Source organism: Enoplosus armatus, chromosome 2 (assembly GCF_043641665.1).
Source record: "Enoplosus armatus isolate fEnoArm2 chromosome 2, fEnoArm2.hap1, whole genome shotgun sequence".
Lineage (NCBI taxonomy): Eukaryota > Metazoa > Chordata > Actinopteri > Centrarchiformes > Enoplosidae > Enoplosus > Enoplosus armatus.
This window is the reverse complement of record NC_092181.1, coordinates 22,017,065-22,080,363: the sequence shown is the minus strand read 5'-3', so window position 1 is coordinate 22,080,363 and position 63,299 is coordinate 22,017,065. Positions and strand designations below refer to the sequence as shown.

General features: G+C 41.1%; 3 protein-coding genes across 7 annotated transcripts; 1 reads left to right on the top strand and 2 right to left on the bottom strand.

The window, feature by feature from the left end:
* Positions 1–580: 580 nt before the first annotated feature.
* Positions 581–14,046, bottom strand: fhdc1 (FH2 domain containing 1). The gene is made up of 11 exons (XM_070924196.1): positions 13,549–14,046; positions 11,428–11,489; positions 8,551–8,653; positions 8,324–8,409; positions 7,511–7,611; positions 6,192–6,262; positions 5,442–5,549; positions 4,758–4,828; positions 3,772–3,889; positions 3,454–3,618; positions 581–2,782 (listed from the first exon to the last, which is right to left on the bottom strand). Exons 1-11 carry the CDS (start codon positions 14,044–14,046, stop codon positions 581–583), a joined length of 3,585 nt encoding a protein of 1,194 aa, XP_070780297.1.
* Positions 14,047–29,291: 15,245 nt separating this feature from the next.
* On the bottom strand, positions 29,292–41,806 carry arfip1 (ADP-ribosylation factor interacting protein 1 (arfaptin 1)). Of its 5 annotated transcripts, XM_070914406.1 has the most exons (11): positions 41,616–41,806; positions 39,961–40,334; positions 35,970–36,071; positions 35,707–35,709; positions 35,323–35,431; positions 34,630–34,731; positions 33,112–33,224; positions 32,559–32,780; positions 31,949–32,106; positions 31,600–31,774; positions 29,292–31,502 (listed from the first exon to the last, which is right to left on the bottom strand). In XM_070914406.1, exons 2-11 carry the CDS (start codon positions 40,330–40,332, stop codon positions 31,347–31,349), a joined length of 1,512 nt encoding a protein of 503 aa, XP_070770507.1. In that variant the 5' UTR covers positions 40,333–40,334; positions 41,616–41,806; the 3' UTR covers positions 29,292–31,346. The 5 variants fall into 5 exon arrangements, with proteins under 5 accessions (XP_070770507.1, XP_070770492.1, XP_070770500.1 ...); XM_070914391.1 differs by lacking the exon at positions 35,707–35,709; XM_070914399.1 differs by lacking the exon at positions 35,707–35,709 and having other exon boundaries at positions 31,949–32,103.
* Positions 41,807–42,303: 497 nt separating this feature from the next.
* On the top strand, positions 42,304–59,026 carry fam193a (family with sequence similarity 193 member A). The gene is made up of 24 exons (XM_070915840.1): positions 42,304–42,600; positions 44,204–44,278; positions 46,073–46,315; positions 48,306–48,481; positions 48,590–48,757; positions 49,139–49,385; positions 49,518–49,642; positions 49,880–50,027; positions 50,153–50,227; positions 50,348–50,422; positions 50,518–50,630; positions 51,160–51,402; positions 51,848–51,998; positions 52,185–52,331; positions 52,673–52,951; positions 53,332–53,554; positions 53,658–53,721; positions 53,818–53,972; positions 54,591–54,873; positions 55,000–55,186; positions 55,446–55,685; positions 55,874–56,771; positions 57,414–57,495; positions 57,999–59,026. The coding sequence occupies exons 1-24, from the start codon at positions 42,379–42,381 to the stop codon at positions 58,090–58,092; spliced, it is 4,713 nt and encodes a 1,570-aa protein (XP_070771941.1). The 5' UTR covers positions 42,304–42,378; the 3' UTR covers positions 58,093–59,026.
* The last annotated feature ends 4,273 nt before the right edge of the window (positions 59,027–63,299 follow it).

Here is a 63,299-nt window from a genome sequence, read left to right as displayed (position 1 = left end):
TGAGGTATCAAGCAAAGGAACCAAAAAGCAAACAGAGCGATACTCTACGGGAGGATGCAACAAAACGAAAAAGACACCATAACAGCAGCAAGTTAAGGTACAACAAATCTTGTAACCCTGAATGAAACAGACACTGAAACTCAGTCTCAAATTGTCGGAGCTAATTAGCAGCATCATATAGTCAGTAGTGTTCAACATCATCACAGACACTAGCATGTACAGTACATAGACAGCTAAGCAGGCAAAGAGGCTCCTGTGTAAAAACGCCAATCTGCCATTTGTCAGTTTAGTTAATACCCCCCTCAGAAAAAAAGGAAGTTGTGAAAACAATAGCTTTTTTGTACAAACAAAAACAGGAACATGTGGAGCAGTTCATTGCATCTTGCTCTTTGCAATTCATTAACCTGATACAGAGTCAGCTACTAGAGGAACCTTACGAGGTGAGAAAGCTTAGTTGTTGTTTTTTTTTCAGATTCCAGTCTTTTGCATGATATGAGAGGATAACTCTGCACTGTAGACAGGGAAGAAGAGCGAATATCAATTTACATCAAACTCAGGGAGAAAGTCTTCCTACATTATTTTATTTCCAGGTTGGTTTAGCGCTTCTGCTCGGCGTCACCGAATCTCTAGTCTGGACGGACTTTTCAGAAAAGCTACTAGTCTTACGAATATCTTCACGCTTTGGAGGTGGTGGGGGAGTCTCGCTGCGGTAGGCACTGCGACTGGCCGCTTTCACACTTTGCACCCGTCGCAGGTTTGTCCCTTGTGGCCGCTCCTCGCTGGTAACTGTGGGGGACAACCTGCTCTGCTTCACCGAGGTTTGTCGGCCCACAAGCGAGGGGCTGCGAGACGGAGTGGAGGGGACGGACGGGGGCGTCAGCTCCTTCTTTGTCCTGGAACACGAAGCCACGGTGTTGCGGGCAAAGTTGGGGACATCAGAGGTGTTTTTTGCACTGAGTGTGTGAGAGCTGCTGTTCTCAGAGGAAGCTCCGGCCTGAGCCTGAGCCTGAGCCTGAGCCTGAGCCTGAGCTTGGGCCTGTGCCAGGGCCCTCATGGTGGAGCGGCACATCTTCTCCTCGGGCGCAGGCTTGGGGATGTTCCTCAGGGGTTTGGCGCTCGGCTTGTGGATGGAGGCCTTTCTCGGGGTTGAATCACGTGCCCATCTCGAAATGCCGCCTGTGAGGCCACTTCCCCTCGGAGCTTTTGACTCATCAGGAGGCACGCTGGAGTGTCGAAGAGGTCTTGCGGTCTTCTCGCTCCTTCCTCTTGCCGGGGTGCTCTGGTCACGGAGAGGCCGGCGTGACTCTCCACTGTCATGCACCAAAGGTCTCTCTCCTCTCTTGCTGCTACCTGTCCTTGTAAGCTTGCTAATGGGCACGACTTTCCGCATGCCCTGGCTCTCGGTGCTGGTCAGCGATCGCATACTGCGACTTCCGCTGCTCTTGGTCGCTTTGTTAGCTTTGCTCTTTGCATGAGCTGGTTTTTTGCTGCTTCTCTCTGCGTCTTTCTCCGCACCTTGTTTGCCCTCAGCGGTGTCACAGCTCTCCGTGTCCCACTCTTCTGTGGTGGCAGACGGAGTCATGGGTGGTGCGTCCACAGATTTTGGCGCTGAAAGCTCATTGGTTGAAACAGACTGGTCGTTGGGAGACATGGACTCTAAATTAGAGGACAGAGAGCCTTGATCTTGCTGGCTCTCCTGATCTTTGCTGCAGTCAGGCGTTCTGAAATGAAGTCCTTCTTTTGTTAGAGACGAGCTTTCAACCTCTGAGTAATCCAAGGTGACAGAGCAGTCTGTTTCTGTGCAATCTAGTATATAAAACACTGGTTTCTTATTGGATATAGAGGTATCTAGTGGGAGGGGTGTATCACAGGTTGTTGATGACACTGTACTGTTGTCCTCCTCTTCTTTCTCTCTCTCAGGAGAGACCCCAGCCTGCGTGGGAGGACCTATTTTCGCTTCCCAGGCTGCCTTGGGATCTGCTCCTCTTTCAAAAACGTTATCATGTGTGAGTATGTCCAGAGTTATGGGAGGTGGCCGTCTCTCCTTTTTCAAGTCAGTCACCACAACATCCCCCTGGTTGACAAAGTGCATATGATTACTGTTATTGTTTGGACTAGGTAGGTCAAAAGCTTGAGGACCTCGAACTAAAGTGTGCTTCTCCACACTAACACTCATGTGGCCGCTAACTGTTGCGTTGGGAAGATGGACGGGCTTCTGAAAGACACACAAGGACCGAGGCAGACCGCTGCCCTCTGACACAGATGAGTAGTTATTGTTGTTGTACGGGTCATTATCATTTAGCCCAGAGGAGGAAAACCTGGCCAGTGGGCTGATCGGCTCAGTTTCTGCACGTGGAGACGTCACCTGTCTGTCGCAGCCCAGCTCGCGGTTGTCGTCCTGGGCTAAGATCCAGGGGGTCGTCCTGCGCTGCACGGCGCGGCCCGACCGAGGTAGGCTGTTAAACTTGGAATAGTCAGTGGGATCCCCAGTGCCTCCAAATAGCTCCAGGTATCCTTGGAGTTCTCTGTCTGCTATGGAGGTCATGGTGTGGCGGTGGCGGCGGGCGCTGGCAGAGCGTCCCAGCGGGCTGTGCGGACTCTGAGCCCTCTGCTGGAAGAAGTCCAGCAGGCCTTCCTTGGTGAGCATCTCCACGTCGTTCTCGCTGCTGCTCCGACCAAATCCACCGCTCTGATCTGAGCCCGACCAAGCAAAGCGCTTCTCCTCCAACTCCCTCAGACGACGCTGTCGGGCTGCTTCCTTCAACTCACGGTCCATGTTGTCCTGAGAGAAAGAGGAAGGTGGAGAAATGTTTAGAGGCAGGCAGCAAAATAGGGATACAAATAAAAGATGGTACGAAATGAACATTTCAAGCATCTTTTTACCTCTAAATTCAATCATCTTGATTAATATTTCCCAGTTATTTCAAAACGGATCTTACTTCCGTAGTTTTGGCTATGATTTCATTATCATTGTATTCAGTAACGGAAGACGCACAACTTGCTCTCCTCTTTTGCGGACCGCTTTTGTTGATGTAATCACCGCTCAGCAGAGTGCTTTGCTTGACAGAATGCAATAGAACAGTTATCATGACAGTTATCAAATGTGAAGGTTGGTTTGTGTAGCTGGATTCTCATAATTAGTGAAATGGCAAATATTATATATTTATGGGATCATGAGTAAGGAAAGAAAATGCTATCATATTCATCATGAACATCGGAATTACAACTTTTCACTGTGTGAAAGCCTTCCTGTCGTCTACTCCTTACTTCCAGTTGTAGTGGAACAGTGTGTAGTTTCTAAATGAAGTTGGCTGAGGTAGCAGATTTCTTTAAAACCTGTGTAATTGCCTCCTTGTGTTTCCTGCCTTCTTTTCAGGGATGTTCATATGTTCCCAGATCTCAGCAATTAACAAAGTTATAATAAACCAAAATTATCCTTCCACTAAAACTGACCTTGACAGCTTTCTTGAACTTGATGCAGAAGTCTTGAAAGATGCGGAAGCACTCGTCCAGTTTAAAGGTGTCCTTGTCTTCACAAAAGAAATCGATGAGAGCGTTCCCCTCTTTACGCAGATCCAGCCTGCGTCTCTTCAGGTCCTGAAGCGTCTGTGCTGAACTCTGAGACACACATTTTTTATTTATAAAACATTATACACTTTAATGGATGTCAGCTGAGTCAGCAGTGCCAGAAATGTACAGTGGCCTGGATCCATCTTTCAGTATGTGTGTCTGTGTATATAATGTATTGCATAACCACTGCTGCTGCTTCACCTGCAGAAAGGGCTCCAGCTGCTGCAGGAGCTCCTGGTCTCCTTGAACTTTCTCCTCCAGGGATTTAATTCGAACATATAAGGAGGAAAACTCCAACTCGATGTTTTCCACTGAGATTCTGCAAGAAAACATTACAGCAGAAAGATTCAGATCAGGAAAATGTGCTTAAACAACCATTGTGGTGATTACATACGTAATAATTACATCACTGACAAATGCAAATTGTCCTCATAACACTACTTAGCATGTCACTGTTTGACAGCATTTAGCTGAATGACTGTCATCCATTAAAGGTGAAGATGGGACCGCTGAGAGAAATGTGTTCACATATCCAGAGGGAGGGAGGGGGGAGTCATTTTGGCTCTCTGGTGCAGGAGCTGTACTGACTCCACACAGAGATGACCTTGTGACGCTGACAGAGCCCGACAGCCACCAGCATCACACTGCGTTCTCAAAAGGACTCTCAAAGTACAGCACTTAAATTAGATGTCGGCTTATGCAATGAGGCTAGATGTGGCTGTCAATTCAGCAATAAATAAAAATGTTAAATCACTCAGTTTTGATCAAATGGTTTTTGACACTTTCGGTCATTTACAGAACACAGAAATTAAACAGAAAAGAAAGAACTACATACTAAAAATGTATTTATGACTAGTTCGTCAGAGGCCACTGTGCACAAAAACATTAAAGAGACTACGGAAAACAAAATTCATCTAAACTTGCAGTGAATTTTGGACTTACTGGTGTTATTATAGTGTTGCACTTTGAATGCTACAAACCACCTGTTTTCAGTGGAAAAGCTCTGGGGTACCAAATAAAGTTTGGTGAAAAAAGGTCTCCAATTTTCTTCATAGACACACAATAAGATCCCTTTCAGCCGCTTGATATCATCGTTCTCACAGTCAAGATACAAGTGCAATGACAAATTACGCCATGTGATGTTACATCATTTACAACTTTGTCTAAAAATGTGAGGAAAAGTTCACCTGGCTGCACTCTGGACATCGTGAAGTCTCTCTGGAAACTTGAGCAGCTTCTCGTCTTTTTTCTTTGCCTCCTGTGCGGAGAGACACATCGCACAATTCACATCCAAATGTTTGTTACTGTACCTGATAACGAGGCATCACCGCAGTGTGAAGGGCTACTCTCTGTTTGGTTATGTAAGTGCTTGGCCAGCCTCTCTTGGCTCTTTTCTGTTTCCTGTCACCATCTGCTGTCCACCTGCCCTCCTGTAGTCTCAGTATTTGGACGCTGTTTACTGAAGCACCACTGCTGTTCAAGATTTACATAAAACTAACTTTCTGTGGCTGACAAATGGCTGTCTCTTATTGCATGTTGGACTGAAATATGGCTCCCACTTTATTGATATTTCTCACATTTGAGGTTTTGTGTGATTTGACTGTAGTGATCAGGGAAAATGAAATATTAAGAAATCTGTGTCTAGTTATCCAAAACATAGAGCAATGTCTCCAAAAGAGTTTCCATAGTACAGTAAATTACTTCATTTAATAAATATAGTACACATTCAGTACATTTACTTCTTCACATGTCAGCTTAACTCCACGTTAACTTGAAGCACCACTTTGCTGTGCTGTATTGGATTACATAAGACAGTACAGGTCTGAATGGTATTATGTGCATCATATTGTATAACTGAAGCCTTCACTAACCATGGCAACAAAGTGCAGCAGGTTCATCCCGGGCTTGTTGGCCTTGGTATCAGCCAATGAGAGGAGGGACGACAGCTTGAACCCCACAGCATTGCCTGCGTAGCCGCCCTGAGAACCACAGAGGGACAAATGAAAGGTTTCACGGACACAAATATAGCCAGGATAAGAAGATTGATACCACTCTTTTGTTTGCACACTAAATATAAAGCCAGAGCAAGCGGCCAATTAGCTTAGTTCAGCATGAAGACTGGAGGCAGCGGGAAACAGCTGGCCAGAGGTTCAACAACCTCAACAAAATAACCAAACTAGGTACAATATGCTAATTAGTGACCTTTAGAGGTGCTGCAAGGCTGATTAACTTTGGACAGAGCCAGACTAGCTGTTTCACCCTGTTTCTGGTCTCTATGCTAAGCTAAGCTAAACATATCTACTAAATGCACTGTTTATTTTGGTTTGAGAAACAATTCCTCAAAAACTACAGCGCCCAGCTGATTAAGGAAATGACTTAGCCTTTAAAAAGAATTAAACAATATATTTGTAATGTGTTTTTGAAGATTTATGTCCTCAGTAGGAATGAATGGACAGACAGAGTAGAGGAGTCAGAAAGTATCCAGAGACGAACTATCATTGTTACTTTTTGTCTTTTCATGGGAACATATATAAACTAAAGCGAGCCTAATGCTTTAAATCAGACAGATGGGAGAATGGTGTTAATGCATTAAGTGAACGTACAGGAACTGCTGGACTTACAGCGTTCATGATGTTTCCGGCCTGCAGCACCAGATGCAGAATGGCATGAAGCTCCTCGCAGCTCATCAGCTCTATAGGATGAGATCAATATAAACTCCATTAGAGAAACAAGAGCAGATCCCAGCAGCACATTACGTACTAGTTCACTTTCGTTTACCACCACCACCACACAGGGAAACTATCAGCAGTAACAAAGACAGCAACTCCAAATTCATTGGAAGTTAACTGCAACGTATTTTTGCATTTTAACCATCTGCCCCTTTAGTACCAGCAGTCAGAGTGAATGTTAAATACTGAAAGTTTTCATTAAATGGTGTCATTAGAAGTTCTGCTTAATTTGTGCCCTGCAGTGTTTAAATGATACCTCTGCAATGCAGTGAAAAGGTCATGGTACTGTAGACGAGGGTTTAAGAAAAATCCAATAAGGCACAGAGAGACAAGACAGTGTGACTCAGCTAAAATGACACGGGCTCAAGTGACGGTTGCAAAAAAAAACACTGTTTAATATTTTTATCTCAGGGCACTTTTCATATAGAACAAGTCTTGACCGTCTTCTTTGTATATATATATAAATAGATATTTATTTAGCTATGGATACAGGTGTATGTGCTCTGAGTCTGAGCACACAAGTTCAAGCAGCACATTTTTAGCCATGTTAGCAGCGGAGCTCAAGAGATGCCAATGTTGGTCAGTTGGACTGAAATACAACTATCAGATGGATTGCCATTAAATCAAATAAATGAAGATGAACCCCTAACTTTTCATCTAGCACTACCATCAAGTCAATAGGTCCAATACTGGTTTGCCAAATACCTGCCAATTACCATCAGCCTTAGCTGTACTTAGTGTTTATTGCTAATTATAAGAACATGCTAACATGCTAAACTAAAATGGTGAACATAGTAAACATTATATCTGCATTAACATCTGCATCTGCAGACTCAAAGCAGTACTGTTCCTAAGTACAGCCTCACAGAGCCGCTAGCATGGACTAGCTGTAGACTCTTTGTCTTGTTAGGTTATGTTTATTAGTTTATAAGTTATGTTTATTAGTTTATAAGTTTCATAGGATATCATAAAAAATGCAAAACTTTCTGTTGTTGTTATTCTGCGCCAGCTCAACTTTTGAAGTATCATAAAAAAACTTAAAACAGCACAAAGATGACTTGTCTTTCCATTCTGTCCCCACGTCACTCTATCTCAGGTGACACATTCCTACTTTTTGTTCAACACCGCTGACAGCTCAAATATCTGGGTCACCTGTTTGAGCGTGTGTGTGTGTGTGTGTGTGAAGTTCAGCAGAGCCCGCGTGTTATTACCTTTAGTGGCGACGCGGACGACATCGATCTCGTGGCTCATTACAGCACAGGAAGGGAAGAACTCTTCGCGGAGGACCATGGCCTCGATCCGAACCTCGAACCTGCCGGAGATGAAACAGAGAGCAGTCAAATCTGTAATGTGAGGTGAATCTCTTTCTGTAGGTTGTGATGGGATGAAAAAAGGAGTTGACGAACTTCTTTTAAAGGACTGGTCAGGGTTCTGCAGAGAGGCCTAAAGAATATTTTCACTGTTAAATGTTCAGGACGATGGACGGGGAAACAGGAGGGAGAGTTACTGGAACATAACTTGTGTTTATCTTGGGCTGAGTGGCAGTGGGAGCTGATGGATGCACCTTCACATACTCATGACTCATTTAAAAAGTAATATTACTTAATTTAATACTCTCTGAGAGCAGTATTTTTTATACCAATCATTGTATTACTTCTCCGTCATACCCCAGGTAGTGATTGCATCATCTCAATTACACGAACACTACTTGAATATGTTATCACCCAGGAAAAAAGACCAGAGCAAAATGTGGAAACAGACGTTATCACGTGTAAATCCTGTGTGAGACTTTGCAGGTCGGTTCATTTGGACATTTTTGAGACTGCAGATGTTACATTTTAAATAGACAATTAATGTGCACTGTCCCAGAAAAGTAAATGCACTTTCATATGAACACGTTCACATGTGAGGAGAGCAGTGCAAGTTCATTGGGAACTTTCTTCTTTCATTGACTGTCAAACAAGTGACTTCACATTTCCCTTTGACTTGAATTCACTATGTACACACTATTGAAAGCTACTTACCAAGGCACCTGGATCAGCAGGTACATAAAGGAATCGACCAGTGTCAGCTTGTCTGGGTCTCCTTTAAACGCCCGAAGTTTCTTAACCTGAAAACAGAGAAAGAGGAAGCTCAGCAGGCTCTATTGTTTTCTGTCTACAATCAGTTTCTTTTATCACCAGATTTGGTCTTTAATTCAAAAACTATTCATGATTTGCTAAAAGCCACACAGACATTCATAAACACAGACCTCCTCTGCGTCAGGCAAGAGCTTCAGCAGGTCTTTGAGCAGCTCTGCTCCATAAATCTTTCCTTCTCCTTGGCGTATGTCTTCAACAATGGAGCGGTTGGACCTGGAAGACAAAAGGTTTGTTTCAGTTAGGTTTGATGATAAATAGTACAGGTGCTCTCTTTTAATCCTTCCTCCGCTGTGTTTACAAAAGTCCAGCTGTTACTCACAGAGTCAGACATCCGTGTCTGGCTTCATTAACTGGCAAAACAAGCCAGAAATACTGACAATGACAATATAAGAAAAATGAAAACGGTCTCCAGTTTATACCATGTGCAAACTGCCAGGAAATAGTCAACTGCTCAACTGTGTAAGCCTCTGCTGTGAAATGAGAGCACTTCATTGCTCTGTACCACACGTGACACTCTCATTTATGTGTCATTACTTGTGACGTTCATCATGACATACAAGAGGTCTGTAGTGCTGCAACACAATTCCCGATTACATCACTGATATGAAAGGAGACTATCAGAAAACCGTCATGGACACAGTACAGTAGCCCTGTAATAAAAGTCACCTTCATGAGGCTTATAATACTCACTGCCTGTATCAGATACATGTTTATTCCACTCTTGAAGCCGTAGTTTGATTGTTGTATTGGTTCAAATTATATTGTACGGTATTCTCTTGGTTATTACTACAGGCTGAGATCATAGTGGTTTTAATAGTAAAACTGGACAAGAAAACTCATTTGTTACTATATAAGAGTTTCATGGTGTGTGTTATTTTTGAGCCCAAATGAATGGATTCCTAATTCTGCACTTTGAAATGATGTTTTATGTTATATTAGTGTTCAAGCCAAATAAAACTCACATAGACAATCTTAGGTGACTTACAGTTAAAGCACTTAAAGATGAGCAACTAGTCAGAAAATGTCTGGTTCTTTCATAAAAACATAGCAAGAATCAACTACAACTTTGAAGCATCATTTTAGTGAGAAACATCCAGTCACAACGCGTGGAATTGTACTGTGTGTGCTGCTAACAGCTAACTGAAGCTAAAGATTTCTTGTTAAAACTCTCAGCAGTTCAGATCAGTTTTTTGTTGTTTTTATATGTTTTACATTGTTACTGTCTTCTTTTTCTGTATAAGTATATTAAGATTTTACACTCAAAGTAAACTTTAATTTTGGATTCTGGGATTCTGAGATTCTCATCATCACCATAGCAACAGCAGCTAAGGCTCATGGGTGTTGTAGTATTTGAGGCCATTCAACAAACCAAATGGACAATAAAACCGATGGCTTCAACATAAGCCTATGGTATCTTTAAACTATCCAGGAGACTCGCATGTTTCTATGTTCTAAGGAACATTGAGGATAAAGTTAAAAGAAAAACAAAACAAAATGGCAAAATGGGAACTAACAATAGTAAAAGAAACTTCTGTAATCAGCTGCTTCTCCCACTTCACAAATCTATTTCTGTACATTGTTTTTACTTTTATTTTATTGTTACTATAAAAGAGTATCATCATATATTTGAGCCTAAATGTATTGAATGCTGCATTTTTTTGCACTTTGAAACTCTATTGTGTACACTGACTCAAAGCAGATTTGTGAACCCATGTAGGAGAGGATAGAGTATAATATGTAGGACAGAGGATAGATACACATCAGAGTGGTAGTAACACTCAAAAATATAGACTGACTCCTCACGTCCTGACTGAGTGCAGTATGGCTGACAGTCAAATATCATTAAAATACAGTGGGGAGCCATGCAAATACACCGTCATGCAAACAGACAGCTAACACACTTTTTGTACTCCAGACGACTTGCGTAACACAATGCTGAGTCTGGTCGAACACACCTCGAGATTTCCTGAACCAATTAATTATAAACAATGGGGAGCTCAGAAAGCCTATTAGAATAAGTGACACAGATTCGGACCCTAATCTCCCTCAGTTATCAAGGTTTTTAATGGATTTTTCCTCAGTCTGGCACTAAAACACAAACTGAGTATCTTTTCATGATACCATCTGTGTCGTTGTCTCATATCTCAGGGACAGCAGCGAGAACAGCTAAAACGCACTCTAATCACATGGGGTACATGACGTAGGATAACAAAAATCTCTGGTATGATCAGTCATATTCCCTTTCAGTATTTTCCCAAGTGTTAATTAGTCATGGAGAAAACTGTGTGATGAAGAAACAAAAGGTTAGATAGCTCACTGCCCTCCAGACAGCTTATGGCCACAAGCTAACTAAACGTTTGAAAATGAACTAGACACTCTGTACTCCTTATTCGTCACTGTTGTGGCCTCATAATCTGGATTTAAAGACTGCAACATCTCTAAAACTGTAACACAACCGCACTGAATGTCACTGCATTTCCCCACAGAGATATCATGACTATAATGTATAAGCGGACAGGTGACGAATTAAAGGAAAAACCTGAATAAAGTTGAGAAACATAAATGGTCTCATCTCATCTCAATAAATAGCTATGGGATATTCTGAGCCAAAACGCACACCGGCAGCATTATGATACACATCAAAACACCAGAACCCATTGTTTTCTATGCAAGGCCACACACCAGCAGCGACAAATTCATAACGTACTCACATTATTAACATCATTTACTCAGACCTTCATGAGGTCAAATTAATTCATGAATAAAGTGAGGACAAGTGATCGACAGAGTGTGCTGGCTCAGCACAACCCAGCAACTACGACTTCTTCTGTCTGTGTGACGAGTCCACTGTGTGCTGTGGTCATCAACTGACAGGCAGGAAGTGACACAAAGCTCTTTAGAAAGCACTCTCCACCACCACTACAAACTCCACTGAGCTTTATGGAAGCAGCTCTTCCCTCAGATAGTGAAGCAGGTGGAAGACTTACTTCTTGAACTGCTTCAAGAAAATGCCCACATTCATCCCCCTCTTGGAGTCCAGGATGCTGATCTGAAAACAAATGAAAGACACAATAAGTGACACGGGATTTTGCTGTACGCATATGCACCCACAGCCCTCCCTTCTTCTAACCCCTCCTAGTTGTTGTTGCTTGTGTTACCTACAGTACACCCCCCCCCCCCCCCCCCACCACCACCACCCCACCACCACCACCACCCATAGTCACCCTATGGGACACTGAAATTCCACCGGGCCACACATGTAGTTCACGCCTCCTTCATTAACAATGGCTTGTAGTGGCTTCCTTTAACAGACGACTGTGCAGTACGTACATTTTTAAAAAGGCTCCCTCGTGAGACCTAATTACAGCTTTTAAATAGCATTTTGACTCTTCTGTGGTTTGAATTAAAGATGATGAGTACAGGTGGAGTTACCATTTAAATTAAATTTACTTCATACCCGTATACTGTATGTAATATAGTGCTGAAATGATTAGTTGATTGAGCGAAAATTTGCCAAATAAACAATCAATTGTTTAAGTAATTTATAAAACATACAACATTTTCTGCTTCCAACTTCTCTGTGTGAGAAGATTTGCTGCTTTTCTCTTTTGTGATGAGTATTTGTCACATTTTATAGACTAAACAATCAATAAATAATAGATTAATTGAGATATATTTCATACATAATATATAATACACAAAGAGTAGCAACCAGAGACACAGTATGCTCTTGTGTTCACAAATGGTGGCATTATTTCAAACTGCAGTCAGTTCATTATTGGACACAGAAGCGAGTTAATCTGTGACATAAGTCTCTGTACACCTCACGCATGTGTTGCTTTATAGTTCATATGTTACTTTCCAGGAGTCCATAATGACGCAAGCATGTTTTTGTTCTGTTTGTGAACACACATAATTTTTTACACTCAAAGAAAAGCTGTAACTGAGAACTGTTACCTAACTCGTCCCTGCAGGGATATCTTAATACAGTGGGAGCAGAGTTATGTTCTGTAGCATTGTATGGTTATGAATCTGGGACTTTCTAATCCCATCGGTGGTATGTTCAGGACCTGAGGTAACCAGTACGTCTTGCACATGTTTGCATAAACAATGGCAGTGTTTGTAGGCATCAGGACTCCATATTTCCACTATTGAAGCTTGTGTATTGTTCTGAATCTGAGCTCTGTAACGACAACATCAGAGAATGAAACAGAATATAGTCACCATAATCTATACTAATATTTTCAATTACAACTCTAAGAGCATTTCAGTTGGTAACCTTCATCAGGTAATATACAGTCTAATATATAGTCTAACATCTGTCATGAGGACTTGATGTGCAAAACTTTTTTGAAATTTCATTCTTTTTTTCATAAAAAGGAAAAGCATAAACAATAAATCTGTAAATCTGCACACTTTTCTCTGGTTCAGCAATTTAAAAGCTGTGAAAACGTCGGCATACAACACAAGTAAGGGCACTTTTGAATCTTATAATCTTATTGGTCTAAAGTAAATCGAGGCAATGATCTCACAGGCTGCTCTCTCTGCAACAACTTTATGCAGTTTACTATTGTATTATCTATTGTGCCCTGCGTTTCATTACAGGAGATAAATATTGCACTCCTCACTGTGTACTTTATGAAATCCGGTCCTCATGAGAACTATACGCTATAATTTCTGTTTATAAACGTCTCCTACTAAAGCTGCCTCTGTATATCTCATCTCTTCTCAAATTTAAAACAGATCAGATCTCAAAACTGGCTAAATCTTGATACAGCAGGAGTAAATACTGAACTTGGGAAGGCTGCCTTCCACTACTTTGGAATAATTTAATGGAATTAGTTACAAATAACTTCAAAACCTAAACATCCCATTGGGCCGTTTTAGGGATGTCTGTGATTGTTTCTGATGCTGTTTTGCGTTTGTGTGGTGACCCAATCATTTAGTGAAGTCCTTTATGTGGAATGTAATGACTTCTCAGACACTTTGATTTTTAAGAGGATGGATGTATAATCACTGTGTCAGCACTCTAAACTCCACCCTCACCTGTCTTCTTTGTTAACTGTCTAGACAAATATTCTGGTGTTGCTGGTGTCAGTGTTACAAACCTCATCCTTGCTGCTCTCCTTGAAGGACCGGGACCTGGAGACACGAGTTGAGGTTCCCGTAGCCGGCGTCGTCCCACGTATGCCAGCTACTGCCTCCTCCTGTTGCCCGAACAGCTCCTCCACGGAGCGAACGTCGATCTGGTACTGCTGCTGCCGCACCGCCAGTGTCCAGATGTTGGGCTTCCCGCGCACCTTCTCCTCCGGTATCGGCTTCCAGAAGAAGCTGCGGACGCGGCGCTTCTTCCTCGCGTTGTGGTTGGTGGTCGCAGGGGGTGGAGGGGGCGGGGGTGCCCCTGGAGGTGGGGGCGGCAGGGGAGGAGGTGGGGGAGCTCCATGTTTAGAGGTGTCAGGGGCATCACTGAGGGACGGGGTGGCGCGAGTGTGTCCAGACATAGAGGACGGGTCAGAGGTGGTGATGGAGGAAGTGGTGCAGCTGCTTCCCTCACTGCTGCAGCTCTCTGGCTCATTGGTTGTGGACGAACAACTCATAACAAGCATCGCAAGGGTAAGCAGTCAGCACATGAGCTCTATGCTGACAGTGTATGGTCCACAAGTTGAATATATCTGGTCAGTGTCTCCACCTTTTCAAAACGATCTCCAAAGAAGTAATTTGTTTTCTTTTAGGTGCATCAATTCACTGTGGAGAACATCAAAATGCTGCAGTGTACGTCCCCTCACTGCTGGAAGAAGGTAGGTGTCCCTTCATCTAGTCACAATGAAGGGAGCATGTCCTTTGATTCTGTCCATCTCCATCACTCAGCTGGTCATCCATCGTGCTGAGCAGAGCCTTTGAAGGTTACCTCCCGGGGGGAGAGGGCGGCGGGCGGCGATGGCCATGGAGCTACGAGAGCAACAAAAACAACATAGGACAGGATTATACAGAGGTAGTCATGCATGTTGTCATGGATAATCTGAAATTAGGGGAAATTAAGGGGTGTGACAGATCAAAAGAGAAAGGGTACCCAGTCAAAGGGGCTCACAATGAGGGACATGGCAAATCCGATTTTTTTTCTATTTTTGAAGGGCTTTGAAGTCAGGCTGCCGGGTGTATAATGGTCAGAGACATTACAGTCACAGCTTAGCTTCTGTTACACAGTTTGGTATCATTGTCGTTCTGAAGAGGTTCTCATGTAGTGAGCCACTAAGAAAGATAACAAGTTAAAACAATAATGTCATGTGTTATATGTAGTGCAGCGGTTCTCTACTGCTCTTGCATCAGATGGACCCTTATTTGATAATCTACATCCAGGATCAACACTAGATCATATAGCTGCAATGATTAGTCGATTAATTGGTCAGCTGATCCATAGAAAAAATAATTGTCACATAACTGAATTTGTCGATTTATCAGTGTAGCTCTATTGCATACCTATTGAGAAACGCAGATGTGTAGCGCCAGTGCTACTTGGAATATCTAGTGGTTTTACTAGTCTAACTCTTGAACACTTTTAGGAGATTAAACCTCTAAAATCTCGAGTCATTGGACAATCTTTCCTACATCTAGACTACTTTAGTTTGAAACAACAATCAGATAATGTAACATTTACGTTATTGATGGTGTGATAAATTAATATGGGAAAACCCAACCAGGGCTTCAACCACACAGACTAGAAGGAAAGGAAGTATTTGAGTCTCCTACCCCTCCCTTCTCTCTCTCTTTGTCAAATAAACGGTTGCACTGCAGCTCTCAGTTGGAGGGAAACTGGTTGTGTTTCAGGACAAAACATCACTCACTGCCACAGTTGACATGGCTACAGTGATCTGATACTCTTCTTGGCCTAAACAATGAAATGAATGGTGCTTCTGACAGGAGAAAACAGGAGATAAATCAGAGGCATGGTGGTGATGGGGGTGATAGTACGTTGCTACGTTTGGCTTCAGGGCAAACAATCGGCTTCAGGATCAGTCAGGGCATTTTCTATCTTTGTTCAGATAGAAATAATAATAAATACTTGGTATCAAACACTGTATAAGTGGCCACTTTTCTTCTGACTTCTACTCTCTGCCTCTTATACAACTTAGTAACATCTTAGAGGTAATCTCCCATTAGTTGGCAGCCTTGTCCACCTGATACCCAGAGAGATTATTACTAATTAATAAAGCAGACGTCACAAATGGCCTCATGTTGCCAACATCAGCCTGCACGCTCAGCTGTCCCGTCCTCAGAGCTGGACCACACCGTCACTCATGAGTAATTCATAAGACTGTGAGAACATCTGACCTCACACCGAGTCATCTCCTTCTGTGGGGCTAAAAATGTAGATACTCTTAATAGATGCTGTGGAGAAAACTCAGGAACAAAAAGAGTTAAAGCGTCTGCCGCTTCACTTGTTGCTTTTATCCCTCTGTATTCTGTTCACTCTCATCTCAGCTGTTGTACATTTTTAGAAACATGCTTATTTGCTTTTTTAACGGAAAGTTAGATGAGAGGATTGATACCACTCATCATGTCTGTATGCTTAATATGAAGCTACAGCTATGAGGCAGTTTGCTTAGGTTAGCTTAGTTTCGCATTCAGTGGAAACAGGGTGAAACAGCGAGCCTGGCTACGTCCAAAGATAAAATAAAAATATGGCAAAGAAAAAGTCGGACACACAACCTCCATAAAAGAACAAACAGTGATTTTTACACTTTGGTTTTTGTATTAATAACATATTAATTAGTGAGTTTTAGAGGCGCTGGTAGACGTTTTTCCTTCTTACAGGCTTCATGGTAAGCTAAGCTAACCGTCTCCTGGCTCTAGCTACATATTTGTTGGACAAATATGAGAGTGATATCAATATTATCATCTAACTCTTGGCAAACAAAGCAAATAAACATATTCCCCAAAATGTCCAACTATTCCTTTAAACATGAGGCTACAGCCAGAAGATGGTTAGCTTAGTATAAAGACTCGAAGCTGGGGGAAAGAGCGGGCATTAGAAATAGTCCCGTAAAACTACAAATTGTTAATTTTACACTTTCATTTGTATGAATTAAACAAACAAAATATAATGTGTTAATTAATGAGCTTTAGATGTGGTAGTAGGTGGATTTTTGGACAGCGCAAGCTAGCTGTTTCTCCCTGTTTCTGGTCTATGCTAAGCTAGCTAACCATCAGTGGTTGTAGCTTCATATTAGTGTACAGACATGAAAGTGGTATCAATCTTGTCATCTAACTCCGCAAGAAAGCAGTGAATTTCCTACAATATCAACAACAACTATTCCGTAAACTGAACAAAGACTTGGAGAAAGCCTGCAGTTTTCCTGTCTGCACTGTAACTGTCGTAAAACAGACATTCAGGCATTGTGTTAGTGTGCTCTGGCTCCAGGTACATTAATCCTAATAAATCAGCTCTTTGACAGTGATTGATTTGTGGCATTTCACATTCATTTAATGATATTTCAAACTGCACGAGGGGGACAACAACCAACCAACAAGGCAGTAACCGACATCCTTTGCCTAACATGATTTACAAGGAGGAAACGCACCTGTCAGTAACACTATACAGAGAAGCCCTGAGGGAAAGAAAGACTTCTGTGTTAGACAGTTTCCAGATTCCACACATCCACCTGCTGCCATGAATGAACACAGACAGTTTGAGGGTCTTCATCTAAAAGTTCCACCTGTTGTTGACCCGGAGGCATTCAGCTCCTATCAGTCTTCATTAGTGACAAGGAATACCCCACCCACTGTCATTAGTCTCTGATCGGTAACACAGCCCAGAGCAACAGAGGTCAAAGTTAACATGAATGTATAATGGTTTTCTACAGTAGTGGGGTTAGGACCTCTCCCAAGGGGTCGCAATACAAATAGAGAGGTAGAGATTCTGATGGGTCCCCTTGGGTTCTAGTAACTGAGACACCACCCAGGACCCAAGTCGGGACAGGTCAAAATTGTATTCAGACTAACTGGGTCTGGGTAGAGCCCCTTTCTATTGCTGTGGCTCTCTGGTCTGTGTGTCAGTTAGGACTGCATTTCACAATTGTTTTCATTATTGACTTATGTACTGATTATTTTCTTGAGGAATCAATTAATTGTTAAACAAATTGTGATGGTGACGTTTTCAACAGTCCAAAACCCCAATGATATCTAGTTTACTATCACAGCAGAGTAAGAAAAATAATCCCATTTGAGAAGTTGAAATCAATGGATTTTTGCCATTTTCATTTATGAAATTACTTTAAATTCTTGCAGATAAATTTTTTGTCAATCCATTAATCAACTAGCTTAATTGTTGCAGCTCAAGTGTCAATATGTCTAATACCCGAGTGGAGTTGTTATCAGCTCTGATCACATATTGTGTTTTTCTGAGGCAAGATGGGAAATGTGAACTGTAAAGTGGGGAAGAAGTTTAAAGAAAAGGAGCACCATTTGGTAAAAACCAAATGGAAACAATCTTAAGGGGTACCCCTTCTACAAAATGAAAAGAGACCTCTCTGTTTGGGTGAACCTCATTATGGATCAGGTCTTATTATCCCCATGTCTACTTTCGACTGGTTCTGACTGTCCTCACATCCCTTTTGGATCACATCTCTTTTCTTGTTCCGAATCAGGTCCAACATTTTGGAAGATCTTTAATCTGAGGGGTTTGGCCATGATTAGAAGGATCAGAGAGCAGAGAAACATATTTCAGCTACACACATTGTTTTTCCCACTGACTGACTGAAAAAGGTCACCACCCTTAGACAAACTGTATGCAACATCGCAAGTTGGGTCACAAGTAAAAATGTTGGGAAGCACTACACGATGTCAGCAAATGAACTACAGACAGAAGAGAGGTCCAGAGGCTTCTTTTATGCCTTTTGGGAAGGCCAAAAGTGATGCACAGAGACCTCTGGCCTGGATTTTTTTTCCCATTTTCTTGTTCTATAAAAAACCCATCTGCAAAACTGAAAAGGATTTCAACCGGAGGCAACTGTCAACTGCCTCCAGGGAGCCACCAAGTCCAAAACAAATAAAATCTCACTCACAAATGTGTAATGCTGAAGGTCAAGGCGCCACCGCCTGCTATAATAATCCCCTGTTGTTAACTTCCAGTTCAATTTCCTTAGGGTCAGCGAACACCCTGCAGAGCCGAGGTCTTTCACGCACACCGTAGGGGCAAAGGGGTGCGTTCACAAGGAATTTGGCCAGTCCTACTCCATCATCATTACCATAGGAACGCTCGTTAGCAGGGGGAAGTTTTGCGTAGGGCTCAGTGGGATGTCGCTGTCAGACCTGTTCGTTTTTGATCCCTCTGACCACCTTGATCTCTACTTGTCTAAACAGTGGTGAGGGGGCAGCCAGTGACAGGATCTTAGTGGCACTCATCGTGACTCTACAATCCAGCGTTGCAACTAACGATCACTCTTATTTTCTCTTAATCTTTTGATAATTTTTCTTTTCATTCAAATTCATTTAGTCAACAAAATGCCCAGAAATAGTGAAAAATGCCCATCACAAGTTCCCCAAGCCCCATAGTGACATTCAGATTGTTTTGTCCGAGCAACAGTCCAAAATCCAAAGATATAAATTCAAGAAAAATGCATGTATTTGTAGGGTGCCCTCTTTCCAGGCACAAAACTATATGTACAACATATATTTCCTGTTTGTCTGTCCTGGAAGAGGAATCATATTCAAATAAAGGGCCTAGTTCTCCGAGGCAGATGTGTAATATGTGACTTTGGGGTGTACAAAAAAATACTTGACAATATTTGTGGTTTAACTGATTAAAGTATAACTGCATCTCTTAACTGTACCAGAATTATAGACAAATGAGAACACACTATCTGTGTTTTATCGCTTGGATTGTGTGTATGTTTTCTGGGACTTCCTGAATGAAAAGGACTTCATGTCCACTTGGGAACTCTTTTCACAGTGCTGGCTTATCTTTCTGATTTTTGTTTGCAATAGAGAGGACACACAATAGACTGAGAGTTGAGTTTATTCTCAGCAACAACACACATAGACAGACAGACACACACTGCCCCGGCTACAACTGCCCAGATACCAAAGACAAAAGGACCCTGTTGCCAAAAATTCTCTTTTCACACATGTAGGATATGAAATGACACCTTTTAGGTGCATGTAGCAAACAGAGACAAACGTTTACATTACAGCGGTTCTTGGCAACAGCAGCCGGCGACAGACTGCAGCAGGATCACTAATGTATTCAAGCCAGGTCTGTTACATAAATCACATTAGATAAAGTGTATGTTACTTGTTTGTAAAAAAACATTTTGACACCTTTATATGAATTGCTCTTATCACGGTTTGTATTATCCAGACAAAATGTGCTTAAGTTACAAACTAAATATCAAATATCTGATGAACTGCAGGTCATTTATCACCTCATGCTGCTGGTTGTGTAATGCACCACAATACTCCGAACAAAACACAGCAGAAAAAGTAGCCTAATTGGGAAACACTGTGTACAAGGAGCCCATTATTCAGGAAATCCTGGATTTATCAAATATTTTCAAAGATTGAGCGCCTGGCACCGTTATGTGTATTTTCAGAGTGAACCCTGGCAGAACCTGACAGAGTGAATTATTCATGTCGCCATGAATAAAGTAACCCCTCTTCCAACCCAACTGCTGATGTCCTGAGCGGATAGCCACTCAGGGATGCTGACCCAGAGGCAAGTCACCTGTGTAACTGTAGGGCTTAGTGAAGCATTTATAGTGCAGGAAGCAACAAGTTCTTGAAGGGCAAAAGAAATCTAACTTATGGATCTTATCTCTAGAAAATAGACAGGTTTTATACTTTGTCAGGGTTTCTGCAGCGTTCATCAAGTTAAATTAAAGACTCTTTAGGACCAGGGATGATATGGCCTAGAATTATCTATGAACTTATATCATATTATATAATATGATATAATCTGTATATCATTGTGTCAGTACTTACCAGCAGTATAATTCCTAACAATATTATTATATTAATCATCACTGGATGAGCAACAGAAAATGGAAGAATGAATGGATGGATGGATTTAGCCAGTTAAGAAGATAACTAATTCATTTACTAACTAATTCAGGTCAGAGGCCTAGAACAGCACTGATGATTCTCCAGCCAGATGTTTTTGCTAAAATAACATACAAAAACATTTTATAACTAACATACCTGCCTACAACATGCTAGAAAAATATTATAAGTTTGTGTTTTTAAGACTGTTCAAGGCCTGCAGATACCCTGTATGTGGAGATTTCAAACAAAACAATACAATGAAATTAGCTCTTGATTTGCTCTTTGCTATTGCTTAATTGACTCATGTGATAATCACCTTTGAAGGATCAATCAGTTAAAACACTCGAGCTTTCGGCCCGAGTCCCTCGACACAGAGCGATCATGATTTGGACTCCAGATGAGCGAACACGTCAATGAACATCTCAGTACTCTGGCCACAAGTCGTCAGATCAGATAATACTCATCACTGGAGCCTCCTTTATTTCCTCCAACCTGTCTGCTTATCTTTTAACTTTTGTCCAAAGGTTGTCAGAGTTCATGGTGCTGCTCCTCCCAGGCTTTTATCTTCCTTAACCATCTCTAATTTAATCCATGAGGAAAGCCAGAAGACATGACATGACAGACAAGATTTTGTACCAAAACAGTACTGTATGTGACATGTAACTTCAAAATAATGTTGCAGAACGACTTAGGTGACATCTAGAATTGATTGTGACCAATTTGCTGCACGTACAGGCCAACAACCTCCAAAACAAACAGCCATGTGTGATACAGGAGGCACTGCATGGAGGATTAAAGTGGCTCGAACAAAACTCAACAGTTCCTTCACTCTCAAATCTGCTAAATCGGTTTTAAGGAGATTATTACGTGGTGTTATTTGTCTAGAGTGAGGAATGAATTCCTAATGAGGCCGAGGTACAGTTCATGCCACATCATGCCATGTGAAACTAAACCTGCAACATTGACGAACATGGATCTTTCATCACGTTTATCTGTTAAAAGTCAGCTGAGGATGCTCTGTGTCTTGTTTGTCACCGGTAGGTTAATGTTTCCACTTTACCAACTCCACATCTATGCAACTTTGCTGATGTTAAGAAGCACAAAATAGGAAAAAGCTTCCTTAAAAAGTGAGAATTCTCCTGCAAACAGCATCTTTTTAAAGTCTGCAGAGCACTGTCCTCTTCAATTGATTGAAAAACCATTGAGGTCCTGCTTGATGGTTCAGAATGGCAATTAAATCCACCTCAAAACTGTCCCTGATGTTCCTCTACCAGGATGCAAAATTGGCCCACAATTCACAAGCGTTACTATAAATAGGCCGCAATCTCCCTTCCATCTCTCTCGGCATCAAAGTCCCACTCAGTGCGAGAGGAGAGCTGTCAGCTGGAGGTGACAGTACTGTCTTTTTAAATCATAAAGTTTTAGAAGCAGTTCAATTATTAACCTCCCAACCCCAATTTATCTAGTGTTTTCTGTAACTGAGCAAAGATTCATGTGTAGAAAATTTAATCCATGAAGGGATTAAAATAAGTTTCTCAATAGGTGTTTTTTATTGTTACCAATGATTCGATTACCATGAGTATCTTCTAATCAAGTTGGTAGAACAACTTCGCTCTCTATATAAAGAGCAAATCTACAGGAAAGTGTGTGTAGTTAGCTTGTGCTATCAGTGTGACTGAACCTGAGATTTAGCGACGAGTTCTCATGACAGAAATGTGGGTTTCTGGGTTATGTAGTACAGTCCAGAAAGTACTAAACACTTAGTAGGTTATTTGGGGCACTTACACTTTTTGTTACTGATTATGTCTAATAATTATGGCATTGTTTAGTTCTGCTGCTACAGTTTAAGTCCTGTTTAATGAGACAGGAAAATGAGTTGCATGCTTCTGTATCATCTACTGACTGAGCTTCTTGTCCTAGAAATGCTATTCATTTAAAAAAAAGTATATTACCAATAATATGCATGGAGTTTGCTAAAACTGGCATGAGAACATGCATTTAACAGCCTATGTTGGAGGTGGAACGATGGTGCTACAGTGGAGTTTAATGGAAAAGCACCATCGATTTATTCTTTTAAGGATAAGTTCAGAATTCTAGTTAGTTAATATGAAGCTTCATCCATCCGAGTTAGACAAGTCAAGTTGATATCTTAGTCTTTTTAGTACAAAACTCCCTCTTTTTGTTTCTATCCCTCCACTGCAGCTAAACGGGGAAACATAAAGACTGTAACTTTGGAAGATTCACAGTTGATCTGTCTAATTCAGAGTGCTGAAGCCGCATTTAAGCTTCAGCGAAACTTTCAAATACATTTTCGCACAGAGCAAGGACTGTGGATTTTGTCCATTTCCATCATTTCCACTGAAAGCGCATTAGGAAGGAATCTCTTAATGGCCAGAGTGAAGCTGACTATTGTTTTAAGACAGACTTGTAAAATCATGAACGTATCCTTTAAAGTGAGACTGAATGTAGCGTAACCGTAGCATAAGTAGAGAAGAGTATAAAGTTTGCTTTTATTAGCTATCATAAGCCTACATAAGCTACTCATACCAGAGAAAGTAAGGCTACAATGGCAAAGTGTATTCAATTGAGAAAGTGTGTTTTATTGATTGTGAATTTAACTCTCAAAAGTTACATATTTCTTTAAGGATAACTGAATGTGTTTCTCTACATGGCCTCTTCTGACTTTATTTACTTTACCAACAGCTACAGTTAATGAAAGAATTTCCTCTAGGATGACTATCATGGAAAATCTATACAAAAAAAATAATCCAGCACATTAAAACCCTCTTTTTTTCATTGTCCTTGCTGCACAGAGAAACAGTGTGCGATGGCCTGCAGACTACTGAGGCAGAAATTATGTCTAACTAGGCATTTCTCATAAGAAGCCTGTACAAGTGCATCATCACTTTCTGTATGAGGAAATTATTAATGATATGGGACAGACTGGAATTAAAAGCTGGAGAGCCAACACTGTCACAAATCATATTATAGCTTACATCAGCCGTAAATCACAGAGTTAGAGCATAGCACCATATAATGAATACTGTTCGTCCACGCTGAAGAACTGCCGGGAGAACAAGCTAATGGAGATGCATGTTCACAAAACTGTAACTGCAGTCCCTTCACTGTGCCTCCTCCTGTAACACAAACACCTGCAGAGTCAAGAGAATGAAGGATTTCGTAAAGACTGTGTGCAGATACAGGAGCCCCCAACACAACATATCCCCCAAGCTTAGCATGGACCTGGTAATAACAGCCTGTGTCTCAAACGAGGTTTTTCAGATTTGAAAGATTAAAGCTGCCAGTTTGCAGAGCACGCGAGGCTGCTCGGTCAATGACTGTTTAAACGGGCTTCAGACGGGTTCAGCTAAGACTAATATGAATGACTATCTCCCCTGTAACACAGGTTATATGTCACGCCTGTCAGCTAACCTGTAACTGAGGAGGGACTTCATCTAATTATATAAACCTTTTCTAAACCTGATTCAAACAAAGAATCTGCGCTCAACTGCAGAAAAATGTTTTGAACGTCTCACTTATTAAAGTTTTGTTGGTAAGCAGCTGATCGTTTAGAACCGTATATATGAAATAATAATAAAAAAATAAAATAAAAAAATAAAGTATATTACACTTCAGAGAACAAAACAAGCACTGAATCTCCTAATGAAAAATACAGAGGCATTACACACCCAGAGAAAAATAAGAGAAAAATAAACCTTCACTATAATAACACATCAACCTCAAACTAACTTCCAATACTGCTACAATGATTGGTGGATTAATTGACAGATAATTGACATAACTGATTAATAATTTTAACTATTGGGCAAACATGTCAAACATTTGGTTGCTCCAGCTTTTCTCTGTTTTATGTCGTTGTAAACTGAATATCTTTGGGCTGTTGGTCACACAAAACAGGTAATCTGAAGATGTCATCTTGAGCTCTGGCACTTTCGACTATTTTCTTACATTTTATAGATAAACAACTTGAATAAAAAGTGAAAAAAAAACACTGTCTCACTCACTGCTGGTAAATTTATGATTTTTCTGTCTACTTGACCTTCATCCGACTGAAATGCCGTAAATAAATGTGCCAGCAGTAAAAGAAGTTTTTTCATTTATATTTAAGCTGCGCTGCCCTCCAACGCACCATCACACATTCAGAAGCTATTTGATAGACTAAACAATCAATCCATTCATCAAAATAAATACTATGCTGGTAAACTGATAATGACCATTAGCTGCAGCCGTACAAAGAAATTAGGGGTTGAGCATGATGATATAAACCATGAGAATCTAAACTCAGTTTATGAAGAACACTGGCACTGAGAGGTGTTTAACATAGTAGCCACCTCATTTATATCAATGAGAACAGACTAAATATTAAACATCTGTGAGTATGATACAATACAACCAAACAGCGCCACAAACTACATCCTGCAAAATGATCATGAATTTATTGCAGGACTGTTGTATTAGACTGAATTAGTTTTAGCTGTGTGTGTGTGTGCCAGTGAAGCATTTAGCTGCTAAAGAGTGGACACAAAGATGTTGCTCCCTGTTTGTTGAACTTTTCTATATGAGTTGATATCACAATATAAAACGACATATACTGTCTCAGAGGATGCCATCCTTACAATAGGTATTATCCCACACAATGACACAGTAGCTTCAAGCGTACTCCAGAGAGCATTTTCCAGAAGTATATTACACTTCAGATCACAAAACAAACACTGAATCTCCTAATGAAAAACACAGAGGCATTACACACCCAGAGAAAAAGTAAACCAGGTGAAACAAAACCCACTCAGGCGAGATAATGACCATGAGGAGGGTTGAGGTGGGACAGAGTACACCATCTGCGGTGCAACGGATCAAAAACAGAGCTTTGAATCTTCTTCTGTTTGTTCTTTTGTTAACAGGTGATCAGTGTCTGGCCTGCAGCAGACCACCGCGTCTGTCTCTCCTCTGGTTCTGCTCTCCAATTGTTGCTTCAGCAATCTGAGCCTGGTGCCAAGATAAGCTTTAGGCAAATCTCGCAGTACCTCTTGGCTTCCACAGTCTTGTGCAGCATTACACCAACGTCTGCCAAGGAGGCTTACAGATTAATCACAGCATTTTGAGCATAATAACACACGTACTGTGTGATTTAGTAAAAACACGGCTTAACAGCTGGTTTAAACCAACAGATCCTGAGTACGGCGACATACAAAGGTGACAAATAAAGCAGGTGCTCAGGTCACCATAGAGACAACAGCAGGGAAACATGGAGGGAATGCAAACATGTTTACGTGGCGGTGGGGAAAAGTGTTTGCCCAAGGGCCCACAGACACAGCAGGCTTCATTAGAATACACTTTAATACCTGCGAAACACTACTTACAGGCAGCGCATGCACATGGATCACATTACAGACTCTCGCAAAACACAACACAGGAGCAACTGAACAATGTTCATAAATCCCCAAAACAGTATTTATCGAGAGAACATTTGAGGAAGGAATATTTGTGTTATTTGTTGCAGAAAATGTGTTCAAGTTTCTTAAGTTTTATTCTGGGCTGTTTTGTCTTCATTATTCAATTTATAGCTGAGAGATCTGGGTGGTAACGGGGGTGGGAGTTTGGGGCGTGACGTAAGTGAAAGGCATGCAACTGAGGACGCTTTAATGTTCTTCCTCTTTTCTTTCTTCTTTTGTTACATTTTTTCATTTTTTAACCGTTTTTCATTGCAGACTGAAATTGAATTTATAAGACAGGGACAGATTTTCAGGCAATGAAGACCCCTCGAGTTGACCCAAGTTGGCAACAACTATTCAGCCCCTCCTTGCTCCCACAGAAATAAATCAAGCCCCCCCAACATCTTCCTCCTCGGGGTGACGTCAGAGAATTGAGTTTTCCATGTTACTCTCGGCTTCCACAGCAACCGGGGGTGACACCGCCCTCCCCCATGACCTGACCCGGGGAGAAACTTTTTTTTTTCCACGGGGGTATTGTTCCCAACACTTGAATGGATTGCCCTCTAATTCATCTCAGCATGGATAATAGTGTACAAAAGCCAAGGAAGCCGGGGTCTGAGGTGCAGAACAAAACCAACAGGGGCAGAGTTATAAAGCCATACATGCTGAGCTAAAAGGGGCAGTAAGTTCTGATAGTGAATCCACAACAACCACAAAACTCCTCTTCTTACTCCAGTAATCACATTAACGTGAAATAAAAATGTCTGTCCGACATACAGAGCTGTATTTTTGTAGCAACCAAAATCCATCCGTAGCATCAAAAACTGTAAAGTTCTGAAAATTGGCTTCAAATGTGCAGTCGTATTCGTTTTTTTGTTTACTTATTATTTGGTCAGATAGTTCCTAAAAAAAACTTTTGCCAATTCTTTATTTAGGCAAAGTTCTTGCATGACTGCATGTGAATAGACATTTTAAATTTGAGAACTGTGGCTCCTTTCGTTCATTAAAACAAGGATTTGGAGTATTAGGAATAGTATTAGATTCTTAATGAACACTGAAACATATAATAGCCTGACTAAAAAGGGAAACTTTCAAACTATATCCAGCCCAAATACAATGTTTATGGATCATGCAAGTAGGTAAACTACCAATTAAGAAAAAGTATAGGCTTCAGTCATTTGCAAAAAGAGACTCTTAATTGAAAGTGAAAACTAGAAGTATTCATCTATGAGTGAACATGAAATAACTTCTGTAACTACTATATAACTACAGTGTCTATAAAAGTATTCCTGTGTTGACATTAAAAGCTCTTTTTTCTGATGATCACTGTCAAAAAAAGCCACATTTATGTTTGATTCGATGTTGCAAAACAATAAAACATGAAAACTTCAAAAAGGCACTGTAAGTCTACAACTCTTTTTACATTACAATGTGGTAGCTTGACTGGAAAGATATATTTTAGAGAATAAATATCTATTTTACACCTTTGGGCACAAAATTCTTCATGTATTGTGTAATAAGTCACATTTGGAGCTCTCTAGTAGCAATATTAAATGGATATAATCAAGTTCTTCAATCAAATCTTTAAAATACTGAGAAGAAGCTAATGTGTCCCTGTGTTTACACTGCCATCACACAGTAGAGCAACAGATTCAGGCCTCAAACTACACAAAATCTTCATAATGATGTAATTTTGGACCTAAACTGCATTGCAGGACACCTTGTTGTCACCTTAATGGCTCAGAGAGAAATCAGCAGCAGGAAGGATAAATGCTCCCAGCTTTGCAAACGTGGACATGCAGACTTCACTCTCACGGCACAATGACTTTTCACAGCAGAGTTACAGCAGGTCGTTACGCATCTCACATCCACACACACGGCATGATGCGGCGGTAACGTCCTGCTTGACTTACCGGGGGGATGAGAGGGCTCGTCGGGACACGTAACGCGCTCCGACACCGGAGGAGTTAGAGGCGGATACTTTTCAGAGGAGAAAATCTGCGTTGCGTTTCAGGTTGTCGGCGGGTCAGGTGAGCTGCTGGTGTCCCGGCCGAGCTGCAGCACAAACAGTGCGGAGACATGCACCAGCAGCAGCAGACGGCGGTGTTGTGAGCTTCCTCGTACGTGATTGGGCCAGGTGGAACATGCGCGTTCACGTGTTCCCCGGCGCGCGCGCCACACGTAGGGGCTTGTGACCACTGGTGCAATCACAAGGCTGCAACTAGTGCTAGTGGCTCAGGTGGGTTCATGTAGCTGGGTACATTTAATCAGGTTAGAGCACTGTTGGGAAGTAACTAAGTACATTTACTCAGGTGCTGTAATGTAGTACAAATGTGTGGTACTTGTAATTTTCTTGAGGAAATATTGTACTTTTAACTCCACTACATTTATCTGACAGTAGTTTTGACCAACTACAACAATAACAACAATGTAATATTAATCCACTAAAATATATATATATGTACAATAACACTGTGAATGAGGCCATTTTGCATAATGCATACTTTCGACAAGTACAAGTACTTTTGTAAGGTACATTCTGATAATACCTGGTTTTGACATGCAGGATTTTTAACTTGTAACAGAGTACCTTTGCACTGTGGAATTACTATTTTACTTAAGTGAAGGGTCAGAGTACTTCCTCCACTGCTGGTTTTGAGATACTAATATTTTACTTCCATTTTAATGAAAATGAAATGTCAACTTTTACTCCATTACATTTCTGAGGGAAGTATTGTACATTTTCAACTACAACTTTTTCCGTTTTTAATTATTTCAAAAGAAATTCTTGCCACTTTGATGCTGCAGTGACGAACTGAGCTGAGCAGCTTGACATCTTAGAGCTTTAGTGGAAAACACACTGGAAAACATTAAACTGCTGCTCTAAGTATGATTTAAGCAAATCTATTTACTTAGTGTGGTGTTCTAAAGAGCTACGGAGATAAAACACATCACTGAGGCTGTGATCAACATCCTCAAGGCTTTTCTGAGGATTAACCAGATCCTGTCAAATGTATACCTGTGGGTGTGGTGGGTTTGCGATTATGAAAACCTAAAGGGGAATCTAAAAGCACCTGGACTTGAGTGAACATAAGTCAAATTGAATCCATATGCCAACAGCAAATAAACCACTGCTGTCTCTCTGGAGATTAATAAGACAACAGGTTTACTTGAAATATAATTGTAAATTCACAGGGCATGTCAGAAGCTTTTCTTGCCCCCTCAATGATATTGTCTTTATCTTTTTTTGCTGTAGTCCTCTGTTACAACAAATGCACTATAAGGCTTCAACTTGCTTCATTCATTCACTGTTGGCCCCTGGTGGCGCCTTTTCATACAAGCTCCAAAAACCTCTGAAGTCATTTAGAGAAAAGAAGCTTTTATTTTCCCAAAGAGGTTACACAACATTCAGAATCCTTGCTTAACTCAACATCTGTTAATGTTTCATTATTACAAAAGGTATAGATCCACTAGCACATACTAGTACTAGCACATCATTCTGAAGGTCTTCAGGAAAAAAAAAAAAAAAAAGCTAAATGGCAGCATTGGTCGTCAACTACATACACGGTAAAATAGAGAAAATTGCAAATATATATCCATCTATTTCAGGGAAACAACAGATTGTTGTACAAGATTCACACTCTCAAACTGCTATGGTGAGCCATAGGAAAAGTAAAAACCAACAAAGTGAGGACATCAATACCAGTGTACAATATGTCCTCTGAAAAATATACTTTTATATAGCCCAATGATAGAGACTGTTAGCAGCTCAGCCAAAGGATGCTGGTCTTGCAAATTTACAAAAGTCAAAAAGTTCCTCAAGTTAATCGCATTTTGGTTTTCATCTTACATATCATACAAGTTTTTTTGTAATTAGTCTCAAATGCATAAATGTGCATATGTGCAATATGGATAAATATCTTTGAGAACAGCAAGTCTTAAAATACATTTAGACTTTCTGAAGTTACTGGAGTATTTTTTCTTTTCTTTTTTTTTTTTTACAGACGGATCATGTTGTGTGGAGTGTTTTAACATGTAAAGTGTGCATCCTCTGAGAGTGTGTGCGTGTGTTTGGTCCGTTCTCTTCCTTCAAGAGTTGGTCCCGAAAACTGGTAGTGAGAGCGTCTGTTCTCCATAACAAGACCAGATATCATAACACAGAAGGAAAGAGAAGAACTAATTCAAGAAATCAAGGCACATTTAGTCACATAAGGCTGGTCCTTCATTTTCTCTGGAATTTAAGAGAATCAACACTTTTACCCATTCAGTCATATGCCATGAAAGTAGACAAAATACGGAATGCTAAAAAAACAGGGTAATATTGATTAAAAGTAGCATCTTGTCAACAAAATCACATCACAACATGCAGGATTTGTTGTGAACAGCCATCACAGACTTTTAATTATCAATTTAAAAAGGCAAAAGTTTTACATGTTGGGAAACCGTCATTTGTTTTCTTGCAGAGTGTTAGATGAGAAGATAGATACATTTCTCATGTCTGTATGTTAAATATCAAGCTACAGCCTGCAACTGGTTAGCTTAGCTGGTTAGCATAAAGACTGGAATCAGGTGGAAACAGCTAGCCTGGCTCTGTCTTGAGGTGCAACCTCCCATAAAACCACAACTTGTTTTTTTTTATACACTGGCTTTTGTATTTGTGAGGTTTAGAGGTGCAAGTAGGCAGAATGTTTTTGGACACAGCCAGGCTAGCCATTTCCAGTCTTTATGCTAAGCTAAGCAAAGAGGCTGCTGGTTGTACCCTTACTTTATAAAAGGTATAAGAGATACGTGAGTGGTGTTGATCTTCTCATGTAACTCTCAGCAAGAAAGCAAATGCGTACATTTCCCAAAATGTCTTTACTCACTTTAATCAGAGTTTACTGTTAATAGTGACCAGTTTGCATTTGCATGATCCAGACATCTTAATGCTGTTTTGCCCTGTTTATCACAACAGGTATTAAATCATGAGAGAATTCATGTTCAGAGTCTCCTGAAGCTTCCTGATTACACTTTCATAAAGCATTCATCCCCAATAATGTAATTTTGATCCCATAGCTGCCCTTACAGAGCCAACATGTCCGCCGTGCTGAGTTACAACATTCATATGCTGGAATACAAAAGGCCATTTACAGTTTCCAAATGTTTTTTACTGCAGCAACTCCTGTCCAACAGATTTGTCAAACAGTATAAAAGTGCGTTTCCTATGATTTGAAATAACTGCAAGATGAAAAGGATGATTTAACATCAAGAGTAAAATGGATTGTAGGAGTTTTTTCTGTATGGAATTAAAAGATTTACAATTCTGAAAGTTTGAAAGGCAGTGACAGTAGAACTGAAGGGAGGAGGGGGGGTCCTGTAGTTTCTGTAGCATTTTAATTTCCTGTCAAACTGAGCCACTCTGGCTTCAAAAGGAGTGATTAGTGCTCTTCCAGCCAAGACGGACTGTCCCCACCTGGCATTTTCAACTTGATGTGGAATTGCTTGAGTGTCTGTTCCAGCTGCTGTTGGTTTCCAGCGTAGTACGCAGCTATGGCATTGTGGAACAGGATGAGCTGGTTATGCAATACCTTCACCTGTTTGGGAGCAGGAAAAGGAAAAGAAGAGATGATGAGCACAGATGAACTGTAAGCCAATATGTAGGCGAAGGTATGAAGAGCACAACTAGCCGACCTTGTTCTCTTCCAGGAACTTCAGCTTGACGGAGACGTCGTTCCGCATCCTCTCGTACTTCTCGCGGTGGATCTGGAACTGCTGCTGGGACAGCTCAATCTTGGGCATGGTGGTGGCATCACGTGGCCCCAGATTCAACTCCTCCAAATCTGTACGGTACGCGTCATACTCCACCCTAGAAGTGTGTTATTAGTTAAACAGCATCAGAAATATGTAATATGTGTGTAAACATGATGATAGGTGAAAGACCCAGATAAACGTCAATCCACAATCCCTGCACACCATGTTCAAAGATTGCTTGGAGATGGTGCGCAGGCACAATAAACACATGTGGTCATGCATTACTTACCTGGCAAATTCATACTGTTTGATATTAAGCATGGTGTCTTCAATTGTTTTGTCCACGAGTGTGTTAACACTGGAGATGAAAAAGGTGATCGCACCCAGCAGTGTCTCTCCATTTTTGGACAAAAGTTTTTGGGTGTCAGCGTTGTAACCAAACTCCTCCTGAAGAACAGAGTTAACAATTTTTATTATCTTGCTGAATTTGATGTACAGTAATTGTACTGTATATGCACTCTCTCAAATATAAAATATAACATGGAGCATGGAGCAATATTGATAAATCCTGTAACACAATAAGGAGCCAGAGGAAGTGGAGGAGGACCTAATCTTAAATTATGCATGACTCTTTATTGCCTTTTAAGCAATTAACTTGTTAGTTTAGAGTGTGCGCTGTCGTCTAATGCTTCAATAAAATAAAAACAACAATAAACATTGACAATAAACAGTAATCTAAGGGATCAGAGTAGAGTCTCAAAAACATGTTTGCCTAGCAGATGACCTACAAGTCAGTACATATTCTGCTCTGAGTATTTATCTATACTAGAGTATTTATCTATATATCTATCTATCATATATATATATATATATATATATATATATAAATATGGACTCACATGAAGCTCTGGTGACTTGAGGCTGAGGTCGGCAAAGGCGTCGCCCAGCTGCCTCTGAGTCTGCATCATCTGGGACAGCTGATTGGCCAGCGTCTGAGCCAGCTTGATTACATACTGGTACTTTCTCTTGTTGTCACGGAGGATTTCAATTTGAGCCTCCAGTTCCATGTCCACAGTCCTCGAGCCCCGACCCAGCTTCTCTGACAGGATCTGCCTGGTACACTGGAGAGGAGAGCAGGCTTATTAACACACACACACACACACACACACATACACAGATAAGTTGTAAAATATTAAGAATTACTGCTGTAATTGCAACTGTGCTTAGTCAAGAGAAAAAGAGCAGAGAGACTAAAAGAGACAATCAGAGAGACAGAGTGGAGCCAAAACACAAAGTCTACAGCAAGAGAAGACTTCGATAATTTGTGTCACTTTTCTGCCAACATCCTCATAACTGAGAGAAGATAAAGAGTGGGACTAAGGCTGAGAGAAGAAGCAGGGTAGAGGAGGCACATATAATAAATAAAAATAAATCAAGGACAGAGAGGATTACTTTATATGTGTTGATGCTCCACTTTCTCACAAGGTCCAGTTTTTCCATGGCTGGGTTCTTTAAGTCATCTGAAAGGACCACCGCTCCACTCTGTGGCTGTGGTTTCATCACGCCTGGACAATTAAAAGCCATTCACTTAGTAGGTGATTAAGTTATTGGATTTGCAGGCTACAGAGCTGTGGTGGAAATTAGGGAGATACAATTCAAATGTTATAATTATCAAACAGTGTAATGAGATTATTCTAATGTTAACATTGAAACTTCAACACAGACCAAAAACTAAATTTAAGGCATTAGAGGACACTGACAACATCTATGGTTATTAAAATACAATTAGTCACGACTTACCACTTTTAATAGGCCAACAGTGACAGTAATGAAGCGATTTATTGTGGTTTGGGCATAGAGGGGAAATGCTGAAAGACATGGAGCCCTGAAACTGACTAAATGTCGTTAAATGTTTTCAGTCAAGTCAAAAATATAGCTGACTACATCAATAAATAATATTGTTAGTTAAATTATTAAAATTGAGTACAAAAAGAAACAAAGCTTTATAGTTTTAGCCTACAAGCTAACAAAGCTAGCTAAATAACGCCTGTCTCTTAATCTTCACTCTTCATCAAGGACCACAATGGAAATAAGTCATGGACTTTAGGGTGTCATCCTTGACATTTGGAGGATGTGTGTGATTTAATGTCTCTTTTAACATAATGTCAAACAAACTAAACTGAAAAGGTTAGTTAGCTAACAAAGTTGAATTGGTTTAGATATTACAAGAATTTATGTAGCAGATAGATTATTAAAATTACGTGCACTGACTGCTGAAGTTTTATGAAGAGAGTTAGCTTCAGCGAGGTAGCTAACATTAGCCAAAAAGGATGGCGGTCAATATGTTTAGCTACTTGTGATGGATGGTAAAGAAAAAACAAAGGCTTTTAACCACATACTGAATGGAGGTTAAAAGGCAATGTATAAAATAAATATTTTATACTTTTATATTTTCACTAAAAAAATGTATTCAGTTAAATTTTTGACTTGTCTGACAACCTTTTACTACATTTCGTCAGTTTTTGGAAAGAGACTATGGGTGCCAACGTTTGTAAGGACAAAGGTTGCAAGCAGGAAAACCCACTGAGATTAAATGTGAAAGCAGTTTTCCTTTGAAGCCAAGCAAATGCTTCAGGCATCCAGAGGTTGCATCAGATCTCGAAGTCTTGAGATCAGATCTAGATCTTACGAAAGTGACTCTAAGGAATATGTGAACACTGATCATTAGCCACTGCAAAGCAGGAAAGTACTTCATTAGCCCAGACTTATGAAAAGGTTTAGATTGGAGAGCCAATAAACAAGAAAGGAGAAGAAGAAAGGTTTGATTCTGAATGCAGCACAGCCTGTGGGAACAAGGAGCAGGTAAGAAACTGATGAAGACCAAGAAGGGTACATTAGACTGCGGTTAATTTAGTGCACAAATGGTGACGATTCAGCATCATCTGAGTCATACTCCATCGCTGCGGGTACCTTTCTCAGCCTGACTATCGCTGGAAGAGCGTGCCAGGCGGCTAGCAACAGCCGAGCTGGGAGCTACAGGTGCCACGGGAGATGTGGGCAGGCTTGCTGACCCTGGGAGATATTCAGAGTTATGATTCATTAGTATGTCACCATCCCGCCTGCACAAGTGTAAGGGGGAATTTCTCATTGATGTTGATTTCCGGTGCGCTTTTTAAATTACGGTGGCTCTCTCCACGTTGCAGGGTGAATGTGTTACTGAACAAAAGCCTACCTCAACCAGTGTAAATAACATGGAAAATAGCCATGGCAACATTGTTGTAAACAGGCTACAACAGCTCATCCGTCTATGGGGAGATTTTTTATTTGCATGTAACAAGCGCGTGATGATGAAAAGGAAAGGAGGGTTATAGCCTGGAGATCAGACGAAACTCATTAAATTCAATTGGATGCCACCTTTACAAATTCAAATATCTGCCTTTCAAAATTCACAGAGATTATAAACCAAAAGTGGAGCACTGTGAATATATGGAGGGAAAGACTGTAAACACAGAATGCTGCAAAGATATCAAATAATGGAACAAGCTGACGAGGCCTGATACGTTTCTGATGAGCTGCTCCGTCACAAAACTCTGACGAGCGAGGAAACAGTACATAACCAAAACAAGGAGAGCAACAGTACAAATGGGGAGTGAAATGTTTTACCTTTGTATGGTCCCGATTCAATGATGCCCTCTGTTGTTGAAGCGAAGTTGCTGGAGGTGGCACAGGACTCTGAAAGGTTTAGGGCTCCAGGGCCACTGGGGTAACAGTCCTATGGAAAACATCCAACAGGGATCATATAGACAGATTCAGTGGTTCCTAGCAGACAGGCAGCAGTGGCAGGTATGTATGCGTGTTTGACATTTGGGGTTCACCAAAACTCAGCACCTAACCAGTTCACCGGTGTAAAAGTGATCCACTCACAAAAAAAGAAAATATCAAAAAATAAATAAATAAATAAATACAATAATAGATTCAGAGCAACTTCACAATAAAAGCCAAAATAAGTATTTCCTTGTAAATTAAAGCTTTGACAAACAATTTAACTTGCTTAATTGAGAATGGTTAACTGATAAGGAAAACAATTGTTAGTTGCAGCCCTAATATTTTGCATAGATTGCCAAAGACCTAAATTTGTTTGCACTTTTAATGTTCATTTAATGTTAAGCAAATTTAATGACAGAGAGTAGTATGTCAACCGAAGCGCTTTGAAGACCTGTTCTATAGAAGTTTTGTTTGTCGCCAGTAAACTCACATTGTCTAAGACAATTACATAGCTTTGAGTGATGCTGTTCTCGACAAGCCCTTACCCTCTGGAATACCGTCTCAGGGCTCTGATCCAGATCTCCATTGCTGGTGACTGGGATCTCAGCGGCTGAGCTTCTATGAGACTCCTCAGCCATTGTGCTTTCCTGTGATGAGGAGGGTGAAATGAAGCAGGTTACTTGTTCAAGCTTTCCCAAACAACTACAAAGACCTCAGACACCTCCATTAAGAAAAGAGAACTCAGGATCCACTAGTGGGACACAATAGTTGTGGGCTGCCATCTTGTGGACACAGCCATGGTGGAAATCATTGGCCCGGGCGACGATTCAATACAGATAATAATAATTGTTCTGTGGAATCATATAGCGATGACATAATACTGTGATATCAGCATGAACAACAATGACATTTACATTGGTGATAGTGATTTGAAAGTGTAACATGATCCAATGAACACCATTTTGATTATTTAACACTACCATACATAAAACATATTGTAACACACATTGTATAGATTAAAAAAAAAAAAAAAAGATTATGATGACAATGATTTCACCCACATTGTTCCACCCCAGTACATTTTTGTCATAAATAAGCCTGTATTCTGGTCAATTCCCCCAATTTCTTTCATTGATTTCCTGGACAGGATGGAGAGCTCAGTGAGCTTTAAGTCAGTTATGTTGCAGCATTACAGCATTTACCAGGATACCAGGAAGTTCTTGTGCAACAACAATTTTCAACACTCGCCTATTTTACAACACTGTTTCTGCTTAATTACTAAACACAGCAGGGTGGAATATGTTACCAAGAGCATTACGCTATCTTCACTCTTTACATACATAAATTCATGTTTTGTGTTGTCAACACAGTATCTTATATCATGTTTGTCACAAAGGTTTAGTGCATAATGTCTCCACCCATGAAGCTATGCAAAAAAGGGAATCAACCAGTTATCTCTAACATCTGCTGTTCTCCATAGCAATGCTTTGGACCGACAATATCTGGTTTCTCACTGCCATGTTCATGTCAGCATTTCCTAGCAAATACAAGACTTTTATGTCAGTTATTTCAGACCACATTAAACCCTGTGTGTCATGGTTTGTAACAGGTCATTTTGTGGTCTAACTCGGAAAATCTTGTGAAGCAGGGAACAAAACACACATGGAACAAAATTCTCCTTGGCCTTGAATAAAATGAACAATCACGTTGAAAGACCGGCTATAATCTTTATGAAAACGTTTAAATCATGGCCTCTTAATTGTGCCTGTGGAATCAAATGACACAGTGACACATTGGCTTGCTTAGCTGCACGTTTGCATGTTGGCTCGTAGCAAGCCACAGGGTGGAGACAACAGTTTATGGCAACATCACTTTCAGTTATAATAAATCAACTGCCCGTAGTTGCAGACTGGAGATGCAGCTGAGCTTTCTTTAGTACTTTAGTATTTTTGTGGCTTAATCACGGTGGACTTGGGAACTAGGTCACTAAACCACTATAAAGCTTTGCATGCAAGCGTTGTGAGGTCTAACAGTGTAAAGATGGTTATTGTTGATTAGTGACACACCTGGCAAAGGGGGTAGGTACCACTGAAAACACTTATTATAAATCTGAATTTGCATCTTTTAACAAGATCCTTCAACTATAGGCAGACCTTGACTGGTATATAAATAATGCAAATAGCTACCAGATCACCAGGTAACAAGATCTGGGTCTAGTCTGACTGGTTTCACTGTGTGAGCAAAAACAGGGACTTTAAATCATGGGTTTAAATCAATAACACATTTGTTATCAAAGCTAACATGTTCGGTTTGAATTTATTTAGTAAGTTATGTCTTTACTGACCACCAGGTACAAATCCTTCCAGTACTGGGTAAATATATTTGATTCTAGTTCAGACTATGACTATGAATAAAAGAATGTTAGTACAAACTGCACAAACATAAGGACACACACACACAAAAAAGGAAGATTTTATGTGAGGTTTGCTGCTTCTAAAATAAAGTAGTATGTGACCATAAAAAGACAAGCAGTGCAAAGCATGTAAGGGGATTTAGTGACCTCAGAGAATCCCAATGATCGAATATTAAAAACAGATTAAATAATCAGACGATTAATCAGACAATATAAATGACCAGATTCTTCAAAACTAGTTTAACTGAAGTCTAGTCAAGTTAATGAAGTTACTAAAAGGGTGGGTTGTCTATTGCAAACACTTCAAGATACAGTTTTGCTTTGATCACAGTGTCATCCGATACTGTACGTGTGTTTATAAAAGATTAAACTTGGAGAAGATCACTTGATGCAAAGAAGTTGGTGTGTCTTTTATTTTCAAAGCCAGAACCCGTAACCGGAGTTTTCTGATATGCTCAACCAGAAAATCACATATTAAATCACAAAAGTGAAGCACTACAAAATGATTTCATGTTGGTTTGTGTGACAAAGACTTTGCATGTTGTGTCATGTGACAGACACATAAATACTTAAAGGCCATATGACGCCTGCTTGCATGCAGGAAGCACAGACAGGCACTTCTAAACTTGTCTAGCCACCTACTGCAGATAAGACAGAGTCCTGTCTGATAGTCTTCTTCAAGTTTAGACAGGCATGTCTCTGGTTACGTGCATTTCAAAAAAAGGGTGTAAATAAAGCCGAAATAAATACAGATTGTAACAAAATTTGCTCACCAGCACGTTTTTTTGTTTTGATTTAAGAGTCTTCTTATATTGCACAACCTAATGGCACTGATTCAGCCATGGATCCAGGGATGATCAGGGGTCTCTGAGCCAAAAATGATCCAACCCACCATCTGCAAACATTCTACAAGGAAGCTTGCTAATAGTCTCAGCCTACTGGAGCACTGAGAGCAGCAAAGTGGCTGAAAATTAATCAGGCATATGGAGGGGCAAGGTATGGCACATCATCGTGCACTGTTCCCTACAGCTCAGTATCCTGGATACAAGCTAGCATGACGTGGGAGGGAGGAAGGCATAACAACAATGAGCTAATTGTCAAATTAGCTGAGTCAGCTGAAGAGGAAAGAATCATCCCTCTCAAACTATAGAAGAACGTGACACAACCATGTTGCACAATGTCGGGTTTAAGCTGCAAAAAGGATGGAAAATTTGTCTTAGAGTAAGACCTGCAAATACTGGATTATAACTGTGTTGCATTTAGAGTTGCTAAATGAAGAGGGTTTACCCCCAAAAAGAGGATTTGTTATTTTAAATTATTGCGATCTGGCGTGCAATGCCGGCACTGAGCCTGAATAGAACGTGAATCAACTGCCTGAGGAGCCACACATTCCAGTAACACAAGAAATGTGGGACTGCCTGAGAATATGCAGTCAGAAGTCCAAATCTGTTTCACTTACCCAGCCATGTGACTAACGGCATGTAGAAGAGCTTTATGTACAACCAGCTTACAAACAGGGAAACATTGTGAGGAAATGGTATCATTTACACATCATATACACATTCACTTACACGCAGAGCCAGTGTCCAACAAGAGAAGGCAAAAATGTAGGTAAGTGTGTACTTACTGACTTACACTTTATATCGCATAGTAATAAAAAATAATTCCTTCTCAACAATCACTTTGAGATAGGCCAGCATTAATACAAAACAGAAAAAAATGAAGGAAGCCTTGATCATCCCCAAACACACAAGGCACCTCACAGAGCAACACACAAGTAGAAGAAAGGAAGCCGCTAACTGCACCATCAACACAGAGCAACAGCTACACCAGCTATACATTTCTAAAACCTCCAGCAAAGCAGAATGAAATCTGAAGCGCATCTATCATATGCCGACATAAAAGGGAGGAACAAATAATCACTTTACAGCTAGAACTCAGGTTCATGTTGTTGACTATATCAGATAAGGGTCCACATCAAAATTCAATCTAATAGTAAATGATTATATAGGAAAGAGACCACCACCATCACAGAAAATAAAGATCGAAACAGCAACATGAACAAGAGCACAGTAAGGAAGTGCTAGAAGAGGTTGATTGTCCAAAGTGAAGGTAAATATCACCTTTGTTTCAGTGCGAGAATCTCCACTTTCCTCTGGTGTTTCAGCTGTTTCAACATGAGGATTTGTCTCATCTACACTGTCAGACACGTGTGCAGCATCACTGTCACTGCATGTCACCACACTCTCACTCTGAATGCCCTCATCCTCCTCTTGAACATCCTTGTCACTGTTTTCTGTATTTTCTTCAGCACTGTCAATATCAATGTCGTACAGCACTTCATCTCTGTAATTTCTCTCCCTACTGTTGTCTACAGTCTCCTGTTTTACATCCTCACTCAAACTCTCATCTGCCTTGTCAGCCTCCTCACAATCCATCTGAGGGTCCTCGGCTGAGGTCTTCCCAGATTCAGCCTCAAGACTAACTTCAGACATACCTGAAAACAGATAGATAGGAGGGTATGAACAGGTCCTACCAAGTAAGCTGACTGTTTATAGAGTACAGTACAATACAATACAATACAATACAATACAGGAGTGCACAACTAACCTACCCCCAGTTTGCTCCTGTAAGTGAATGTATTATCATTACAATCAAGTCATGTTGGCATGCGTTTTTTCTGAAACAGAAATCTCTGACAGTATTTGAAAAACCCAGATGGTTTTTACTTAATGCTGTTTAGAAGGTATTTCCAGACTCCTCAAATAGCATGTAGATGAAAAAATATTCCGCCACTGCTTGATTAAAAAAAACTTTTTTTACCCCCCCCCAGTTGTGTTTCTATTTTTTAAGATGGTAGGTAGAGATGGCATAACTCCTTGCTCATTTTGTGCAACAAGAAATATATAAAACGCATTATTGTGAATGAAAGTCTAAATCAATTAAAATAACATGTCATAAATGCCCTACAAATCAAGCAAAGAGATATGTCATTTCCGGCTTCCACCTTTGATAGGTTTTATTGCTTTGTATAGCCTTTTGACTTGCTTCCCATCAATAAGATATAAAAAAGAAATTAACTATCAGCGGTCACTTGAAACAAGCAAGCGAGCTAACTGCTGGCAAGACAATGTTAAAGTGTGCATTGCCAGGTTTTCAGCTCCCTGCAGGAAAATATGACCCATTTATATCGTGATTACTGAGTTAGGTTTGGTAGCTTTGTGACATTAAGCTAATGTTAGATGGGAAATGACGTGGATGCTATAACTTGTACAACTGGTGATCATTAAATTACAGCTGTTGACCCAGTAACGTCACACACCGGAACTGGCTTTCACGTTTAGAAGAGTTAGGTAAATTACCTGTTGCAGCACATTCATGTGACTGGCGAGGGTAATCCAAAAGTGATAAATAAATGAATGCTAGTAACGACACATCATATAACGTAATGTAATTGTTATATTGCATGGCCAAGGCTAAGCGGACGTCGTGTATTTGGAAAGAACACATTCAACAACGCTTTCTGTAGTTTTACCTCCCAGTCGGTCAGTTAGCATAAAACGGTCCACTAATTTAAGTTAACGTGAATGTATCAGAGTCGTTGACGTGTTGTTAGCTAACGTTAACGTAGCTAAACAGCAGATAACCCAGACGATAAACTGATGAAAAACTTCAGTAAAAGCACTTTATGTGGTTAACGTTATCTTGTTATTTCTCCATATGTGCAACTCGACGCCATAAGACAATGGTGAATGATGAAAACTTTAGTTAACATTACCTGTCTGCGGCCGTGGCTAACTATTTAGCTGTGAACTGTTAGCCGTTGTAGTAACTTCACTGAAATCCTTGGTGCCGTGCTGCCCTCGACGTTTCTTTGAAAAGCGGTATGCCTGCTGTTAATGCAAACGTTGCATAGATATACTACCAATTTATCATCGGTGGTCCTTGACTCTCGTCAAGCACACAAGACTTGCTGCTTGAACCCCGGAAAAACCGATCCACAGTGTGCGGGCCCTCGGCTGTCATCAGAAGCAGTACACATCATTTGCTGCATGCGCTCTCCCCCTGCTGTTAAAATGTGCGGTCTGCAGTTTGTGTGCAAGGTCTAAAATAAGCTAATTAAACAATTTACAAACTGGGTAAATATATTTAGACACATTTTAGGTAAACCACGACAATGAGCAGACTAATATGCTGGTCAAGCCTTCGTGGTTAATGTTTATTTCAGCTACAGCTACAACTTTCTCCCTGTAGCTCCAACAATGGGATATTACACAACAAACTCAATTTCCCATAAGCCCTGGGATAGGGTACGCACAGTTGCGTTGCAACGCAGGCTGAAGCCTGGTTGAGGCAGTCCAGCTAGAGGCCATATTGGAATCTATGAAGTCGGCTTGCACTTTGATGGAACGGAGTGTTTGTCGTTTTGGGAGTCTCTAAATCGCTATCCCGGATTTATACCCGAGAGATTGCGCCCGGCTTTCCACTTGAGACTCTGCCAAGTCTGGACGGCAAGTTGTCTCGCGTCTTTTGTGGAAAAAATGAGTCCAACCGATGCTAAACGAGGGGCTAAACGCAGGAAGAACAAGCGGGGCGGTGGCAGTAGCTGCAGTGCTGTCTGCAATACCAGCGGTGGCAAGGCCGGGGTTGCCTCGGCCCTAGGCTGTGCGGGAACAGCAACACCTGCCTCAGTCGTAAGCTTCTTAACACCTGGCAGCACAGGCAACGGGAATATAGGGTCCATCATGGGCATGAACGGAGAGGTAAGAGTGTCACACAATGTGAACCGGTGGATGTCAAAACGGGGGCGACTAGCTAGCAGGGTTATCAACGACACAAATCTGATTTGGGCCCGACACTGCTGCGAGGAAGGCAGCTAGCTAACTAACAGTTGCAACGTAGCTAGAAATTAACTGGCTTAATTACCACTATTGGTGGTTATTATGTTTTGTGTAGTAACAAGCCAGCTAGCAAGTCGTATAGCTGTGTAGTTAAACTGGCCGTGTGATGGTATAACAAACTGCCGTAAACATTAGGCTACTTATGCCCTGGCCAAACGCTGTGACTATCATCGTTAGCTTAAGTTAAGAGATCGTAGCTGAATCGACAACAATTTAGACACCACGAAGCATTATTTTGAGCTCATACAGTCCAGGCAGGTGGAGATTACATTGGCGAAGCCAAGATTATCTGGTAGTACTATTGGGTCCAACACAATTGGCCCATAGGTTGCTATTACACAGATAAACATTATTGCTAGCTAAGTTAATGCTAACAGTGAACAGTAAGAGTACTAACAACTTCAGCCCCGTTGGGCCTCGATGTGTTTTTACAAGTTGACCATCCACTTTCCTTGCTTAAAAAGGTTTGTTTAGTTTTATCTTGGTTATATTTTCCAGAAGATTAGATAAACCATGTAAGTAACTTCACTTACCCACGTTAGCATAGTTATACACCTCAAGTTAGCACTTAAACAATAACTTACATTGATACCATAAGATGTTAGCTAGTTTCGGTTCAAAATATGGTTGGTTAGCTTTTGGGATCACAAAAATGTACTCTACAAATGTATAGGCGTCCTGCATGGCAGTGAACTGTATCTTCCGTGTATATTTAATGTGATGTTGGAAGTTTAAAGGTAATCAAAGTCTTATGATACATGAACAAACAGCCAGCCTCCTAACAATCAAATAACACCCTTCCTCGGATGTTGTGACCTCTCCATCCAGACAGATCTTGCACATCATGAGAATTACTTTCTCTGTTCATCATAAGAAAATAATGTAGTCAGAAAAGTGCTGCATGATATAATGTTTAACATTGGATACGTTTTAGTCAGTGTTAGTCTACTTATATTGATATACAGTAGTTTGTTTAATAAAGTGACAAGGCATTACTTTGCTGTAGTTTTAATACAGCTGTCCGTCCACTGTTGAGTTTGTTTGTATGTTATTTGTGTGGCCAAATTATCTTTTATAAGTGCTAATCAGTCAGTTCTAGGGGCAAGTGGGAAAATGTTTTATTGTAATTTGGGTGAACTGACTGTCCAAACATCAATTATGGTCACATTATGTTTATATAGTAGTCTACCTGCCTAGCTTGACTGTATTGCCTAACAATTGTCTACCTTGAATGTTCACCACACACACATAGCTTGTTAACTCAGAAAATACAGATCTCTACTTCACCTCTTAAGGATTTGAAATGTGATGTTAAAATTCACCCACTCACCAAGTCAACCTGCCATAGGTCCTCGTTAACATTTTCAATCTCAACTACTCTTATAGACGGTCTTAATATAAATTTCACCAACTGTAAATAATTAAGCGCTTAAGTGGTTGACATTAAGTTGTTTGTGTCCCTCAGGTCAAAGTGAACAACAGTGTTACACCACAGTTTACGGAAGGACCAGTTAATGCTGACTTTTCCGGAGTCCTTCAGGTAAATAATACATCAAATGTTTCAGAAGTTCATCTAAGCCCACTGTAAGATTGTTTTTTCAATCGTCCCATTTACCAAACATAGTTCGTCACCTTGATGCCAGAAGTTTAGGCACACTAGAAGAGGGAAGCACACTACAAGATGGCTTCATTTCGTCTTTATTTTATTGCCTTTACCCGCTAGATGTCAAACATTCAGTGTCCGAAGTAACAAAACACACAAATATCACGCATGTTCAATTCTGATGCTACTTGCTCCAAACACAGTTGTGCACTCTGCAACAGTGGGACATCAAGATGCTCCAACATTTGTTTTCAGACTCCACATCTGGAACATGATTGAAGCCAGTCTCATCGTACTGTGACTGGCCACCCTTAGTGATCAATTACATTTCAGTCTTGGCAGCACTTTTTTGATCTTTTCACAGCAGTGTTATAGTGCTGATATCTCAAATGTAGCTTTCTGTCAGCGTTTAGCCATATTTCAAGTGACTGTCATCAAAACATTTTCTTGAAGGGAACATTTGGTCTAAGCCAAACTTTATATTGTCCTGTTGGAATGATGCTGGGCAGTGAAATTAATATCTACAGCCATTGACAAACAGGATATCACAACATCAGGACATTTTTTATTAAAATTAATGAACACATTTTATCCAAATGAGTTTTATTTGAATGTAGGCCTTCCCGCATGCATTCTAATAGTAAGAAACTTTGCTCATATCCCAGTGAAATCTCTTGTAGATCTTGTCATTATTATTATTTTTATTATTAACGTGCATTACTGAACATGTTCAAATATATTGTCCTGTTTACATATGCCATAGTAAGTAATCAGTAGGGCTGTAACAGTGTTTTTTGTGTGTATAGTTCAGTAGACATTTTATTCAGCACACACGGTGAATCAAAAAACCCACATCCATCCTCATGTTTGTTCAAAATATGTCATGTGGTTCTTGACCTGCGCTACCATATGTTTTTGTCATGTTATGAACACTGCTTGTATTATGCTGATAAAAAATACTCTAAATGGGCCAGGCAAAACTCCATTGTTTGGTTTTACAAAATTGTATTGAATCAAACAGTGAACTATTTCAGTTGTTGGACTCCGTCTGACCTTTGCAGTTTACCTAAATATACAGGCAAACATTTGGGGAAAAAATAAAATAAAATACCACTGCCGAAGAGTGGGTGAAGATGAGTAACTGGCACCCACAGATTCAGAGTCTCATGGGAAATACTGGTACACCTATAAAATGTTGCTGAAATAGACGCAAATCAACCATCTTTTTAAAATCCTGAAAGCTGTTTTGCTCTCTGACAAACACTGCCAGTATGGATGTCATAATTGCAACTTCTGGCTGCTAATTATGTGTCTGTGCCACTCTGTGGTTCACTCACTGACAAGGCTGTGCATTAAGAAGAGGTTCCAGTGTTTTAATGGAGTCCAGTGGGGCAGTTTAGACAGCTGGTGTGACCTGGCCTAATATATAGCAGATATACTGTATAGCAGACTGGTCAATCTTGGAGCCAATGTGAACAAAGAGTAAGGGTTTTAGTTTTAGTGTGACAGTCCAGATTGGTTGACGTAGTTTGATGTTCATCACACTTTTTTTTAACAAATAACTGAAACAACCCTCTATATTTCTTTGTAAACCATTTACAACATTCTTGTTGCTCTTTTTCTTCTTTTAAAAATAGCCTGTTATATGGTGAACATTAAATTTGAACTGGCTGCGTACCTTATGGTATTATTTTCTGTCTTTACTTCCTCCTGCTAACATACTCATCACAGACCCCATTCACGTTCGGTTTGAACCAGCGGGCTCCCTACACGGCCGGCGATCGCTGCCTCTTGTGCCGATGTGAGCGTAAAGACGGTGCCGTGCCTTCAGAGGCAGGGATCTCGGGCCAGAACGGTACGTCGCAGCCCAACAAGACACCCAGTGCCCTCCAGCTGCCTCTGTGGGTGTGCTCTGACTGCAGGCGCACAGTGGAGAAGGAGGACCGACACACTGCTCTGGAGCAGTCGTTGGGGGTAAGTCACCTGGGTATAAAGAGTTTTAAAGGTGCGTTGAAGAATGACAGGCCGAGGTTTGTGGCTGTAGTGAAATGACTAAGTGCTCCAGTTCTTTGCTAGATTTCACTGCCTCTGTCTCAGCACCGATGCCATGTATCTGCAGTTTAACTCACACAGCTGTGGTCGGTCGTTCAGTGGATGGTGTAGCTCTTGTATTCACCTCTGTTTCTTTGCCAGAAAAGCTAGAACAGATGGAGCAACTAGAAGCAACAGCTGTTGCTGTAAAAAAAACAAAACAAAAAAAATGTTAAGACATCCTACCAGTTAATATTTTGACTTGGCTTCACTTTGAACTTTAGATAGATAACAGTATCTAGGTCAGAAATATGTAAATTCTGTCAAGTTCTTTAAACAGAGGACAAAGCAGTGGATGGAATATGTTGTATACTATATTCTATAAATTGGTTCTTTTCAGTATGTTATACTTTGTAGGTGTTGGATTTCCTTTACATATCGGAGCCTGACTGTAAATATCCTCTCAGGCCTATGTTGTATCGATGCCATGATGTCTGAGACCAATGCCTCTTCATATAAAGAACTTTATGCTGTGCATCCTGGATATGTGCTCAGCTTGTGTCTTTGTAAGAACAACACCAACTTAAAAGTGCAAAAATCTTGTGATTCAACACAGTTTTTTCCCCACTGAAATACAAAGTTGTTTTTCTTCCACTGAGTTGTGTTTATAAGTGTGTGATTATTGGTTGTAATTAATACGGCTATAGACTACACCTCTTAATGATGCAGACTGAATTTAAAAACAAAGGGACTTGCTTTTATTTTCTTTTATTGCAAATTGTTTGTTTCCACGTCTGGTTTGATTAAGAGTGAAACATAATGAGCAGGAAAATCAGTTATTTGTATGTGCATTTGTTCACAAATGCACCCTGTTGTATATTTGACCAGTGTTAAGTATTAAGTTGCACTTGTACTACTACACAAAGTATAACTCAAAAGCTCCTTCAGTATCGGTAGCTGTAACTGTTACATCGTCAAGCTGATTCATATGCTATTGATCAGGCTTTAATCAAGGCTTGTCAGGTATGTCAGGGGGTTTGAGTTTCCTCAGTTGTGGATGCGGGTGCCTTGGCCGTTTGGCTTGGGTTTGGTTTCCTCCATAAATGTATTGTTCCATTGCATCCTCACAGCAGTGGGGTACTATGCTGACTCACAATATCATGGCCCTGTAGTCAACAGAGCCAAGCCACTGGAAAGCTTATATTGTGAAGCGACTGCAGAGCGTTTGCCTGAACAGAATTTTTAACCTTAATTATAGATCCATTAGCTTGGCAATGATTAGATCAGAAACCAGCGAGGCTCCTGTCGTAGTCACAGAGGTCTGTTCTGACTGTTAGCGTAAAAACTCCAACATGGGATTTAAGTAGGAAACACTTATCTCATGGCATTCATGTTGTATGGATACATGGTTGGTTGTGTCCGTATAACAGGTTCTTAAATGGATGGACTGGCTGATCTGAGCTACTGTACCTGGACTTCATTTGTTGTCGGCTCATAGCGCGTCCTTGTAGCTGCCACAGTGATCAAGGAGAAAGTTATTGCTGAGCTGAGGAATAACAATGTCCAGACCTCTGCAACCCACAGTTCTGGTTTTATAAAGATATTATTCTGTCTTGGCGAGCCAATTCTGATGAGATCAGCTCTTCAGGCGAGGAAACAGTTGAAATAAAATACAAAACTTCTAAAGACAGAGGGTCAATCCACATTCACTTTATTTTATGCTTACTGTGCATTCCTGTTGATATGCCCAATGTGTGCAATGTGTCACATGATGAACGCTTGCAGCATGTTTTGGACTTCACACACGTCAAAACATGATAAACATCAATATTTGTGACACAGAAATTGCTACGTTTTTGAGCTCTTTCCTCACTTGCTTCTTGAAAGAAAAATGCTCTGTATCTTAGTCTGCTGTTTTTCATATTTCCCACAGAGCCAGGACTTCCTTTTGCACATGCCTGTGGGTAATGGAAACCTGGGCCAGGAGGCAGCCACAGGGGACAGACTGACCACTGCTGTGCCTACGCTACCCATGCTCCCAGCCCCGGACCTCACCGCACCAATGCCTGCTGATACAGTGTGCAGCTGTGAAGCCTGCAATGAGAGACGGTCAGTTCAGAGTGATTACCATTAGAGTACATTTATTTTTAACTTATTATTTAATCTTTTGTGCTTTAAAGTTGATGTGATCTTTATGATTCATGTTCTGAATAACAGGGAGATCTCTGCTGAGTCAGAGAGGGAGTCACAGCAGCTGCAGAACCACTGGTCGGAGGTTCGCTACCTGGTGCGCTGCATCTACCGTCAGACTGGAACACCACTAGCAGATGACCATGACCAGCCCCTAGAGAGAGACAAGGAGGGCATGAAGGAGCTGGTCGATAGGTACAACTACTCTTTTTCTTTTAGGGGGTTTGTCCACTAGGGGTCTCTAGTGAACTGCAAAAGTTTCTGTGGATGCAGGAAAAAGCCTCTGTAAAAACAATCAGACCTTTGAGAGCCTTTGAAAGCTGATGTCAAGTTGAAACTACTGCCTTCTCTACTGTAATCGGTCAGGTTAAAAACCCCATAAAATGGCATCTTTATTTCCTTGATATGATGTATTTCCTGGATCTTTAGGTGTGCCGTGGCTCACTGAGGGAACATTTAAAACTGTAAACCAAGGGGAGATGAAGGAGTATGGATGTCACCAGGAGGCATTTCTTCGTTTTTTTGGTTGGAGTTTTTACTGACGCCAACATTAATTGCTTCATTTCCCTCCTGTAGACTCTGTGAGAAGGACCCCTACCAGCTGTATCAACGGTTGGAGCAGCAGGCTCGTGAATATGTCTTGGAAATGAAGGTGCGGCTACTGAAGCACCTATCTACAGGTCCCAAGACTACAGGACCAGTAGGGACCGTGGCTGCTGCCCATGGTCCGCCTCAGGCCTACCAGTTCATCTCCCTACTGCTGGAGGAGTACAGTGCCCTCTGTCAAGCTGCACGCACCATCAGCAGCTTCCTGCTCACCCTGGTCAGTTTACTTTTTGTGTAGCCAGAGCCACAGATATACTGTTAGCAGTCCCGCAGGTGCCATCAAAGTCAATTCATAGCCTGTTTTACTGTATTTGCTTCAACTATGATTCTAACCGGGGTTTTTTCTCAGGAGAATGAGCACCTCCAGAAATTCCAGGTGACGTGGGAGCTGCACAACAAGCACCTTTTTGAGAATCTAGTGTTCTCTGAACCGATCTTGCACAGCAGTTTACCTGCACTGGTCGCGCAGCTGAAGTAAGATATAGTTTTACTAGTTTAAAGAAAGATATGCTGAGTTACTCATCCATCATTATCACTTAATCTGCTACTTTAGATGCAAATAAGATCAATGTTCCGCACTCAGTGTTTTTAAAAGTTTAGAAATTAAAATTTTAAAGTGGACTGTTGACCATAGGAAACACAGATTCTACAAATCTCTTTCTTAAATACAATAAATGACTTGTGTCATTCTTTTCATCCTTTTTTTTTAAGACATGGCACAGCCTCCCATGATTCATACAATGAAGATATGTACAGGACCTTGTTAGAAAGCTACCAGCAGCTGCAACAGGAGATGGCCTCGGTGGCTGCTGAATGGCAGGAGTGTGAGAAGAGGATTGATGACTATGTAGATGAACAGGTATACACATCCAAGACAAAGCATAAACACATTTGATGTAGAAAACAGTACCTTTTTTTAAAAAAAAGGTGGTACTTGATGAAGACGCAGTAATTAAAGCTGTTGGATGGATGTCTCTTTTGCAGCTGCTTTTTAAGGTGGATGGTCAGAGTCTCGCCAACCAAAGAACAGAGCCACACAAGTCCTTGATAAGCAAAAATGTAAGAGACATGAAAATTATATCTGAACACAGTCAGTGTTTTTTATCTTATCTTCAAATTCTAATTTCATTCATTTCATGGAAGTTCATGTTCTTATTATTATTATCTGCCTGTTTCTAGACTTTGAAGACTAAGCAGCGAATGCTGAAGGAGGACTGGGAGTTCTTTAAGCAGAGAAGATTTATAGAAGAACAGGTACACAACAAGAATATGGAGCCATCACAGCAGATTTTAAAATGTGCATTTCTGCGCTCCAGAGCAGTTTTTTTTCATTTTGTTCTCCGTCATAGTTACCAAACAGTAAGAAGTCGCCCTCCGGAGAAAACAACTTCACAGACACTATGAGGATGCTGTCATCTCGTCTGAGTATTCCAGACTGTCCAAACTGCAATTATCGTAGAAGGTGAGTTTCCAGGATTCACTGTCATTTTCTGGCCTGGGATCATGTCACTTAAAGTGCAGTAAATTTAAAACATATATGAAACTGCCATTGTTTGTTATGATCTTCTCGTGTCAAATGTTTTTTTTATTTCCTGAAAGATTTCATTCCCCAACTTTCACTCGTCAGGAAATTGATTTCTCCCTAAATGTTATGCCTTTGTCTCACCTAATCAGTGAGCTGAAATGTGAGAACATTTTGAACTTGCTGTTTGTATATGGCTGCATCTGTAAATCTTAAAATAAAATGTAATAATAATAAAAATTATTATCCAAAGGTAAGGCCACTGTGAGCTCGCCTTTTAACTCCGGGGTTTGAATATGTTTAAGATTTTGTTGAACAAAATACTAAAAGACATTTGACTGTAGGGGATGAACATGAGTTTGGCTTCTTACTTTTTACCATGTCATTTTGAATACTTCATCAATTTTGAGATAATGCTGTGATGATTATTGCAATATGATTTTTTTTCTTGCCCCACTCCTACCAACAGGTGCACATGTGATGACTGTAGTCTCTCCCACATCCTGACATGTGGCATCATGGACTCTCCCATCGCTGAGGACCTCCACATCAAGCTGCCCCTGCAAGGGGAACCTCCCCGCGACTACCTGGCAGAGGTGCATCCTCCCAGCCTCTCCTCCGGCAGTTCAGCATCTGGCTCTAACTCCAGTTCTCCCATCACCATTCAGCAGCATCCAAGGCTCATTCTGCCTGAAGGGGATACCAATACTTTGTAAGTCGGCCAGTCAGTGTCCCGTCAAATGGTTGCTAATGCTTTGTGACAAAACTTCCAGGCACAGTTTAATATTGTGTATATTGGATGATAGTAACAGGGAAAATGCTTAATTGTAACTGTTATCTTTCCAAGGTTAGCAATATTCTTGAATTCGAATATACTCCTTGAAAAACACTTGATTTTCAACATAATCTGGTGTTTCATCTACACAATCACTCATGTAAATCAAAAATCTTTTAATTGAAGCTAGATGAAATGAAAAGGGGCCGTTATTGCTTTTGGTTCCGGTCTTCTGAAAGTGCTCGAAACGTTCTTGAATTTTACTCTCAAAAAGCTGTACGAACCCTGTAATAATTGCAGACCTCTTCCTATAAACAATAATTTCCCCCTCTTTCACTTCCCCCTAACCTGATTACTCATTTCTCTCTTCTTCTAGTATTAGTGATGATGACGAAGTGCCTCCGTTGTCCAGTAAGTTCGGGGACATCTACCCCATGAGTGGTTATGAGGCTAACAGTGTGGTGACCGCTGCTGTGAACGGCCTCCATAATGACATCAATGGGGAAGGCGAAAACGTGGCACTAAAGGCAGGGGTAAGTTTTGTACTTTGTTCCTTCAACAAATGCCCAAGATTAGTTGTGAATTTCCCTGCCGAGTTTCTGGATGATGAATCTGATGTTCATTATGAGTGGGTTACTGGTAGTTCGGGAAATGTTTTGTGTACTGTTCCTCGGCCATTTCTTATCAAGTCTTCTTTGTTCAACTTATTTCTGTTTCAGTCTCCTCACATTACCAGCAGCAGCAGTTCATCAGAGGGTGACGAGGAGGAAGCTGATGGTGAGGTTGGTGGGGAGCCCCAAGGGCAGCAGGAGGAGCTTTCCTCAGGAAAGACCAACAGTCCTCCACCTTCTTACAGCCACCAACAGGTTTTTAAAACACTTTTGATAAGCTTTCTCTGTCATATTGCTTGGAAATGTAGCGAATGAAGCTGTTGCAGTACATGCTTTAGGGATCATTACGAAAGTAGCCCCTATTTGGGATAAATATTGAATCTCATTACTTTTTCTGGTACTGACCAACATCTGTCCATAGTACAAAGTCTAGTACAGAGAGCTGGCATCAAATACTTAAAAGAAAAAAGGAGACATTTAAGAAGCTGGAACAAGATCAATTGTCGGCATTTTGCTCGAAAAATTGACAGACTGACAGAACACACACTCCAGGATAAAGTAGACAACATGTTTTGAATTTGTTTTGCCACTCTCAGGTAGAACAGATCCAGCATGCCTGCGAGTGCCACGTGTGCAACCAGGACCCCAGCTCCTCCACCCTGGGCCCTGCCACATGCCTGCCCCCTAGTCGGCTCCACGCCACACCTCCTCCCTCTGTTGGACACCAGTTCTTCACAGACAGCAAGACTCCCCCTGCCCACCCTGCCCTCCACCTCTACCCCCACATCCACGGCCACCTGCCCCTACACAACTTCTCCCGGCCCCTCCTGCACCCTACACTCTACCCTCCCAGTCCTCCTCTCACACACAACAAGGTGAGGAGGATCATTCTTGAGCCCACGCATCCACAAGGATAGACAAATTATTTTCTTCCTGGTTCATTTCTTTTTACAGTGTGTAAAATTCTAGCCACGAGAGTCTCTTTAAGGGAAAATTGATTCATTTCCTTATCACTGTTTTTTTTTTTTTGAAGGTTCCAGGAACAATACTGAGCTTAGTTGTATTCTAGTTTCACTTTGTTTCACTGTCATTTCAATTATCCGCCACAAGGGGTCAGACTGAACCCAATCTGGGAGGATTCAAAAACAAACCCAAACATGAATTGTACACCAGCTCAAATCAGTTCTCTCTCATAATTTCAAAGTAATGACATGATTTGTTTTGAAACTTACGTTCTTTCTTTTTTTCCCTTAAGCCTCTGCCCCCAAATCCTACATCAAACCACTCAGCATCCAAGCAACCGGCCTTCAGCCCGTCGTTACCGGAGCACGTTTACCAGAACTGCTTTGGCGGTGCAGGCGGAGCAGGTGACTGGAACAGCTCACTGCAGTGCCTGTCTCTTAAGTTCGAGAATCTGTGGGATGCTGCTGTGATGAAGAGCTGGAATCCGTCTGTGCTGTTGCCCGAGTCCCTGCCAGGTGAGCCACTTGGGCACAGCAGAATTAAAAAAAAACAAAAAAAAACCCTCAGCAAGTCAAAGAGCATAAAAATCATGACTTGTCTCACGTTATGTATTGACAGGTGACATGCTTGGACCACCCCTCGCTGACGTTCCCCTCCCTCCAACATCATCTATCGGCCCCCAAGGGGAACACCCCTCATTGCCCACCCCTCTACCCCCTTCGTCCTCCACTTCCTCATCATTGTCATCGTCTTCATCATCGTCATCGTCGTCATCATGCTCCTCTTCAGAAGCCAAAGAGCAGAAGAAGAGCGGCGCCAAGAAGAAGTGTCTCTACAATTTCCAGGATGCCTTCATGGAGACCAACCGAGTGGTGATGGCCACCTCCGCCTCCACGTCCTCTGTGTCCTGCACTGCCACCACTGTCCAGTCAAGTAATAACCCACCCATCCACCTAGCATCTAAAAGACCCAACTCTTTAGGTAATATAGGAGGTAGGAGCAGTGGTTAGGTTTGTACTGCTGATGGGGCTTTTTTCTGATTAAATCATGAGCCACAGAAAATCAGTTATTACATTGGTGTGACATCCATTGTTGCTTTTTAACTTTGGGGAGCTGTAAGATTGGACTCTCATCATGTCATTACTAAGGACATGATGATGCTTGCTATTCATTAATAGATTATCTTCATCAAGACAATGGTTGAATTTCTCTGTGATAATAGTTTTTAGGTAATTGTGAAGTATTAACAGGATGTTGTTGTTCATACAATATCAAGAGTGACATTGTATGAAGACAGATGTACCAGGCATGTTTATGTGGCTTTTTAAAAGGAATTGCACTTATAGGGCAGTTGCTGCACTAACAGGGAAATTGTTGTTAGTGCATGTAGGCTTGAATGCAGGAATTGATATTAGAATCCGTGTTCACTGACAAGACTTTCTTAACTTTTGTGTGAAAGCTCTGTGAATAACTACATGTTTTAAAGAGTTGGTTTTAGGACAAAGAAGAACTAAACAACAATCTCATCCAATATATCTTTGTCTTCTCTAGACGATGTGTTTCACAGTCTAGGTAAAGAGGACCATAGGCAACCCGCTCCAGCAACCTCTAGAAATGGCCCTACAGGACTGACCTCCCTCCCTCCGCTCTCGGGCCCCACCCTGCCCCCAGCACCCACTACACACCTTCCCACAATGGGATCCCAGCCCTTTCCAAAGATGGCCGCTCCAGCCCCAGACTTCATGGAGGCCCACCAGGGTTTGTGCCTCCCACCTGCTGAGCCTCCAGCCTCCTCAGCAGATGGTCCTATCAGTGCCCCACCCAGCGTCTGCAGGTAAGACCACGACTATCCTACAGGCTCATAAAGATGGATACCCATTAATGAAATGTAATATCAATGACTGATTGTTTGGAAAGGTGATTTTGTTGTTTTTGATGGGAAAAAAATCATTCTTTTCAGTGATCCTGACTGTGAAGGCCATCGGTGTGAGGGGAATGGGGCGTACGAGCACCAGCCGTACGATGGCGAGGAGAGTCAGGACGAGGACAGCTGCTCCGAGCATAGCTCCTCCACCTCCACTTCCACCAACCAGAAAGAAGGAAAGTACTGTGACTGCTGCTACTGCGAGTTCTTTGGGCATGGCGGGGTAAGACTCACACATTTATTACTCACAGGAATTAGCATGTTCACCTCAAATTAACATGTACTAATTTGAATTTCAATTCTGCATTCTGTTTATTTGGGTTCAAATTTAGATGTAACGAACTGATGGTTTTGATCCCCTGTACTTAATTAAAACAAAAAACAGAACTATAGCATTTTCTGTGTAGGGAATCATGGTTTATTAGCTTAATGTAAGAATTTATTCATACTATCTTCATTGCATCATTCCGTTTTATTCTCAGCCTCCAGCTGCTCCTACCAGTCGAAACTATGCAGAGATGCGGGAGAAGCTGCGCCTGCGTCTGACAAAACGCAAAGAGGAGCAGCCTAAACGTGAGGAGCACCAACCAATAATAGAACGAGATGGAGGGGTGGAGGACCACAGGCGGGTGGAGGACCTGTTGCAGTTCATCAACAGTGCCGACAGTAAACCTGCCTCCAGTTCTAAGGCAGCCAAACGGGCCAGGCATAAACAAAAGAAGGTAACTGTCCCTCCCAATCAGTTCAGAAAACCCTGAAATAACCTCCAGTGTATATCCGTCTAGTCTAAACCACATAGAAATACAGTAACTCTGCTAGTACTTAATGCTCAGGTATTTTTGTCGTCAACTATGATTTTCTTTCAGTCAAAGTAAATAATGCTGAAAGTGTATGTCTCTTCGTGCTTCAGATGGAGGAAAAGGCCCGTCTGGAGGCAGAGGCCCGTGAAAGGGAGGAGCAGCAGGTGTTGGAAGAACAGCAACGGCGACAGCGGCAGGAAGAGGAAGAGGCAGCGCTTCAAAAGGAACTGCTCCGGCTGCAGGAGCTGCAGCAACATCGCGCTGCCAAGAAAAAAAAGAGAGAGAAAGCAAAGGAAAACACAGCTCCCCCTCAAAACAACCCACAGCCCCTCAAACAGACAGCTCAGAACGTCTTAGATAACCTACAGAATGGAAAGTCACAGCTGCTTCAAACACTCATCCGCCTCCCGGACCAGAAGGAACCCAGATTTGACCCCGTACCCCGCCCCAACACACTGCACAGCCCAAGACACACCTGTGAGAAGGGGTTTTCTACCGAGACCAACATTCACAACTGTCCAGCTGCCCTCCACAATGGCACTTCTACAACTCAGATTGAGGTCAACAGTAAAGTTAAGGCCAAGCAGTCTGCTAAATTGGCCACTTGTGAAGCTGCTGTAAAGAAAGCCCCAGAGTTTCCCAAGAGCTCAGATGTGACAGCAAAGCTAGCTAATGGCACCACCCCCACCACTACAACAGACACCAAAGCAACACGAATCAGGCCTCCCGAGGCCCTGACTCCTCTCCCAACCACTGAACCACGGAGGGAGGATAGGAGTAATAACAGAAGCGCCAGTGGAAAAAGGCCGCAGCAGCAACCGCTGACCCAAATAAAGGAAGAGAGAAGAAGTCCACCTGTGTCAAACCCTTCCCCTTCCCCCCCTCCAGCTTCCCAGTCTGAGCAGCCGCAGCAGAATGGCAAACCTCCCAGTGCAGAATCCCCACAGCCCAAAGGCAAGACCAAGAAGAACAAGAAGAAGAAAGGGGACAAGATGAACACCTCAATAGGTTGGTATTATTATGACTCAATTAGGTTCAGGTGTTTGTTAACCATGAAATACTGTTGTCCAGTAGTCTTGTCTTAATCTCACTTCTGACCAGTTTTACTGCTGAAATAACTGCGTTGGCTCCACAGACATCATGCTAGGTGAGGGAAATACAAACTGTGTCCGAAACAGAACTCTGATCAGGGACAGCCTCATCTATTTCCTCACTTGTCTCTTGGGCATCACAGAGTGGTTAGTGAATGTGTGTAATGTGCAGATTGCTGTGGCCATTTACGTCTCACTGCCATGAACAGGAAGTATGGGGAGTTTCTTATTGTAGTGTGGCTGTACAAAGTCTTTTCCACTGACAAAGTGCTAGTGGCCAACCCCAAAACATGCTCTGCCTCACTCTGGCCCTTAAACCTGCTGAACTAGAACAAAGAAGTGGCAAGGGTCGGGTATAGATAACATTTTCAACAATCTGGTATGCAAACTTCCAAACATTTTAAACCCACTATATTTTCAAACAACTAAAGAAAATATCTTTGAACATCTGAATGGGTACGATGAAGAGCAGCACAGCTTGAATAAAAAGTGGAAAAGCTCATGCACACTGTACCAGCAGTACGTGAGGACATCATGCATGTATGTTATTTTGTTTTAGATGATGTATTCTTGCCCAAAGACATCGACCTGGATAGCACTGAAATGGATGAAACAGAGAGGGAGGTGGAATATTTCAAAAGGTACGTGTAAATTAACTAACTTTGCCAAATACTGATGAGATATTTCTGAAATCCTTTTCTCTTGCTGTCAACCTTCAAAAGTACCCTGTGGAGATTTTGACCACTAGTGGACCATGGACTAATGTTTTCACAAGTGGGCCCCTGTTTTGTTTTTTTTGTATTACATGCATGCACATGAAAATGCATGTGCACAAGCAGTTTCCTACTGATTGACAGTTGCATAGCAATGTGGTAGACATGCATCAGTGTGCCAGCAAAGGCAATGAAGATGACTGCTAGCAAACAAACATGGATGTAAACAATGTAGGTTTTAAACTCCTCAAAATTGTCTTCTTTCCTTCCCCATTAAAACACGTTTATTAGGCCTCAAGGATACACAAAATGTGGCGAGAAACGTAACTGTTTGTTTACATGAAAACTCCACAGGGTACCTTTAACATTTAAAATTGAGGTAGTATGGCTCTCCAGAGGATTCATGTTTTTTTGGGGGGTTTTTTCTGCAGGTTTTGCTTGGATTCTGCCCGGCAGACCCGCCAACGGCTTTCCATCAACTGGTCAAACTTTAGTTTGAAGAAAGCCACGTTTGCTGCACATTGAGGGTGTTAGTGAGTGACTGTCGGGACACAATCAGTACCTTAACAGCTATACCAACCCACACGCCCCCCCCCGCCCCCCTGTCACCCATCCCTTTACCCTCCACTCAGCTGTTGTCCTCCCAGAACTTCTGCTCCATGCTGTGCCCAAATCACACCCACGCTGCCTTGCTTTGTTCTTGTCACTGTGTGGCTCCAACACAGACCCATCTGGACTGATCCACCTGTAGAACTAAAACAAAAATGAAATGAAATGACACAAAAAGAATCACAAAATGCTACTTTACATCTGATTAATTTTCCTTGCGTGCTTGTGTGCTTTTAGTCTGAGTTGGGCATTTCTCTTGACTGAAAAAGCCATGGTCTGAGATTATTTTCTTATATTGGCTTACCTGTAGTCAAAAGATGCTTACTATGTCTGGATGGTTTCCTTCCAAAAAAAGAGACAAAGGAAACTACAAAAAAAAGAGAAATGTAATGAATTAAAAGCTGTATTTGAGATATTGTGGCTTACTATCCCATCGTTTCCCGTTCCTAGCACGGCATCTCATCCACATGATTGACAAGGGAATGGGCTTGGTCAGCTGGTCTCCACTCCCTGCCCCTACCCCCCACCACCTCCACCCTATTTCACAGAAAGGAGGAAAGCGTAATACTTGACAATGTTCTTTTTTGGTTTTTAAGTACTGTTTAACAAACTGTTGAGTAAAAGTGTACCAGTTACAGTTTTTGTTTTCTTTCTTTTTGACCTGTAGCCAGCTTGTATCAGAATACTTTCAGAATGAAATTGAAAAAGAACAATACTCACACTATCAATCTGTTATAGAGTGTATATTGTATTAACACTGAAGCCAAACTGGCTACTTTTAACATATTGTTAAGTAATATTAAATCTTGTCTTTCTTTTTTGAAAGATGGAATACAGTAGTATGGCAGGATTATGTGTCTTGTGTCAAATTTTATTTCCTACTTGCAGTAGAAATTGCCAATAAAGGACATGGACACTTAAAACTACACACATACACGTAAATAAATTGTTTTGGGAAATAAGATTATCACTCCGAGAGTTAGGCGAGAAGATAGGTACCAATCTCATATCTGTCCTTTTTGAATATAAGCCTACAGCTAGCAGTCGAGTAGCTTAGCACAAAGACTTAAACACATCCGTCTTTTTGCTCAGATTAAACTCATGAGGGTTAATTAGTGAGCTTTAGAGGTGCTGATTGGACAGAGCTAGGCCAAAAGTTTCTCCTTGTTTCCAGTCTTTGTGCTAGCTAAGCTAACTGGCTGCTGGCTGCAACTTAATAATTAACGGTCAAACATGAGAATGGTATTGAAGTTCTCCTGTAACTCTGGGCAAGAAGCAAATACGATTATTTCCCAAAATGTGAAACTTTATGCTGGATTTAAGTTTAAGTTATTTAAAGCCAGAGTGAGAAAATCCTCTTCCCTTCGAGGTCAGTTCACTACAATGTGATCGTGCCCATATGGGACTCGTGAATCGCAGGTACTGCTTGAGCCAAAGCAGGAGTTTTACCCATTGTTAACTGCTCTGCATGTCTGCGGCTACTAAAGGTTGCAGGGTGAGTCATTCCCTCAAATACAGGTTCCTTTTGGGAAATCCACTAATTGACAGTCATAATCAATCTCGAAGGCCACTGTAACTGAGTCATGTAGATCCCGAGGTTCAGTTTCTGAGGTGAAGTACATAAAAAGGTAGCTGCCACTGGGCTACTTCAGGCATTTACATGTAGCCCCATTTCATATATGCACATGAAACTCTAGGGAAAATTGATTTCAGGCAGTTATGAAATCAAGTACATTCCCTCAGGGTAGAGTGAGCATGAAATGAGGTCATGCTTTGGCTTATCTAGATGTAGATGAGTTAATACATACCTTTCACTGAACAGCACTGACAGGACACAGTGTACATCAGCAGCGGTAAACAAGCTTTTGCTTGGTGTTTTTCACCAGTTTGAATTAAAAAGATATCTTATAAGGTATTAATGACTGCTGAGCTGCCCTCTCGGCCATAGAGTGCTAAAATATGCTCAAGTGAAGTGTAACTGTTAGGGTGAGGTTTTAGAAAACTAGGAGCTGATCTTGACTTTCAGCTGGTAAGTGCAGTTTATTTGCTAAAACCTAATTTCACATCTATTTGCACAAAGAAATAAGAGGTAAAGACATTGATGGATTCAGGATGCAAAATATTCACATATTTCCATTCTTAAAAATAAGACGAGTGGAGTTTTAAGCAAATCTTGATTTTTAATGTAAAGTCTTGTGCTGTTAAAGTACAGTATGTTCATATCTTATTACTCAGAGTCAAATGGATAATGTGAAGAGGAAGTGAGTTATGTTCTTCACAGTGACTGCTTCCTCGTAACTTTTCCAAGAGTGACTAGTTGATAAAAAAAAAAAAAAAAAACTACACTACACCACAAAGAAAATTACCACTCTTAACAAATTTGATGAATGAAAGAATTGTGGTAAAATATACTTCATACAAGAGAAGACAAAAGGTTTTGGGTTTGTGAGAGCCACCCGAGCAGACATGACTCATTTCAGGTATGAATGACTGCCTGGCTGTTCTGTAGCGAGTGCTCACTCTCAGTCACCGGTGATGTAAGATCAGGTCTACCACATTTAAGCAAATGCCCCACAAAACTACGCTAACGTAGACAAGTCAAAAACACCGAGCAAAATGTCTGACAGACGAACGTGGGCCGTGATCTAAATAAAACAGGATTTTAGAGATGAGAGTTCTTTATGTCAACTCTTTCCCTCAGTTAATGCTAGATTTATATGTCTATAAAAGACACTTAAAATTTCCATTATGTTTCCTTTGAAAAATATTTCCCTGATTTGACAGTTTGCTGTAAAAATGGTCTTTGTTGATGAAGGAAAACACAATGGCGCGCTGAGAGCAGTCTGACAATGACAGGGGCGAGCTCCGATAGGATCTTTAAAAAGGGATCACAGCTGCCTTGTAGCTTGTAATCAGAATGCTGATCTTTTCATTGTCAACTGCCTGCAGCGCTTCAGGATCACATACACTTCTAAAGAGGGAATCCCCCCCTCCCTTTGTTTCCTGGCTGCAATCTGCCCCAATGCTGTTTTTGATGGCTGAAACCTTGGGCTTCCTTACCAAAAAGCCTTAAGAAAAAACCCAATCAGCATTAATACTACCTCAACCAACATACGTTAAATTAAAATGATCCACTCAAGTCGACAGCACTCCATTTTCAAATAAACTTGCTTTTTTTTTTTTTTTTTTTGGGAATTCCCTCGTGATGGCGGGAAATTCCCGTTCTTTTAGGATACACACAAGATTAAAGGCCTATCTATCCGTTCTGTGTTTGTCTGGATAAGTGTCAGGATGAAGTTTCTTTGTTGAGAAGTATATGACCGCTGCATCTTTACATCCTGATGCTTTGAAACCCGTTTTTAACAGGAACTGATCCACCACTGTCACCTGAGTTTTCTCATTAATTCTTTGTTTCTTAGAAAAGTTCCCAGACACTCAGGTGGGGATTTGTGACCTATTTTTTTCCACTCTCAGATCGGTGGGTAGAGAGTTTGAGTGTGTGGAATTTCAGTCACTTATAGACCCTGTTGTAAATGCGTGGGTGTGTGCTGGCGGGGGGAGAATCCCCAGCAGACAGCTCGTGGCCTTTTTAGGGCCTGTATGTATTTCTACCAGTCTGCATGTGGTTGGTTTATAGACAAGTTGCCCTTTGAAGCCAAAATTGGAACCAATCATTCTGTGGGCACATGAATTGGAGCCAGGCTGGTGTCTTATGTAAATGAAATAAATGTGTTGGAAACTAATTCAGCCACAAATATCTTCCCCAGTTAGCTGATGAGTAAGCTAGCATGCTGGTGTCATTTGACAGCTTGGGGGACTTGGGGAGACGTGCCAGCTTTCAAACCTCTTCATTTTGTTTACAGAAGTAGTCCTTCAACACTTAATTTAAGTATTCTATAGTAAAGCTTAATAACCTTAATTCTGGTTTTGGTAGAAAGGTTTAAAATTTATCACCAAGACGGATTTTTCCTCAATTAATCTATACATTTAAAATTTTCATTAAAGAATTGTTCTACATTTTTGGAAATGTGTGTATTCGCTTTCTGGCAGGAAGTAATACAAGAAGATTCATACCACTCTCATGTGTATGGTAAATATGAAGCTACCACTCGCAGCTGGTAAGCTAGCTAAGCAGCTAGCCTGGCTACAAAATGCTCCTATCAGCACTCATTAGTTAATACGTTTTATATTGTTTGTTTAATCTGTACAAAAACCAAAGTGTAAAAAAATGAAATTTTAACATTTTACGGGGGTATTTTCTGGACTATTTCTTGCCAAATATTCATTTTTACACTTGGTAGGAAGATTTTATAACCGTTGGACCCCTGTTTCCAGTCTTTGTGCTAAGCTAAGCTAACCTACTCTAGCTAAGAAAGCGAATAAGCATATTTCCCACAATACTGAACTTTTCCTCTTAAAGAAGGGTTAGAGTGGGCTTGTTTTTATTTTATCTTGAAATATAATATTTAATAAAATTGTGTTTAAAGCGAGCTTTGCCGAACAGCAGCCACATTTACCATAATCCCGTCAGTAAGAGTCATACAGTCAGACAGTTAGTCGCACAGCAATATCTAGCCACAGTTTTCCAACATTAGCAAACATAATCTACTGGTCATACCAGACAGAGTAAGGCTGTTGCAACGAAACCTCTGAGTGTATTGAATTGAGCAAGAGTACGTTTTTATTGTGTATGGATTCAAGTTTTCATTTGTAAGAAGAATGTGTTGTGTCTCCTCTCAAAGGTTTCATAGTTCATAGTCTTGCTTTATGTGAGCTATTATCTGATCAAAAAAAAACAAAACAATGCAGCAAAAGGGGTTGGTTCACTCACACACACACACACACACACACACACACACACACACACACACACACACAAAGAACAGAGTTGTTTGGCTATGTCTTCTCTATGCACTGCAACTGCCTACTTCCTTTTAAACAGGGGATGTCCAGCTTCCTCTGCTTACTACACCAAACCCATGACAACTGATTCACCAAACAGCACTGTTGGCCTGTCTGTGTCAAAGCGATACTTCAGTGACTGACTGCAAAATGTTTTGGTCACTAACTGATCCTCAGGCAGTTGAGGGTTGTTGGATGTAACTTGAGCTACCGTCTTTCGC

What these genes read in the sequence shown, in the direction of transcription:
- fhdc1 (XM_070924196.1), bottom strand. Translation starts at nt 14,046, where the DNA reads ATGCTTGTTATGAGTTGTTCGTCCACAACCAATGAGCCAGAGAGCTGC. An exon ending in TGCTGCACTTTGTTGCCATG is followed by an intron (nt 4,829 to 5,441) that starts GTTAGTGAAGGC and finishes CTCTCCGCACAG; the next exon opens with GAGGCAAAGAAAAAAGACGA. An exon ending in GATGTCCAGAGTGCAGCCAG is followed by an intron (nt 3,890 to 4,757) that starts GTGAACTTTTCC and finishes GTTTTCTTGCAG; the next exon opens with AATCTCAGTGGAAAACATCG.
- arfip1 (XM_070914406.1), bottom strand. Translation starts at nt 40,332, where the DNA reads ATGTCTGAAGTTAGTCTTGAGGCTGAATCTGGGAAGACCTCAGCCGAG. An exon ending in TCAAGTCACCAGAGCTTCAT is followed by an intron (nt 32,107 to 32,558) that starts GTGAGTCCATAT and finishes TCTGTTCTTCAG; the next exon opens with GAGGAGTTTGGTTACAACGC. An exon ending in AGTTCCTGGAAGAGAACAAG is followed by an intron (nt 31,503 to 31,599) that starts GTCGGCTAGTTG and finishes GCTCCCAAACAG; the next exon opens with GTGAAGGTATTGCATAACCA.
- fam193a (XM_070915840.1), top strand. Translation starts at nt 42,379, where the DNA reads ATGAGTCCAACCGATGCTAAACGAGGGGCTAAACGCAGGAAGAACAAG. An exon ending in GCAGCTTCCTGCTCACCCTG is followed by an intron (nt 49,386 to 49,517) that starts GTCAGTTTACTT and finishes GTTTTTTCTCAG; the next exon opens with GAGAATGAGCACCTCCAGAA. An exon ending in GTTGCCCGAGTCCCTGCCAG is followed by an intron (nt 53,555 to 53,657) that starts GTGAGCCACTTG and finishes ATGTATTGACAG; the next exon opens with GTGACATGCTTGGACCACCC.